At 33.1% G+C, this 69,125-nt stretch overlaps 12 protein-coding genes and 1 pseudogene across 16 annotated transcripts in view; 10 read left to right on the top strand and 3 right to left on the bottom strand.

Annotated features, from left to right (window-relative positions):
• The window catches only part of LOC123229204 (alpha,alpha-trehalose-phosphate synthase [UDP-forming] 1-like), a 26,406-nt gene extending 12,938 nt beyond the window's left edge, over positions 1-13,468 (top strand). Inside the window, exons 4-18 of the mRNA XM_044654855.1 lie at positions 1-134; positions 827-941; positions 1,104-1,205; positions 2,124-2,274; positions 2,865-2,953; positions 3,910-3,958; positions 4,706-4,806; positions 5,074-5,261; positions 9,895-10,012; positions 11,379-11,555; positions 11,636-11,758; positions 11,835-11,922; positions 12,015-12,145; positions 12,248-12,346; positions 12,790-13,468. The exon at positions 1-134 is cut by the window's left edge and continues 255 nt beyond it. Of these exons, the coding sequence (XP_044510790.1) occupies positions 1-134; positions 827-941; positions 1,104-1,205; positions 2,124-2,274; positions 2,865-2,953; positions 3,910-3,958; positions 4,706-4,806; positions 5,074-5,261; positions 9,895-10,012; positions 11,379-11,555; positions 11,636-11,758; positions 11,835-11,922; positions 12,015-12,145; positions 12,248-12,346; positions 12,790-13,254 (2,130 nt within the window). The 3' untranslated portion in view covers positions 13,255-13,468. The remainder of the gene's footprint in view (positions 135-826; positions 942-1,103; positions 1,206-2,123; positions 2,275-2,864; positions 2,954-3,909; positions 3,959-4,705; positions 4,807-5,073; positions 5,262-9,894; positions 10,013-11,378; positions 11,556-11,635; positions 11,759-11,834; positions 11,923-12,014; positions 12,146-12,247; positions 12,347-12,789) is intronic.
• A 2,147-nt stretch (positions 13,469-15,615) lies between these two features.
• On the bottom strand, positions 15,616-18,923 carry LOC123227491 (trifunctional UDP-glucose 4,6-dehydratase/UDP-4-keto-6-deoxy-D-glucose 3,5-epimerase/UDP-4-keto-L-rhamnose-reductase RHM1). Its single transcript, XM_044652346.1, has 3 exons — positions 18,785-18,923; positions 16,482-18,060; positions 15,616-16,383 (listed from the first exon to the last, which is right to left on the bottom strand). The coding sequence occupies exons 2-3, from the start codon at positions 18,045-18,047 to the stop codon at positions 15,940-15,942; spliced, it is 2,010 nt and encodes a 669-aa protein (XP_044508281.1). The 5' UTR covers positions 18,048-18,060; positions 18,785-18,923; the 3' UTR covers positions 15,616-15,939.
• Positions 18,924-27,565: 8,642 nt separating this feature from the next.
• LOC123215779 (bidirectional sugar transporter SWEET2-like) lies at positions 27,566-30,548 on the top strand. Of its 4 annotated transcripts, none has more exons than XM_044636010.1 (6): positions 27,566-27,963; positions 29,042-29,078; positions 29,187-29,415; positions 29,504-29,662; positions 29,767-29,886; positions 29,995-30,548. In XM_044636010.1, exons 1-6 carry the CDS (start codon positions 27,918-27,920, stop codon positions 30,142-30,144), a joined length of 741 nt encoding a protein of 246 aa, XP_044491945.1. In that variant the 5' UTR covers positions 27,566-27,917; the 3' UTR covers positions 30,145-30,548. The 4 variants fall into 4 exon arrangements, with proteins under 4 accessions (XP_044491945.1, XP_044491973.1, XP_044491955.1 ...); XM_044636038.1 differs by having other exon boundaries at positions 27,566-27,989; positions 29,342-29,415; XM_044636020.1 differs by having other exon boundaries at positions 27,567-27,963; positions 29,199-29,415.
• An 899-nt stretch (positions 30,549-31,447) lies between these two features.
• Positions 31,448-32,137, bottom strand: LOC123195879. The gene is made up of 2 exons (XM_044609745.1): positions 31,739-32,137; positions 31,448-31,590 (listed from the first exon to the last, which is right to left on the bottom strand). The coding sequence occupies exons 1-2, from the start codon at positions 32,120-32,122 to the stop codon at positions 31,543-31,545; spliced, it is 432 nt and encodes a 143-aa protein (XP_044465680.1). The 5' UTR covers positions 32,123-32,137; the 3' UTR covers positions 31,448-31,542.
• A 3,452-nt stretch (positions 32,138-35,589) lies between these two features.
• LOC123213393 (protein FLX-like 1) lies at positions 35,590-37,834 on the top strand. 2 transcript variants are annotated; one of them, XM_044632832.1, is made up of 5 exons: positions 35,590-35,743; positions 36,042-36,731; positions 36,838-37,001; positions 37,157-37,239; positions 37,421-37,834. In XM_044632832.1, the coding sequence occupies exons 2-5, from the start codon at positions 36,127-36,129 to the stop codon at positions 37,511-37,513; spliced, it is 945 nt and encodes a 314-aa protein (XP_044488767.1). In that variant the 5' UTR covers positions 35,590-35,743; positions 36,042-36,126; the 3' UTR covers positions 37,514-37,834. The 2 variants fall into 2 exon arrangements, with proteins under 2 accessions (XP_044488767.1, XP_044488759.1); XM_044632824.1 differs by having other exon boundaries at positions 37,154-37,239.
• A 2,598-nt stretch (positions 37,835-40,432) lies between these two features.
• Positions 40,433-41,539, top strand: LOC123225486 (aspartyl protease family protein At5g10770-like). The gene has a single exon (XM_044649483.1). The coding sequence runs from the start codon at positions 40,433-40,435 to the stop codon at positions 41,537-41,539; it is 1,107 nt and encodes a 368-aa protein (XP_044505418.1).
• Positions 41,540-44,912: 3,373 nt separating this feature from the next.
• Positions 44,913-46,031, top strand: LOC123225397 (aspartyl protease family protein At5g10770-like). The gene has a single exon (XM_044649372.1). It carries the CDS (start codon positions 44,913-44,915, stop codon positions 46,029-46,031), a length of 1,119 nt encoding a protein of 372 aa, XP_044505307.1.
• Positions 46,032-47,945: 1,914 nt separating this feature from the next.
• LOC123225302 (aspartyl protease family protein At5g10770-like) lies at positions 47,946-49,064 on the top strand. The gene has a single exon (XM_044649268.1). It carries the CDS (start codon positions 47,946-47,948, stop codon positions 49,062-49,064), a length of 1,119 nt encoding a protein of 372 aa, XP_044505203.1.
• A 2,177-nt stretch (positions 49,065-51,241) lies between these two features.
• Positions 51,242-54,641, top strand: LOC123214912 (probable sodium/metabolite cotransporter BASS1, chloroplastic). The gene is made up of 7 exons (XM_044634940.1): positions 51,242-52,007; positions 52,809-52,902; positions 53,002-53,035; positions 53,124-53,178; positions 53,605-53,688; positions 53,787-54,074; positions 54,247-54,641. The coding sequence occupies exons 1-7, from the start codon at positions 51,480-51,482 to the stop codon at positions 54,403-54,405; spliced, it is 1,242 nt and encodes a 413-aa protein (XP_044490875.1). The 5' UTR covers positions 51,242-51,479; the 3' UTR covers positions 54,406-54,641.
• Positions 54,642-55,827: 1,186 nt separating this feature from the next.
• On the top strand, positions 55,828-57,293 carry LOC123227149 (protein Jade-1-like). The gene is made up of 2 exons (XM_044651836.1): positions 55,828-56,878; positions 56,990-57,293. The coding sequence occupies exons 1-2, from the start codon at positions 55,967-55,969 to the stop codon at positions 57,032-57,034; spliced, it is 957 nt and encodes a 318-aa protein (XP_044507771.1). The 5' UTR covers positions 55,828-55,966; the 3' UTR covers positions 57,035-57,293.
• A 1,419-nt stretch (positions 57,294-58,712) lies between these two features.
• Positions 58,713-60,120, top strand: LOC123225216 (agamous-like MADS-box protein AGL97). Its single transcript, XM_044649160.1, has 2 exons — positions 58,713-59,693; positions 59,971-60,120. Exons 1-2 carry the CDS (start codon positions 58,713-58,715, stop codon positions 60,118-60,120), a joined length of 1,131 nt encoding a protein of 376 aa, XP_044505095.1.
• Positions 60,121-60,564: 444 nt separating this feature from the next.
• LOC123225136 lies at positions 60,565-62,378 on the top strand (annotated as a pseudogene).
• Positions 62,379-62,513: 135 nt separating this feature from the next.
• On the bottom strand, positions 62,514-67,830 carry LOC123227138 (mitogen-activated protein kinase 19-like). The gene is made up of 10 exons (XM_044651826.1): positions 67,508-67,830; positions 66,385-66,793; positions 65,973-66,100; positions 65,776-65,835; positions 65,149-65,298; positions 64,862-65,017; positions 64,524-64,735; positions 64,315-64,416; positions 63,895-64,058; positions 62,514-63,125 (listed from the first exon to the last, which is right to left on the bottom strand). The coding sequence occupies exons 1-10, from the start codon at positions 67,529-67,531 to the stop codon at positions 62,695-62,697; spliced, it is 1,836 nt and encodes a 611-aa protein (XP_044507761.1). The 5' UTR covers positions 67,532-67,830; the 3' UTR covers positions 62,514-62,694.
• Between the last annotated feature and the right edge of the window lie 1,295 nt (positions 67,831-69,125).

Raw genomic sequence — 69,125 nt, 5'->3', positions numbered from 1 at the left:
TGCCTAAAGGATCACAATAAGGGAATGAAAGTTGGTTGGTTTCTCCACACACCCTTCCCTTCTTCTGAAATCCATAGGACACTTCCATCTCGATCAGATCTGCTGCATGCAGTTCTAGCTGCTGATTTGGTTGGGTGAGTTTTTGTTGTATTCTGCATGTTGCTTAGAAATGATCAATTCCTACCAATTGATTTTACTCAGAAACTCAATTCTGGTTGTCATGAACGTTTTCCACGGTAAGGTTATAGCTTGGTTGTTCTTTGATCTAATAAATGTTATAGTTAACAACATGAAAGAAAGCAGGCATATTTCTGTTTACACCAACTCTTGTTGCATTGACCTAAGCCTTTGTGATCCTATAATTGTTGTGCGTTTCCTATAATTTATGTTGTGCTTCTATCATGAATCTCTGAACAACTTTTTGTCCATATTAATTCCCTTGCTTTATTCATCTAACACCTATTGTTAAGCTTGGTGTTTTTTTAAGATCTTTTTATCCTACGTAATTATTAGTATAACATTTTCCTTCCCTTAGCCTGTTTTGTAATTAAGTCAAAAGTCAGATTGGTTTCAGAATGGCATCTCTTATGAGACCCTTATAATTTGCTTTAAAATAAAAGGAAAAGACCCTTATGGTGGAATTTCAGTTTCTTCATAGATTATCTGGTATCATGTAAGTTCATGCTATGTCAACCTATTTCAATGCTACAGTTTGTATATTTCCTTTTGTGATATTCATAATTATAACATTCTTATTCTGGTAACTGGTTTGATAGAATTTTCAATTTAAATGTCATGTAAAATGAGTTCAAATTTTATTTTGCAGTTTTCACACATACGACTATGCAAGGCATTTTGTCAGTGCTTGCACTCGTATTCTCGGACTTGAGGGGACACCTGAAGGAGTTGAGAACCAAGAGAAACTGACTCGTGTTGCTGCGGTATATTTTGGGATGAAAATTTCTTTTATTGTTTGGTTTTATTTGATTCCTAAATAGTTGTTACTTTAGGCATTTCTTTGGAATATTTGTTTTTGAACAAGTTCTATAATGAAAAATACTTTTATAAAATCATATTTTCATTTAATTTGCTTGAATATCTAGTTTCCTATTGGGATAGACTCAGACCGGTTCATGCGAGCACTTGAGAATCCACAAGTTCAAGAACACATAAAAGAATTGAAAGAGACATTTGCTGGCCGAAAGGTATTTGTTGCCTTTACTATATGGTGCTGCTACTTGCTTGTTGATGTTTTTTTAGAAGTTGATTTGGTTTACATCGAAGAGTAGTTCTAGTCAAATGGATTGCAAAAATAGCAGAAATGACCAACCCAATAGTCATCCTTTTTTCTCATTGAGTTATTTCACTACAATGTCATGTATCTTAGCATGGCACTTGTTCATTTCCTGAAGCCTTTGTTCAAGATCCTAAAATGTAATCTTACTTACATGTGTGTTAGGCCCTCAGTAGGGCAAATTTACTATAGAACTAATAATAAGAGGGAAATTTCCTATTTGAAAGCCTTAATCAGAGAAGCATCAAGGAGGTCCATGATTTTTAGTTTTAATCAGCAAATCACCCGGAGAATCTAGGATTTCCAGTTCCAATCTGCAAGCAATCAAGAAGTCCATGATTTCCTACTTTTTCTTAATTTAAAGTCAACTCTTAAAGGGAGGTGGAATCTGCTAGAGGTATTGGATTTTGCAGTGTTATTTGGAGGTGGTCTGACTCCTCAAACTGCCTGAAGACTGTGTCTTCTGTTTTATAATTTCCTATGTAATAGGAACCTTATAGTTTCCCCATTTCTATTGTAATAAACATAACTGTCCTGCAGTGATTCAGTTAACTGTATTCTAGATTCCTTTTGGCATGGTTGTTCATTTGGTAGAGGATTTAAATGCTTTTTCGTTTACATATTTATTTTTAAAGTATATAAAATCTAAAAAAGGTTATGCATCCTTAGTACAGATTGTGTCTGGTTTAATCTTGTAACAACTTTGTGTTCAGAGTCTTGTAATCACCGAACAAATGATTCTCTCCCCAACCCACTTAACCAAAACAGTTGCTTTATTTAACCATAGTAGTGGTTTTAATCTTTTTACTTTAACTGTCTGACTTTACAGGTAATGTTAGGTGTTGATCGCCTAGATATGATTAAAGGAATTCCACAGAAGATATTGGCATTTGAAAAGTTCCTTGAGGAAAACCCTGAATGGCGTGATAAAGTTGTTTTGCTGCAAATTGCAGTGCCAACAAGAACAGATGTTCCTGAATGTATGTCCCTTCTATAGTTTGTTACTGCCTCTTTCATATATTGTTCTGCTTACTGTACTGTTGTGTCCAAAATTGCATATTTTTAAAGGATTGCTTTACCTTTTCTGAGCTTATGGATTGATCTTTGCTAGAGTGTCTATTTTTAGTTGATCAAGACCAATCAAATATCATAAATTGTGTCTGGATATACTGACTGATTTTATAGGTTTTGTGCGCTTCATCTAGGCAGATTATGTCATATATTTGGATGCTACTCATAGATAAATCTGTAATGTTGTTTACAGTGGATTGTGAGTGGTTCATCATATTGTCTTTTCAAATTTTTAGAAACTCACTGCTGCTGCGTCACTTTTTTTTCAGTTTGTGGTCATTTATTCATAACACTCCAATTTATGCTTCATTTGAACAAAGCTTGGGTCTTTAGTGTAATGTTTTACTTGTTTGGGAACTTATGAATTATGATCATGTTTAAAACCACGCAGTCGCTTTTTGTGCTTTCATAAACTTGATTTGTTTGAATTGTTCCTTTTAATAATCAATTCGTTGATTTTTAACATGATGCTACTGATTTGGCTTGTATATTTTCACAGATCAAAAACTTACAAGCCAGGTTCATGAAATTGTCGGACGCATCAATGGCCGATTTGGAACACTGACTACTGTTCCAATACAACATCTGGTCTGTCTCTAACTTCCTAGCTTTGTGAATCCTCTAGATGCTTATTGTGTTTTATTCTTCTTTGGCTCAGTGTGTTAGTGAGTGAAGCAGTGTTACTTAAGGCTTATGTTCAGCTGAATTTCAGCATTATTTTATTCTGTTATCGACATTGTAGATTTGTTGGCAATATAGAACAGCCTCAAGGTTTCCTACATACTTGGTTCAACATGTTAAGAGTTTATTTAATATTGTTGAACCTTTAATTATTAGCTTAAACATAAGGTTTTGGGTTTAGTGTAATTGAACACAAGGGATAGGGTAGGACTATTTTGATGTCTTGATAGAAGGAAAGTTGAACAAAATGTTAGAGCTTGTCATAGAAGGTACAGTATGAGTACTCAATAGAATTTATATTGGCAACTTTTAATATGCTGGCTGTCCATGTTATTCACATTGGCAACTTGAACCCTACGCAAAAATTAGATTATTGGGAAGAATGGGCAATAGAATTTAAACAACCTAATATTAAAGTGGCAAACAATGATACTGGGATGGATAATGACTTTTTAGATACAAAATGATTAACTGACTATCCTTTCATGGACTATTTCTTTGCATTTATGATGACTTTTTGACATTAGCATTTGCAATGCTGCCTTCCAGAATCATCTTCTAGTTATAGTCCTCAAAAGAGTAGGAATTGCATCATTAATTACTTTATAGTCCATGGAGTTCAATGGATTATCCTAGAGAGAAAACGTGGATAATGAAACTTATTACTGACAAAATCCTTTCAATGGTTTACTTTCTATTCATACATAAACTATTAGGCAAATTGTCTATTTGTCCAGTATTAGGAGCTGAATCTTTTATCTTTGATGCAGTGCATGGTATCGGTTTGTTGTCATGATTGATCTAGCATGATAATTTTTTCAAGCAATTAAGAGTTTATAATGAAATATTCCTCTTTTCTGCAGGATCGCTCTCTGGACTTTCTTCAATTGTGTGCTTTATATGCAGTTACTGGTATTAATATTTGTGCTGTATCTTTCATGAATTCTCCTAGAGTTGTTTGTTTATTTAATAGTATTAAAATATTGTGTTATGTAAGTATTTGTTGTATCTTGATTGTCGACGTTATGTTGAAAGCACAACTTTTCTTTATCATCGATGCATGTGAAGACTTGTTGCAGACTAAATAATAGCTGTTGCAAGTTATAAATGGACCCTTAGTTTTTTACTAAATGCCCATGAACACAGAAACATCAACATGATTTCTTGAAGTATTTTTTTCCTTTTTTCCTCTTCTTTTTTCTACTTTTCTAGTTCAAATTGGTTTGCTGCTGACAGGTTGAGTGTATGATCTCCTGAAGTTACCAAACATTATTGAACTACAACAATTATACCTTCTTTGTCATCAAATTTTGCCTTAGATAAAATAGTAAACCTTCTAATGTCATCATATGTCGATTCTTGGATCACTTCGTTATCTAAAAGTTTAAACTTTATTGATGTAGGAATGATTTACTTTGCCAAAAATATTATTGAATCAAATCTCCATTAATTTCGGGAGCTAAGCATTCGGAGTTATGAGTGATCGTAAAGGTCTTGTTGTAACGGAAATAATTACTGATGGAAGTCAGATCTTGTTCTTAACCTAATGAGCTATCTGTGCAATGTTTTTGCTTATTTAATTGTTTGTGGTCGAAAAGATGTCTGTCACACTTACGAAGTATGAAACTTATTTTCCTTTTATTTTATATTTTTCCTCAGATGTAGCCCTTGTCACATCTTTAAGGGATGGAATGAATCTTGTCAGCTATGAGTTTGTGGCATGCCAAGACTCTAAGAAAGGAGTTCTCATTCTCAGTGAAGTAAGTGTTCATCAGTTGCAAGTTTTATACTGATTTTAATTGGTCCTTGTAGATTAAATGTCAGACATGGAAGTAGACTCTTAACTCATTTTTCGATTTCTACTTGATTACAGTAGACTGTAGATTAATATCTATATGTCACATGTTAGGCAAGGATTATGTACTGCTCTAACTGAGACATTATCAACTTCATAATAATACCACTAAATTCCATACATTTTGAAAATATTCTAGCAAACATTTTGACACTCTCGATATACTTTGTAGTTTGCAGGTGCTGCACAATCTTTGGGTGCTGGAGCGATTTTGGTGAACCCTTGGAACATTACTGAAGTGGCTAATTCAATTGCCCGAGCTCTGAACATGTCACCTCAAGAGAGAGAGAAGCGACATAGACACAATTTTAAACATGTGACAACTCACACTGCTCAGGAATGGGCTGAAACCTTTGTAAGGTATGCTTAAAATGCTGTCACGATCTGCTGTACAGTGAAACTGACAATAGTTACATCTTTTATTCTTCAGCATTTATTGGTGCTTGTGTCATGTTTTTCTTAAATAATGCATATTAAGACATCACTTGATTGAAAAGTTTATGCTATCAGGTAGAGGCAGAAATGACATTTAAACATTGATAATTATGGGAAGTAGTGAAAGTCCCCTATAACTGTAATATGTGGTATACAAAATAAAGTAGAAAAATAAATCTTATGGGCAGCAGGTGTCCTTTTAATAAAGAAATAGGAACAACTTAGTAACACATTCATAAAGAAATACAATGTGTTTCATGAGCCATTTTCATTGGCATCTGTGATTTTTTGCACCCACCTAAGAGCATACACTTTTTGTAAGCATTTTGGTTCAGTGGACTGTATATTCCTATTGTCTGCTTAATTAAGCATATGATCTTAGTGTCAAAATTATTCTCACTGGCACTATGATTTTGGAGGCCAATATCTAATCTTTCAACTAGATTATATGATAGGGGCTTTGTTGACTAGTAGACAAGTTTATTGATGGTGGTAGACCTAAAATTAATTGGGGAATAGAGTGTGCAAATTGTAATGCTTTTAAATTGTTGGATCCTGTGCTATCCAAACGTATGCCTAAATAATAAAGATTATCCAATCAAGAGAAAACCTCATTTAGAGATGAGTTGTTAATAAAGCAACTACTAGATGTCCATTTGATTGTGAATATTATAAACATACTTCCACATCTGACTAAAATATTATGATTTAACTGAATTTTGATGATTCTGAGATGTCCCAGTGAACTATGCAGCCTTCCTAATTAGTGCGAGAATCTCAGTGAAGTCCTTTACATCACTATAACCCCAGATCCCTCTAGAAAAAGAAAATCTATTCTAAGGAACCTATAACATTATATCAGATTATTAGATGTTAACTTGTATATTATTAAATGTTTCCATACTGAGCAGTGCCCAAGTTGGTTTTCTGTTGGCACTAAAATCCTGGTTAAAAGTTGAGAACTCCATACTTTAAATGTTTACCAGGTTTGTGACTTCTGGAGATCTTGGAAAAGGACAGTGGCCTGAGTTTAAAAAAAGCATACCTAGGTGTACATGTACCCTCTGCAATTCACGCCTTTGGTGGACTTTTGTTTAAGGTACTTTTGAATGTTTTCTACATGGGTTAAAACTTGGACATAGGAATATGCGCCATTTAAGCATTAAATGGAGACAATAGCCTTGAAACTTTGGATATCTATAAAAAGTTTATGGCCGATTGTAATGAAAACACTTTTCCTTGAGTATGTTAACTATTTTCAGTTCAGAACTATCATCATGATGAACAACCTTTTATGATGTGTGGCTTTGAATTTCCTATTTGTGCTTGTGAAAAAGAAGAAAAAAAAGTGTGTTATCTCTTAGGTAGTTGTACCTTGCTTTGATGGAATATTTTAATCGTACAAAATGTCACTTTTTGCTTTTATCCAAAAGTAAACAAAATAGGAATTTCAGTTTTTTCAAATGTGCCAAGATACATTTATGAATGCATTGGGTTGTGTTTGTGGATAAGTTTATGTTATGATCTGAACCTAATAATTATCTAAACCTCAACTAACAAAATTGAAGCGAATGACAGTGTAATGTAGAAAACTGTTGCAATTTGTATTAATTCTTGTTTTTGTTTAGAAAAAAAAAAAAGTTTTTTTATGATGATATTACTCGTAAATAGAATAGAGATAATACAAAAACAGTCCTAGGTCCGACTTCTGAGAGATCAAAATCTCTCCCTAAAATTGTCTAGCATTCGAGAGGCTAGACACTCCCTCAGTTAGCCGAACGTGCCATGAAAACTCAAACAATAATCTCCTTTCTTCTTTCCCTCCCCTTCCTCCCTTCCCTTTTCTCTCTTTAGTTATAGCTACGTGGACTTGTCCCTTAAGTGGTTCTCCTTTTTCTTTTTGTGTGAAAGACTTATGCCCCAAATTTTTTTTTTGTCCCCTACGGTAACAACTAGTGGTCCAACATTACTCACTCTTTTGAAATCCACCTTGTCCTCAAGGCAGAGAATTAATTTTTATAATCAAATGAAAAAAGATAACAAAAAATACCTAAATTTTAAGTAATATATTTTAAGCACCTCAGTCATGTGCCTATCACTTCTAATTTCTTTCTTTAAATATACACAAACTCTTTTCCTTTTTTCCTGTCCTCTTCACATGGTAACATCACTTGTAATTGTCGAAATTTACAACAATAGTTTGACCCATACTTTTCATCACACCAGAAACATAATTGCTTTTCCAATTTCGATTGAATTTCAATGTCTACCAACCTTTGATAATTCTTGTCTTTCCATGCAATGAAACCATCCACTGAACCATAGGCTCATTGTACACGGAAGTGTACAAAAAGAATTTGCCTTACTTGCACAATAAGCCTATGCACTTGAAATCGTTCAGTGAACCACTTCAAACACCAACGGAGCTTTCTCAACCTTTTGAGAATTATTCAATTCTCAATCCAAATAACTTTATCTCAACTTTAATTTTGTCCCTCAATCCTCCCAGGAGGATATCGTCAGAAATCTCCCTTAACGGTGTTGAGAGAAACTCAAATCAACAACGATAGTCACCTACCAAGTCATTCTCAAAGCTACAAAACTCTTCATACAGGGATCATTCTTGTGACAACCAGAAATGCTAAAACAAGCGTTGCTTCAAATCATTTCAATTAGCGAATCATTGTTGAGATTTGCGTCATTGTAACCAACTCAAACCTACTCTATCCATACAGACAATGGTCATCGTTAGTCTCACTTGAACCATTAGCCGATTAATTGAAAAATAACATTTAGTAGGTAAGACCCATCCAATTACAGCGTTGCTGATGAAGATTGGCAATTCAAGTCAATGATCAGGTGTATCTCACTAGCCTCTACCATGGTTTTTGTAGATTGTCATTTCTCGTCCCCTGATGTGTTCTTCAGTTGTCATCTCTTTGTTCATCATTTGTTCTTTTCATCTCATCAATAAGGGTGGTGTTATCTCTTTCATCGGAGACAATTGCGTCAGCAATGGGGGTTGTTCCATTGGCGCTTTTCCTTGGTCACCACTAAGTACCTTTTTGTTCATCATCATTTATCTCAACCCTTTGAGATAGTCTTTCACTATCTCTACATTGCCTTCCAATTTCTCATTTTGCGAGTTCACATTTTACAGTTTTGTGTTTACTTCATCCAACCTACTTCTTATAGACTCCAAATCCCTTTCTAGCCTATCTACCTTGGTTTTTATTCTCGTCATGATTTAATACCAAAAGTTTGTTAGGAGCTCAACAATGATTCGAACCTCCCAAAGTAATTGAAGTAGGACTGGATTCGAGCCGAGCCGAGCTCGGCTCGCAGCTAGCTCGGGCTCGGCTAGGTTTTTTAATGGCCGGCTCTAGTTCGGCTCGAGCCGAACTCTGCTCGGCTCGAATTCGGCTCGTTTTCGGCTCGACTCGTTTTTCATATCAAAACGGCACCATTTTGTATATATATATGAATCAAAACGACGTCATTTTGTATAAAAATTTTTTAAAAAAAATTACCGAGCCAACTCGAGCTCGATCGAGCCGAGCAGAGCCCGGCTCGTTTCGGGCTCGAACCGAGCCAAGTCGAGCTCGAGCTCGAGCTGGCTCGGCTCGAATCCAGCCCTGAATTGAAGTAAATGACAATGTAATGAACAAAAAATTATAATTTGTATTGATTGTTGGTTATGTTTATGAAAAACAAGAAGTTTTTTGTAGTCATATTACTCATAAACAAGCTAGAGATAACATCGGTTTTTCGAGAGACTAAACACTCTCCCAATAAGTCGTAATTGCGCCTCTTTCTTTTTGTGCCAACAACTTATACCTCCCTTTTTATCACTTTTCTCTCTTTAGCTATAGTCATGTAGCCTTCTCCCTTAGTGGTCCTCTTTTTTTTTTTTTTTGTTCTTGTTCTAGCAACTTATGCCCAAATTTTTTTTGTCTCGTACTATGACAGATAGTGGTCCTAACACAATCCCAAATGCAAGGTATAAAATTTAGATTTCATATCGAAAAGTATGTTTCTAGTATGAAGTTTATATGTCTTTAACTTTCTAATCTCAAAAGGTAGCTTTTGAGGTATACTTCTCCCAAGGTTCATGTCATTCAATATCAAAGTTACTATTATATCTCCTAGTTGGAATCATGTAACATAGGTGACAACATCAGTATTACAGTGTTTGTCTGAGGTTAGTAGGAAGCTAGTGCACAACTAGTCTGCACAGACACTAGGGTTTCGGAGTATGATGATATGTTATAATCTCAAGTGCAAAGTATGAAACTTGGGTTTCACATAAGAAAGTATGAACTTTCAATGTGGGGTTTATATGACTTTGTGTTCTCTAATTTCAATAGCTATAAGATTCATATCAATTTGTTGAGGCATTACATGTATGAGAATTCAATGAAAAAGACTTCTTTTGGTTTCGTATATATTTGTTTTTTTTTTAGATTCAACATCTATGTTGTTGTGTCAACTATCAAAGTTTTCTTGGGGAGTTTGTCAGCATTCTTAAAGATTTAAATTTTGTCTAATTACTTTGCAGTGAATTGAACGTTACGGTTGTTGAGGCAGAGCTGAGGATAAAACAAGCCCCTCCTAATCTTCGAGAAGCAGATGCAATTGAACGTTATTTGCAGTCTAACAATCGTTTGCTCATACTAGTATGCTATATTTGATCTTATAACTTCAATAGGGCAATAATATTCACATTTTTTAGGATCAGTTTTTCAATTATTAGGTGTTTATGGTATGGTATTCAACTGCATCCATGGTAAGTGTGTGAAGTTTGTTGACATGTCATCATAGGTTGATTTTATCTAGTCTCACTTTACTATTTAAGTCATTAATGGATCAACTCATTGAAATCTTTATTATATTGAGTTGTTTTGGACACATATGTCTAGAGAACAGTGAGATGGAGAGTTTGGTCAATTTTTGCAGTATGTAGATATTCTGATACATCTATACGAGATATTTGATGATATGTTCAACAATCTCAATGATGATTGAGCGGTTCTTTTTTAATTTTAATTATGACAGTTTTGATTAGATATGGATTCATTTTCTTCTTAAACTTTTTCTAGAAAACAATTTCTAGAACTTAAAACTGCCAGTGACCAGCAGAAATAGTTCTAACTCTCTAGAAGTTATTTTCATTTATTATTTGTTCTCTGACCAAAGTATTTCTTTTCACATGAGGATTAATGACATAAATAGTAAATTTAAATTTACTTGGTGGTTAGTGTTTATTTTGCCAAAAAAGGAAAAAAAAGTTTTAAAGGGAGTAGACTGGTCTTGCCACAAGGTTACTAGCTTGCAAAAATGGATTTGTATTTTCAAATTTGAATCAAGTCAATGTTGCATGTTTGGGTGCACAAGTTTTGACATTAAACCAACTCAAGATTTGAAATCCATTTCGGCATTACTCAGAGGACTGAAAATAAATGTCTGATCACTGGCTATTTGAACAGCTTGTTTTATGTGTATCTATTCAAACCTATCATCACTTTCTTAGTGGAACTTTGTCTTTAAAATCTTGATTTTAATTTCTTTCATCTGTTTGTTCAATTGCAGCCTACATAGATTTCCCTCTGCTTCCTGATTACATCCATATAGATACAAAAAACATGAGATCTGCATGGTTTCCATGTTCGTTAGTCTGCAGAAAACCACTTTTAAGATTAAAGAGAATCAATTCTACTCGGTCCTGGCCTTGAATTCTAACACATCTAACTTGGAATCACTTTTGCTTGGTGATATGAAAGAAGGATTATGAGCAAATTACTGGAAATATTTATTTAGTTTCTGAAAATAATAATCAGAAAAAGTAATGGAGATTCTTGAGACTTGTGGTTCGGTTTTGACAGGTTATGATTTCACATTATGTGCATACTGAGTATGCAGTCCTTTGAACTCTTACTGTTATATGGTGCTGCTTCATGTTTTAGCACTTTATTTTAATCATTTCTATTTCCTTTGGATCCTCCTCTCATTATCATGGCACCTTGATGGTGGTCCAAATCTCAGGGTTTCAATGCAACATTAACTGAATCACTGGACACTCTTGGTAGAAGAGGTGATCAGATTAGAGAAATGGAACTAAAGCTGCACCCGGAGTTGCATGATCCCCTAACTGCATTGTGCAATGATCCAAAGACAACAATTGTTGTTCTTAGCGGGAGTGACAGAAGTGTCTTGGATTATGTACTTGATCCAGCTCCATTCTTTACCTCTTTTTTGGCCTTCCTATAATCCTTTATTTAACTAATCAAGTTTTTTCACAGAACTTTGGGGGGTATAACATGTGGTTGGCAGCAGAAAATGGTATGTTTTTACGCCATACCAGGGGAGAATGGATGACAACAATGCCGGAGCATTTAAATATGGAATGGGTTGACAGTGTTAAGGTGCCTACACTACAGTTGCATTTCTTATTAATTGTCTCTTCTGGCCTTTAAGCTTATGGTGATGACATATTTTCAGCATGTTTTTGAGTATTTCACTGAAAGAACACCACGATCAGATTTTGAGCAGCGTGAAACATCACTTGTATGGAACTACAAGTATGCAGGTAATAATACAATGTTTGGACAGTTTCTGATCTCATTCTTCCCTTTAATATTTTTCTCTTCATTTTGCCTGCTCACATTATTGTGGTTGTAGATGTTGAATTTGGAAGAATTCAGGCAAGAGATATGTTGCAGCATCTCTGGACAGGCCCAATTTCAAATGCATCTGTCGATGTTGTCCAAGGGAGCCGATCAGTCGAGGTGCGAGCGGTTGGTGTTACGAAGGTGATTGCACTTACTATAATTGAAATTTTTTATATCATTAGAAAATTTTGATGTTTAAACCATATGTTCCAGTTATACCATTTGACAGTTTTATTCATTCAGGGTGCGGCAATTGATCGTATTTTGGGAGAGATAGTCCATAGTAAATCCATGACTACACCAATTGACTATGTTCTTTGCATTGGGCATTTTCTTGGGAAGGTACCTTTTTCATTCTTACTCTAATTTTTTCAATTTGTGCCCTTCCAGCACACTCGTAGATACATTCTTGGTTTGTATTTTCAAACTTTAAAGGGTGTTTTTTTCTTAAGAGCCTTTGGTAGAAAGTGCTTTATACCAAAACAATGAAAAGTGTTTCTTAAACAGAACCTAAGAAATGCAGGTAGAAACCAATGGTAAATCTGAATCTATTATTGAAATGGAAGTGGGATGGCACGCCTTTGAATCAGGTCAGCTAGACAAATATTAGATGCTAGAAGGATGGGAACATGCAGAATCCCAACTTTATGTTAGAAGCATTAGCTAAAAGATTCAGTTTAGTCTTCGTATTCATGGATAGATTTATTAACATCAGAAAGAGCATCATTTGATTTTGACGTTGCACTTCAGAAAGTGTTTATAAATTGCATTTTTAACATCTTCAGGATGAAGATGTGTTCTCATTTTTCGAGCCGGAACTCCCTTTAGAACCCCCAAGCATTTCAAGAACAAAGCCAATTGATGGCCTGAAGCTACCAGGGGAAAGAAGACAACCGTTGAAGCTTCCAGCAAGCAGAAGTGGATCAAAGTTATCTCAAGGTAAAACACAACGATCTACCCCAAACCATGACAGAAAGATCCCCACTCAAAACTGTGCTGGTGCAAGGCGACCAACACCAGAAAATATGTCATGGAATGTGCTTGATCTCAAAAAAGATAACTACTTTTCTTGTGCTGTTGGACGGCTGCGCACGAATGCCCGGTTTCTACTTCAATCCTCAGATGAAGTCGTTGCATTTTTAAAGAGGTTAGCATCATATGCTGATTCAGATTCATCATTATCGTCATCAAGCTTATTTCAGAATCGGAGAGGTGATGCAATGAATTTGTTGCGTTCGCCAGCACATTGATGTTGTACCTTACACCTGCTTCAGAAAGTCATTAAAGTATCACTAAAATTATTGTCTTCCTGAATAGAAACATTATTAGTGTTGACATAATTGAAAACATCAAATCCACAGTGATGTTCTTCAGTAATATATTCATAGAGGGAAACAATTTTAGCTCTAATTGTTTTACTTATGTCTTTTTGGCATGTTCTATGTAACAGCAGTTACATATCTATGTTGTGCTCTGGTGAGCATTGATGCAGGCTCAGCTTGTTTATTTTGCTATGAAACAAGCAGCAGCCTTGAATTTGGCCACGATTGACTTAGCAAGTGTTCTTGAGTTTTTAGTTAAGAGAGCAATTCACGTTACCTTTTTCACTATAATATTATGATTCCTACTTAGAATTCGAGTTGAGCCAGATTCAAGTTTGCTGAGTTTATTTCAACGTTATTCAAACTCAACGTATTTGAGAAAATCAAGTTTGTATTTAACTCAAATTTCAGTTAAAATTGAGTTTTAAGTTAAAGTTTGATATTATATTAAATAAAAAATAATTAAAATAAACATCGTTTTAATAAGTTTTAATTAAAATAATATTATTTTAATTAATTTATAATAAAAATTTTCGAACTTGTGATTTTGTGAGATGAATATCTTTAAAATTTGAGTTTAAAAATATTTAATATTTAATTTTAATTTTAAATTTAAATTTAAATTTATTTTTAAACTTGGAGAAGGTAGATTTAAATCCAATCCTTCCCTTTTGACTGTGCAGAGAACACATTATGGACAAGATCATGTCAATTTCAATATTTCATGTTTCATTCTGCCTATTATGAGCCAAAGCATGCTGATGCCGTCAATCTGGAATATTTCTGCCCTATATTAATAAATATTGGCCCCAAGAAGGATTGTTCTATAAATATCGATAAATCTGGTACGATAGTAGGACCCTTTTCACTTTTCGTAGGTACAGATGTCATAATCTTGGTCGTACACGTGGATTTCATCAACGTTAAAGAGACAGGTCGTACCGTACAACTCTCTCGTGATTAAGTAGAAGAAGTGGCTACAACGATTCCAAATTGAAATCTCTCTCGAAAAGAACAAGAAAAATAAATAAATATTTTGGGAAATCAGGAATCTTGAAATTTCTCTCAGCTTCAGTGGCCCAGAGAATCAGGTAACATAAATACATCTTTAAATTCTTTCCTTTTCGATTACAGAATTGCTTTCTCCATGTCCACACTACAGAAGAGCGACAGCAACACCCAATCAATGTTGTGCTTTTAAATTATTTGTTGTAACTTATTTTATATTTCATATATAATTTTATATATAAATAATAATATATTATTATATAATTAAATAATTAAAAATTAAAGATAAATTAATATTCAATTATATAATAATATGTCATTATTTATGTATAATATATAGTTTGATTATTTTATTATTGTGCTTGATGTTATATTACTTTATCTGAGGATTCAAAGTGATTTTTAGTAATGATTTTTTGCGATTTTCTAATTTTGGAATGACTACTATGTTTGGTTCTCAAGAAAATAAGGGAAAATATGTGAAGATAAGAAATTTCAAAGACCTTAGAGAGGATTGCAAATTGTTTATTTATCTTTTTGTTGATTTAATTATTTATGTTAGTAAATCTGCAAATTCCAAATAAACCCAAACCTACTCTCTTGCTAGGATCCAAAATGATTTGCAGTGATTTTTCTAATTTTTAAATTACTAAAGCTATGATTTGGTTATAAAGAAAATCAGGGGAAAATGTAAAGATAAGAAATTTCAAAGAGCTTGGAGAGGATTTCAAATTGTTAATTTGTTTTTTTTTTTAAATTAATTTAACTATTCATGTTTGTAAATCTAAAAATTCCAAATAAACCCAAATCTACTCTCTTGCCAATAGTAATTTTAGGTGAGTTGGGTCAGGTATGGTAAAATCCCTGCTGGCATGCCTAACCAAACAAAAGCTCAAGCAGGCAAATTGCCTTACTAAGTGGTTACCAAATGCTTGCCAGCAACCCAAGATTTTTTATTCATGCAATGTTATGTGTATTCACTTTCAATACACATATATATATACACACATTTATATGTGTCATTAAAAACACATAAACATATATCAAATAACGGTTTATTTGTGTTTTCAAAATAAACATATATAGTTTTATTGTTTTTCTTTAATCTATGAACAATTATATATAACTTTTCTTTTATCGCAATAATAATGCTACACTCTAAATTTAGTGAGAAAAAATTGCCACAAGACAAACAAATAGAAGCCATTTTTAAAGAATTTCATCAAGAAAATTGATTGAATGTGGTGAAGATCTTCTATATGCCTATAACTAAAAGCAGTCTGAACTCAAAATTGCATTTGTTTATATTCAGTTTGAAATGGAACATTTTTTCATCATTGATTAAGATCAAGAGTACATACATAAAGCAAAAATACTCATCAAACAAAATGCAAAAAGTACACCCTTGCAATCTAGCAGATAACATGAACATAAGGAACCTATTTAAAGCTTCTTATTCTAGGAAAATACACTAACCCTATTTTGTTACAAAGAAAAATAATGATATCTAGCACAGTAGAAAATGATATCATAAGCTATAGAGGAATGATGAGTAAACTGATTATTGTTACTAAGACACTGCAAGCAAGGTTAGGGTAATGCCGCTTAGGTTCTCTTGTTAGGCTCGAAAACATACTTGATCAATGATTCCTTGATGGAAAGCAACTCGGGGAACTCTTTCTTCAACTTTGAAGCATCCATCTCATTGTTGCTTCGAGGAGCGACAATAACCTTGGCTTGCTCTTCTAGTGTGAAATTTGCCCACTTGAACTCAGGGTTAATGTAAGCCTTGTACATCTCCAGGATTTCATTGTGGCTGACAACACCTGGGTTTGTGAAGTTCCATATACCCCTCAAATTACGCTTTGCCATCTCAATCGCAATGGGGAGAAGTTCATCCAAGACAGTCATGCTGTTTGGAATGTTAACCACTTTATTATAGCGAGAAATCTTGGTGATGAAGTTGCGTGGGTTGTTGAGGTCAGATGAAATTGGCATCCGAACTCTGAGAGTGCACACATTGTCATATTCTTTCAAGAGCTCTTCAACCTGGTTAAGAAGAAAGAAAGAAAATTATTTATACATTCCCAGAACTGAAATTTGCAAATGGTAATATGAAAAAGAATAAAGGTTCAAAGTGAAATTACCATGGCTTTGGTTTTTGAATAGAAAGAACCAGTGAAGTTGGGTTTGTCTTCCTCTTTAAACCCAATGCTGGAACCCTCTGGATGAGCAGCATCATACTCAAATATACATCCAGTGGCAAAATTCAACATCAAGAGCCCATGCTCTCGAGTAACATCTGCTAAGGTCAATGTTCCAGCAACATTGGCACGGATGGTTTCAGTTTTATGAGATTCACACCAATCAACATTGGGTCTACCAGTAACACCAGCAGCATTAAGAACATGTGTCGGTTTAACACTCTGGATGTCAGCAATGAGAGATGAACGATCCTCCAAGCGTCCTTTTCCATATTCATAAGCAATCCCCTGCTTCTCACACAACTTTCCTAGAAGACCCCCAATCCAGCCAGTTCTACCATAGATCAAAAACTTCAAGGATGGCTTTTTAGGAGAGCTACATCCTTTTGTATTTGGAACAACCATTCGTGTCTGATTACTATTATTTGAGATGTAAGACACAGATTTGCTCTCATCTGACCCATCAAAATGTCTTCCACCCGGCATCATCAGCATTCTTGGATGAGGAAGCAGTGCACCAGAGACATCACCCCACCATTCAGGATTCTGAGTGTACCATTCCATAGTCTTTCGCAAACCCTCTTGCCATGTAGTTCGCTCGGACCATCCCAAGTTCTTCAGCTTCTGATCATCAAGGAAGTACCTCTGATCATTAAATGGTCTGTTATCCACAAACTTAATGCTCGACTCCGGGTCCATTGAGAAGAGTTTGCATATTTCCTTTGCCACATCAATCACTCTCCTTTCCTTCTTTGTCCCAATATTGTAAACATGCCCAACTTCTCCCTTGTGAAGGATGACTTCAAAAGCCTCAGCAACATCCTCACAATATAAATAACTTCTAACATTGGAACCATCCCCATGAATTGGAAGAGGCAATCCCCTCATGGCCAAGAGGATAAACTTTGGAATTAACTTTTCGGGGAATTGATTGGGTCCATAAACATTGTTCCCACGGGTTGTAATAACAGGTAGCCCGTATGACCTACCATATGCCATGACAAGCATTTCTGCCCCAGCTTTAGTGGCAGAATATGGATTTGTTGGCAGGAGCTGTGAAGCTTCATGGTTACCCACAACTGCATCCTCGTCAGTCTCCCCATAGACCTCATCTGTGCTCACATGGATGAACCTCCGGATCTGGCCAGTCACTTTGCAAGCTTCAAGAAGGACATGTGTACCGTAGATGTTGTTCTTGGTAAACTCAAAACTGTTGCCAAAAGAGTTATCGACATGAGTCTGGGCTGCAAAGTGCATTATGGTGTCAATAGACTCAGTGATGAGGAGAAAGTTGACAAGGTCAGCACTGCCAATATCCCCCTTAACAAACTTAAAGTTTGGAGATGCTTTTGAGGGAAGGAGATTTTTCAGGTTTGAACAATAGTCAAGCTTATCCAGCACTACAATTTTGTAATCGGGGTAGTTACGAATCAGCCTGTTGCAAACATGGGAAGCAATGAAACCAGCAGCCCCAGTAATGAGGATGTTCTTGGGCGTATATGTAGCCATGACTCAAGAACTTCTGCACATTTAAAAGAACAAAAATTAAATTAGAACTACCGGTCAAAAATAAATTAACATGTATAAAGGTATAAAATTTTGCAGCAACAAACTTAAGATAAACATGTTCAAATAAAATTTTACTACAGATAAACATAAAAATAAATCAACCATGTTACAAAAAACTAAACCAAATGTCAAGTTTCCAAATTTAAAGAACAAACTAGATCTCAAAGAAAATAACACAACTCTTAAGATCTAAGTGCAATATATAATGGAGATGTCCACGCAGAGTAATCAAAGAATAAAATCAACAATTTTGATGAATGATACTTAAATATAAGCACAAATCATCATCAAAACATACTCTGAATAGCCAGATCCAAATAAAAATACAGTTAAAATATTATCATAAGAAGAGATCTTTACATAAAATGCACAATTTCATAAACAATTTTTCAACATCCCAATTCATAAAAACACAACACACAAACAAGTGATGATCTCCACAGACAACTTGGCATTACTTTTCTTATAACACAAGATCCAGATCCACTTACATGAGAAAAGCTATAAACTAACCCCTCAAAACATGAAATTTCTCCCAAATTATCAACAGATCTAAAAAAAAAAAACTAACAACCACCCAGACCATAAAAAAGCTCCAGTCAATGAAAGAACAACAAAACGAAAGTCACATAAGATGATCACATGAAAGAGATAAAAGTTAAAGTTCTTTTACTTACAAGTTGGATCAGATCAATGGAACCCAGATGAGAAAAATACAATTGGAAAGAGGGAAAGTGTGTAAAAGGAAGTGGAGAAAAACACGGAGACAGGAATACAACCGAAGCCGAGCAGAAACCGCAAAGATTTCGAGAGTGAGAGGGAAGCTTAGGGAGTCTCTGTATTTATACCAGTCTATGACTTTAAATGACTAAAATAGCCTCAACTGCGACGCCGTTTTCCTCATTTCTAACAGTAATTAGGCAGATCCGTGGCACCCAATTGCTTGATGAGCTGTGCTCAACCGTATGGAATTATATGACGTGGCAATTTACTACTTGTAAAAATATTTGTACTGAATTTTGTAACCAATGAAAAAATGAAACGTGGCAGAGCGCTTTTGAAAGCAAGTCCTACAGAAGGAGAAATCTTATATTACCAGAAAAACAAAAAATGTCCTCAACTATAGTAAATTTGGATATGAAATAAATAGAAAGTAATTATAATTAAATGGTAGATAAAACATAAAATTTTCTTTGCCTATATTTTTGCTTACATGTAAGTAAAATAAATAAATAAAAATAATACTATATGTATTCATTTTTTGAATACATAAATATATATATATATATATATGATATATTATTATATTATTAAAAATTATTTTATTATTAATTTAAAATTATTTTATCATTTAATGATATGTATTAAATATGTATTTATTTATATATATAAAATAAATAAATATAATTTTATTGAATAAATAAATAAACCAAAAAAGGTTTGAATTGTCAAGGAAGGAGGCTTGGTGGGAAATAGGCAAAAAGTGTTTCAATGATTTTGATGGAATGATCATATTATAGGGTTATTGTAGACCGTTGGATTAGTTGTGATATTTGATGACATGTGCATAAGTATAGATTGAGTAGGGATTCAAAGCATATATATTCTTTTCTTTTCCTCTTTAGTTAGACCAAAAAACAAGCCTCCATTGTTGACAACATCATGGCCTTTTTATTCCTACTTCAATATTGTTGATTGATGTCCTAAGTTAGTACCATTTTGGACTCTTTGTATGGGCCTAGGCCTAAGTTTATTGTACAATTTTAATATTGGACCATAGCAAAGGCGTTCTTCTATTTAATTAAAATGACATAATTAAAAAAATTATACGACATTGGTTCACTTTTAAAAAGTATTAATACATTAAACTTAGATGAAACTATTCATAGATAATAAGAGTTAAATTCTTTTTCAACATTTGAAAACATGTAAAGTAAACCCATGTAGTGAGGGAAAATTGCACATACCAAATTTTGACAAAATTTTTTGGCAACACGAACGTTATAAAGGTATTCGAAGCTAAGGCGTGAAGAGACGACAACACGAACGTTGTGAAAATGCCTTTATCATATTGCCTACACGTTATATTGTTGAGCACAAATAATAAAAAGGTTTTAGTAAGAAGAAGGTCATGCAGCTTGCCCATGAATTAACTCCTAATTGTGGAGTAACCATGTATGATTATAGAAGATGTATAGATCCATCAATGATTTTCTTAGTTGTTTGTTCGAGGAGGCAGAATCTATTCACAAGGTCACTGCTTATGCATTCATATAGTTTAATGGGGTTTTTGCTAGTCTTCCTATTAATTGTGCCATTTATTTTATGTAATAATATACTAATATTAGTGATTAACAATTTTAATTTTTTTCACTGCATGTTTGGATTAACGAGACCCACCCCTTAAAAACAGTTAAAAGATTAGGCAAAAATCAGATTACCATCAATCTGATGGTGGTGAGATGATGCTCCAGAGACATCACAGGTTTGGATGTGGCACCCCCTCAACCTCAAATGGGTATTTTAATTATTTGCTTTGTTTATGGGAGGGTTAGCTTACATTTTCTATATGAGTAGGGTTATCTGCGTAATTTTATTTATAAATAATGATATATCAGTATATGATTAGATAATTAAAAATTAAAGATAAAATAATATTAATCATATGATAATATATTATTATTTGTGCTAAAAAATTGTGCATATAATTTTAATATTTCTATATTTCGAATCAACAAAAATGAATAATTTAACCCCTAAAAATGATTTGAGTGACAATAAAGGGGTTTCGTGGATAAGAGAGAATAAGTTTAAATCATCTTTAGTGATAATTCAAGATTAAACTCTTAATTTATTTGATACAATGATTATATAATTAATAATTAAATTTGAGATTTTATTTATTTAATATAATTAGTTTAACCTTAAAAAAATAATCCGATTAAGCTGGAGTGTCTCTTTTAAAAAATAATTTAAGTCACAATATCCTGAATTCCTAACCTAAGATTTTAGCTATAACATTTTTTTAAGTAGTTTTAGGATTTCCAATGATCTTCTTATGACTTATGCCAACATATATTTCTATTATATTTATTTATTAAAATACATATATCATTCAATACCAAAAAAAAGATTGTTTTATTAGTTTTGATAAGAGTCTTTGTTTGCACCTTTTCTTCTTAATTCAAAACTAAATTAGGGTTTTTAATTTTAAACTTAATTATGGTTTTTCTTACATCTCTTTTTTCCAATATCTTCTTAATTAGTTTTTCTTTTAATTTATACTTTTTCCTTCCCTATTTCAAATTTCTTTTTTCATATTCAGATTCCTCATATTGCATGGTTATTTCCTCTCTAATTTCATAAAAAAAATATATATTTGAATAAAATAAAAAATATTTCAATGATTCAGGAGATTTAGAGTTCGGGTTTATGTAAGTATTAATATCAAACAATTAAAACAAGAAAATATAAAACATAGTATTTTTTATTATAACTAAAAATATTTAACACTTTGATTAGAGCTAAATGCAAAATAATTAACTAGCCATAGATTTTTTATTTTAAGTAATATTATATATATATATATATATATATATATATATATATATAATATTTTACAAATTATTTATGTAATTTGATGTGATACTATATAATATTTAAAAATTAAAAAAATAAATAATTACATTAATTAATCATTTATTACCACATCAATTTATAAGATTTATAATATACATAGTTTTATTCTTCTTCTATTTTTCAATTAAATCTACTTCCTCGGAATGTTCATTCCCTCTTTCCGCGTTGTATAGCCAACAGATTGCAATTTTTTCTTAGCAAATAGGGGATAAAATATTATCTTTGACTATACATTATTATTTTTTTAATGAATTAAATTTGATTACGCATTATCATTAGGGTGGGATTTAAGTTGAACCAAGTCCAAATAAAGTGAAGCTTGTTTTCAGGTGGGGTTAACTCGTTTTCGGTCAGACTCTTTGAGCATAGGAAAATACTAGTTCGTATTTGTTTCGTTTCACAATTTAGAAGTTCGTGATCAGTTTGCATCTTACTTATGTTTGTGTGGACAAGCTAGATTTGACTCAAGTTCGGCTCAACTCCTCTAAACAACATCGTTTCTTTTAATTTTTTTTAATGATGTAAGTTGAGCTTGGTTTACGACCCAAGCAAGCTTAGCAGATTTGGATTTGTTTTTTCTATTATTTTTCAGTTCGTATTTAGGTTTGTATTTGTTTATCTTATATTCGTATTTGAATTTATTCAAACAAAATATGTTTGAATTTGAATAAACTTGTTTAAAATCTAATCTTAACTAGCAACATTACTACAAGAATTGAAACAATCTCTGAACTGACAAAAAATCCTTTCAATTGACTATAATTATTTAAATAAACAAAACCAGATCTTGTTTGAATCATATTAAATATTTGACAACAGATTGTTTACCTCTTCCCTCAAAAAACTGGATCCTTGTTTACATAAAAACTGGATCCTTGTTTACATACACTGACTAACCAAATCGATCTCTCTCTTGGTATGTCCCTAAAAAATTCTGATTCATGTGGATTCTTCCCCAAACTATGGCAGAGATCTTGTAAATGCCAGGGAAGATTATAATTCAATAACTGGTCAAATTTAGTAAACCTCATAATTTTTTTTTTTTTTTTTTAAAAAGAACACTTAAAACCCCAAGTAGTAAGTATATTAATTATTAAAATATAAATAAAATAAAATAAACCCATAAAAGTAGGCCGAAGGGCTATTTTTCACCCAAATTTTAACTCAATCTTAAAAACACATTCACGATAATTCAAAAACTCAAACACCTATCTATGGATTAATTTTTGTTAAAATTATTTGTTATAGACAAAGATAAAATCATTATTTTACTGCTAAACTTTAAAACTCTAAAAAGCTATATAATTTTTCTCTCTTAGTTTAGAAAACTAAAAATATCCCCCTATGATTATTAAGTTTTAAAAAGTTATCATTTTCTTCCTAGGGTTTGAAAATCATTTCAGACCAACTAATTCGATGAATAAATGGGGGTTGGATAACAAAAGGACAACACCTGGATGATGAAACATCATCCATTATCCAAGATGACCTTCTTGAGGAAGCTTTGTCGATATAGACAACACTTCTCGACAATGGAGTGTCATCGACGTGGACGATGCTTTTTTATGACAAAATGTCATGCAATTGACAATGTTTTCTCCAAATTGTCGACGCTTATTCTCTACAACAGTTATATTCTGTTGAGCCACTTGAAAAATCGAAACCTTAGGGAGAGAAATGCAACTTTTAAAAGTTTTATCATAGAAGAAAATTGTTAGTTTTCTAAACTAAAAGAAAAATAATATAAATTTTTAAATTTTTATGGTTTAATAATAACATAACTATTAACCCTTGCCTCTAACAAAAAATTATAATGTAAATTAGTTTATAGGTGGGTATTTGAGTTTTTGAACTATCACAAGTATATTTTTGAGATTAAACTAAAACTTAAGGAAGAAATAGTCCTTTGGCCATAAAATTAAGGCAAGCTTTCCAAGTAACAATTTGCATAAAATTAAGGCCAAAAGATTTGTTCCCACCAACAGAATGGTGAAATCTCAAAATCCCACTCTCCAACTTTCAAAAATTCAAACATCTATTTATGAGTCAAATTCTGTAAAAAATCTCAATTAGGGTTAGAGATAAAATCATTTAAAAAAAAATTAAAAAAACTAAAGTTTCATCACATTTCTCTCTCTCAATTTTAAAATTTCACATCCCTCCCAAATTTTTTTTTAAAGTTTAAAAAGTGACAATTTTTCTTCTAAGGTTTCTCTCCTTCTCTTTGGGGTTATCACTTTTCAAACTTTTGATAAAGTAAAGTTAGATTTTCAAATTGAGATGAGAGAAAAATGTAATAAAACTTTAATTTTTTTTTATTAAATAACGATTTTACCCTAAATTTTAGTTGAAAATTTTAACAAAATTTCAATTGTTGATGAGTATTTAAGTTTTTGAAAATTGAAAAGTAGGAGTTTGGGATTTCAACTTTACCTTGGGTGGGAATAAGTCTTTTGGCCTAAAATTAATTAATTCTTGATTGACAAAAGAAAATTGACAACTCATTTGATGTTTATTGAAATATTTTATTATTTTTAGTAAAAGTTGGACGTCTTGAATTTTAAAACTTTCTAAAGTTATTACTTATATTTGAATACGTAACTAGTCATTATCTCCATACGGAGGAAATTGTGGATTAATTTAGGGAAAATGACTATTTCTCATCTAAATTTTAGGGCATTCTCAAATTTATATCAATAGAAGATAAAAAATCATAATTTTTATCTATAGCCAAACTGTTGTCCAAAATTTTAGTTAGAGATAAAGGTAAAATCATTATTTTATCTATAAACTTTAAAATTTATCATTTTCCCCCTTCAAGTTTTAAAAACCAATATCTCAACTTATTATCAAAGTTTAAAAAGTTTATATTTTACCCCTAAGATTTGTTTCCTTCTCCGACCACCATCGACGGTCGACGTATTTTACCAATCTCTCATCTCTGACTGCAAAAGACGATGAAGGATGACCCTTCGTCATCCTTCGTCGTCGCGTCTGAGCGATGCAATGAGCGACGAAGAATAATAAAGCGTCGTCCTTCATTGTTTGAGTGGTGCGACGAAGAGATCTTCGTCTCTTCGTTGCACCGTGTTAGAAGGAGATGAAAATCTCTTCATCGCACCAGGAGAAGGAGGAGGTCGGAGACGACGTCGGAAGATGAAGTTGAATAATAAGGGTAAAACTGCTTTTTTTGAAAGTTATTGGGGGCGGTTGAGTTTTAAAAACTATAGAAAAACTAGGTTTGGGGGTAAAATGTTACTTTTCAAAATTTAAAAACTTTAGATAAGGGTGAAATCTTAGTTTCTAAAACTTAGGGAGGTGGAGGTAATAAACTTTATAACTTTTTAATATAAACAGTAAAATAACTATTTTACCCTTCATTTTAATAGAAAAAATTAACATAAGTTTGGCTATGGGTGGGAATTGAGATTTTTCATCTTTCATGGGTGTAGATATTGATAGCCTAAAATTTGGGTGGAATATTTCTTTTCCCAATAATTTAACATGCACATGGAAATCGTTTTATCGAGATTCGAGTGGTCAAAAATTGGACCACGTGGTGGCACATTTGCCATTATTTTAACATGTAATTACTATTAAACCCTTCTTAGGATCTCAAAAATTGACCCATCCAAGAAGACTTCGGCGGAATAATTGTCCATCCAAAGTTTAATTCATTCACATGTTTAACCTCAAAAGTTTTAAAAAGACATCTTACCGCCCATCACATTTGTTAACTAGCATGCAATAATAGTTGAAAATATGAAAATACCTTTTATTGTTCAATAATGTTTACTAGGTTCAACCATAGCAGTCGAATCATGTATCATATATTTTTTAATCATGTATTGAGTTTCGTATTGTATTATATGATACGATTTTTAAAAAATAAAATAATAAAAAAAATCTAACTGACACATTATTATTTTGAAAAATATCATAAATATTTTTAAAATTTTAAAATTTTGTATATATATCTATATTATATCATCATTTTTTTTAAATATCAGTTTATATCGTATCGTACAATATGTATATTATATCATATTAATTCGATATACCTCATGGTATGTATCGTTTTATATATATATATATATATATATATATATATATATATATATATATATATATATATCGTATCGTATCATATATCATAAGATATTAATAACTATTGATTAAACACATTTGACTACAAATTTTTATATTAATTTTCTGATTAATAATTATAAAAATAAAATTTTAAAATGTTACTTGTGGTTAACAAGTGAGAACTTCGGTTGGATTTGGCTTGGTAAGATTTGGCTGAAATCATTGAAGGAGTGACGTGGTGAATATCACATTTGGAAGTATTATTCTAGCTGTCCGAAATGAGTAAAATTGATTATATAATTTTACTAACCTATTTGTGTTAGTTAATATATAATTAGATTATATAATTGATTACTTTAATTTTTATTTAAATTAGATTTTTTTTTATTTTTTTAAGTTTAAGATAAGTGTCTAAACAATTAATTTATAAGTTGATGAGACCCGAACCGAGTTGATTCAGACTTGAAAATTGGCTCAATTTGATTTAACTTGATTCGAATTCGTTAAGTTTAAATTTAATCTCTGTTCAAATTAAGAGATTTAACTTATTTTAAAATTGAGTCAAATTTGAGTTAGAGAGAATTCGGTTCAATTTGGTTTACTAGCTAAGTAGATCACTTGATTATCTTAAGTCAAATGTTGGCAAATGCTTTGATTCAAATTATGTTAAGTAATTGTTAAACGATGTCGTTTTGTCAATGACTCATGAATTTAAATCATGAATCTGAGTCACATATTCGAATCATGAATTTAAATTATAAATTCAAGTCAAACTTAAATTAAATTGTTTTTATTTGAATTGAACTTGAATAATCTTTAACGTTAGCCTGATAAATTCGAATTAAACTATTTTTTATTCAAATTAAATTCAAACTAAGAAGTATTTAAACTCGATTCGATTCATATTTACCTCTGGACGAAAGAGAAGAAATTGTTTGTATTTAAGATGTGTAAATGATGTTAAATCCGGTAATATACAATCCGCAAATGGGATAAAATAACTTTTGACCATTTAAACTAAAATTTCAATATTTAAGTATGGTTGGATAATTAATTTTTTGAAACCTTATAAGTGAAAAGAATCAATGATACAAAATGCCTAAAATGAACTTACCCTCTAGATTAATTATAAAGATGTTAACAAATTTATTAATTTAACATGGTGTGACTAATCAGTCAGTATTGAAATCTCTATCTTTCTTTTCCGCTCACAAATTTGTTACTGTAGTTGGATTTGAGTTAAATTAAGTTTAAATTTGATTCGATTTATATAGAATCGACCTTCAATATGGATTGTTTCAAAAGTGTTGAGCTCAAGTTTGACTTAAATTGAAACTCAAATCGAGTTTTTACTTTAGGTTATTATCAAAACGATATCGTTTTAATATATATTATTCAAAATAATATAGTTTTATATTAAATTTTTTAAATTCGCAAGTTTGAGAAGTTGAATATCATAAAATTTGAGTTAAAAAATATTTAAACTTTTACACTCAAACTCATTTAAGCTAAATGTATTTCAAACTCGTTTGAGTAGAGTTTAAATTTATATGTGATTCGAATCTAACTCTAATTAATATTTGTTTATAATACTAATCAGCATTAATTATTACAGAATTTTTATATATCTTTTACTAAAAATTTAATACTTGGGAATATTTTTGTTATCTTTCCCAAAAAATGAAAATTATCTGCCGTTGTATTCGCAGTATATGAAGTTTTTATTTCCCCAGCTAAGTACGGTACGGGTACTTCCATTTCTAAACGTGCAAAAACTATCCGACAAAAGCTCGCTAAACGCCCCGACATAAACAGTAAGGCAAGGGCTTGTGGCTGGGACAAAGGCCATAATTCTAACCAAAAATTGGGGTTTTTTCAATGATTTTGTAGTTGCAATTCCTGGGCACACAGTTTTTTTTTTTTTTCCAAAAACACGTCATTTGAGAGAGGAGGAGGGACTATTTTAGTCGTTTTAAAGGAGAGGTTTTTGTGTGTATAATTCTTTTGGTGGGTCAGTTCGGTTTAGACGTTTTTTGTTGAGTTCAATTAAAGTATTGGTTCATCTTCAAGGCTTCATGAATAATGATGGTTTCCAGCGTGGTTTTGAAGGATGCAGCTGGAGTCGCCGGTACCTCTCTCTTTGTTTCTGAATTGGTACAGTTTTTGGATTGTTTTTGTGTTTGTGGGGATAATTTATTTTGGGAAGAAACAAGGTTTTCTGGGAAATTATTGAACTTTTGTTGCATTTTGTTCTGTGAGATTTTTGTTGCTTGTTGATAATTAAGAAAACGATTTTTGGTTTATGGTCAAATCAAATGCTTCAAATTTTGTTTACTTTGTATATTATCTAGTTGAAAGAAGGAAAACAAACCCATGAATCCATTTTCTGTATTGATCTTAAGGAACATTGACATTTGCTTGATGGACAATTCCTTTGTAGTTCTCTAAGGTTAAGAGAGATTGAAGTTGAGAAACAGTTTGCTTTATAGAACTGCTTTATGCTTTTTATTTTCTGTTTGAAAGTTCCCAAACTGTTTATTTGATTACTATCTGGGAGTACTTTTTGAAGCAATTTCTTTAAGTAGGGCGTCCTTTTTTGGCAAAAAGTTAAAACCAAGCACTTCCCTTGGACCACTATGCTATGGTTAACATATTTTTGTTTATCAAAGTGCTATTGTTGCTGTTAATAGAAGCAGAGACCTAATATATATGTTTGTAGTTTAGTTCATGATGACTTGTTGTTATTGACCTTGGATTATTCTACATTGAGGGGCTAATAGGAAAAAAAAAAAATCACATTAGAGTTGAGTTTGAGCTAAATTTTTCACTAAGAAAGGTTGTAGGTCTGAAAGTAGCTTCAAATTTAGAAGAAAGAGAACACATAGGGAATTTTGTAATTTTCTGGATATATAAAAGAAAAATTAAGCTGATTTTTCCAAAACATGATACTGATTTTGGATGATGTGCTGCAGTTTAGACTTAATTATGTGCTTAATTCATCTTCATTGAAGCACGTGTTCTTAGATATACTTAATGGTATGTCTGGTTCAAAAGATTTTTTTGTCTGAAATCAGAAACTAAAAACTCGTCTGCTAATTCATGAGTTTGGGAGTGACTATATGCCTAAAAAAATCAGAAGCATTTGTTTTAAATATGTTGACAAATTCAAGATTCATGCCCTTGACTTTCATTCTTGGTTACTGCAGGGAACGTATTTGCTTTTGGGCTATTCATGTCACCTATGTAAGTTCTCGTCCTGAATATTTCATTCCATATGGTAAGACCTCAAAATGGAGGTGAATATAACTGATATTAAATCAATCATATTACTAGTTTTTTACTTCTCTTAAGTCAACTATGCAGACCCACATTTAGGAGAATTATCAGAAATGGTTCGACAGAAGCGTTCTCCGGGTTGCCATACATATATGCACTCTTAAATTGCTTGATTACACTGTGGTATGGCACACCCCTCATATCTGATAATAACCTCATGGTACTGACAGTCAATGCAATAGGTGCAGCATTTCAGTTCATCTATTTGGCAATCTTCATCGTATATGCTGAAAAAGAGCAAAAGGTCTCTTATAATCCTGCTTCTCTTAGTGTAGTCTGGCTGGCCATTTGTTAAAAAATGTCATTCATTCTGCATTAAATGCTCCTTGTAGTTGCGCATGTTTGGGTTCCTGGTAGCTGTTTTGGGCCTATTTGGAATCATTGTTGTAGGGAGCTTGCAAATAGCAGATACTAATACACGATGGATTTTTGTTGGCATATTGAGTAGTGCTGCTCTTATATCAATGTTTGCTTCACCGTTGTTTGTTGTGGTGAGTTAACTCAATGTGCTGGCTTTAGTTTTTCTTTACATTTGGGTCGTCTGCTTATATTGCAGAAATTTTAACTCTGTTTATGTCTTAATTGCTGTTTCCAGAGTTTGGTGATTCGAACAAAAAGCGTTGAATACATGCCATTTTATCTCTCACTTTCTACATTCTTGATGAGCTCGTCATTTTTGCTCTATGGAATCCTTAACTTGGATGTCTTTGTTTATGTAAGCTTCTTGTAGCTTCTTTTGTATAATGTTGATCAAGCTGTTGTTTTACAATGCACTAATTTTCTCTTATTAATAAAGTATGCATTTATTTTGTTTAAATTTCAGGTGCCAAATGGGATAGGAACGATTCTGGGCATTGTACAATTGGTTTTGTATTATTACTACAAGGGGAGATCTAGAGATGAATCTCAAGATCCTCTGATAGTCACATATACACAAGTCAGTGCTATTGAGCCAAGAGTTGAAGGCTCATAATTCTTTCGTTTTTCTGTCTTTATCTTGCAAGGCAATTTTCTACCATATGCAGTGCCAAAACTCAGCATTTGGGGGGTCGTGGTGAAGAAAACAATAACCTGGGAGAGCCAAACATCGAAAAAAATATGTTAGATAATCCCCAGCTGCAAGTTTTGATGTTGAGGTATTTATTGATGGGGCAACATGCTGTAATGTTCAGTTGATTTTATACTTCTCAACTTCTAGAATATTCAAATTCTTTGCATGAACGAAGATATCGGCTCTTTGCATTGCCAGATTCATGGCTGTGACTGTGGCATGCGTTCTGCATTCTGTGTCATTTTGTGTTGCAAAAATCTTATTATTATTATTTTTTTTGATGTAAGACATGAAAGTGTATGAGCTCGAAGAGAAGATTCAGCAGATTTGCAGAGGTATATCAGAACGAAGACTGCTGAGAAAATGTGATAATACCATCAAACTCTAGTTTTCTGTGTTATAGCATATAAAAAGGATGCTGCCTTGCTGGTTTTTCTGGAAATCCTGATTAAGGAATAAAAAAGAAGGAAGTATGCAAAATTAGTGAAATCAAGAACATTGCACAATTTGGGCAACCAATATTTAATGTCACTGAACACAGTAACCAAATAGTACTAGAAATTATAGCTAAAAGGCGACAGAACACATCTAGTCCCCATGATTTTGGTTTAAAAATCAAGGGCACATCTTAACATAGCGAGGGTACTTGTGCCGTTTATCACTACTAAACACAAAACAAGGAGCCAGGATTTGGTCATTTATGTAACTAGCTTTTCATTATTTGTGAAACCTCTCCACGTCTCAGTTGTCTCTTGTGCAAAAGACTTTGTATGCATTTTTCCTTGGATAAGGCAGAATGAAAGTGTTTTAAGTATCAATAAAATTAGGTACACTTAATTTTAAGAATCCAAATAATATATCATCATATGATTAAATGATTTTAAATTAAAGATTAATAATATTTAATTATATGATGATACATTATTTGAATATCCATTTGAGTATTCAAACTGTGTGCACATAATATTGATTTTTAAGCAGTAGGACAGTGAACAGGGAATTCAATTGGCCTTGAGTGTTGGAGGGTTTCATATGGCGATTGGCTGTGACTAAAAACAAACTCAAACTATTGTAAGACAAAGAAACTCAATTAGGTTTATTAAAATTGCTGACTTTTGGATAGTTTCAGAACTCTTAACATTACATAAAAATTATTTTCTCAAGAAAACTTTCAAAGATACTTCCTTTTTTAAAGAGTGCACAAATTGTTTGTTCATGGCTAAAATTTTTACATTAAACTCTGTCAAGATTAGAACATGATTACACCATTGAAACTCTAGCATCTTTTGCTACAACTTGCTAGTAAAACACAAAAACAATTTAGAGCAAGTCCTTCAAAGTAGTTCTCACAACAGCAACTGGCTTTTCCTGCCAAACAGAACAACACAAACTTCGTTAAATTTCCAGGAAAATTATATTGTACATTTTTCTCATGGTTTCTTAGATGCCTAGCACCACATTCAGCTCTAAGCTAGTTAGAAATGTAGTTTATATTGCTATTGTATAGAATAATCACCTGGTGAATCATGTCATGTTTGGGAGATGTTTCCTTGATACAGAGAGAGTGATCAAGTGGGTTACCACTTTCATCATACAAAATAAGCCCACTGAACCTTGGAAGCTCACATTTCTCCCCCATAAGTATCGGCCGTTGCCACACCGGCGAATCCGAGTTGTGGCTTTGCCACCCCATCACCCCCTCACAGCCTTTCTTCAGTCCCAACAACGGTGGCGCCGCCGCCTTCTCCTCCCACTTGTTTGCACCACTCCACCTCACTGACCCCATCAACATCCTCTTAATCGACACCCAATCACAACTCGGCTCAGCCCATTTCCCTCGATCTTTGTCTCGATCCACCGCTTCCTTTCTCTGGGCCATCTTCTTTAGGATTGTGGCCATGCAAAGGCCGATAACCGCGACTGCTGTGCATACGAACAATATAAGTGCTTGTTGAGTTGTGAGCTTCCATTTGTCTTCTAAACTCCACAATGCATCCATGGGTGAAGAGTTCAGAGAATTTGCATGTAACAAGAAAGGGAGAATTTGGAGGGATGGTATATATAGGTTGCAGTTTGAGGCATATGTTGACAATGGCGAGGTTCGCGTGACCATCACCGTTTCGTGGGCCTGGGCCCAGGTGTCTGTCGGACTTACTTATGATAAAGCCGTTGGGAATATCCCACCGATGTGAAAATGAAAGTTTGATAAAGGCAAGTCACGGGCTACTTGAGGTTGGTATAAATTCTAGCCCAATGACCTTTTTTTTTATAATAGGTAACGAGAAATCTCATCTAAGTTAAACTATTTTATCAGGATAAAATTAATCATATCAAATAGATTAAATTTTAGGTACAGTAATCAACTTTATAATCATTGTATTATTTAAGTTAAAAATCTTATTTTCTTATACTGTAAAAAGACTTAAATATAAACTTTTTACCTAAAAAACCTGTCTTTTTACCACCCAAATTACCTTTTAACAACTCCAAATCGCTATTTCCCATCTAATGAAAGATACATTTTTATCTTTTAAATTAAACAAAAAATCATTTTTTCATGGTATGTTAAATTTGTTAATTAGTTAATTTTTTTTCTTTTAATAATCAGAGATTTTACTTATATTTATTGAACAGATAAATTTAAAATACAATGATTAGATCCACAATTATTATATAGATAAATCAAAGTTTTATGAATACGATGGAGATTCGAATCAAAACTTTCACTTTAAAATTTTTTTATATAAATTATTGAAAAAAGAACAAAAATAATCAACCTAAATGAAACTTTGTTGAGCACACCCACTAGAGGATCTTTCCAACCTTATGTTATTCACAAATACAAGAAAATAGAAAGTCTGCTACATAGGATTATATTCGAACCGAATCAAGCTTGAGCTTAAGTTCGCTTTGGTTTATATATAGCTGAGCTTGAGTTCAAGTTCGAGCTCGTGAAAGTCAGGCTCAAACTTGGTTTGAATTCAACTTAACTCATTTTTCGTTTTAATATATATTGATCAAAATGATATCGTTTTGTATCAAAATTTTTAATTGAAAAATTTGACGAGTTTGAGCTCTTACAGGGCTGACTTGTTTTTAACTTATTTAAACCGAGTTTGAGCTCGAACTCAAACGAACTTGATTCGAGTCCAACCCTACCTCTACACAAGAATAAACGCTACAAAACACTGCTCTACAGCTTCCAAGATTTCATTAAATATGTTTTCACCTGTAATTTATATTAAGTTTAATTCAAAATTATAAAAAATGAATTTAAATTTAATTATGGCTGATGATGGTTAAATTTTAAATTTATTTGGGGTAAAATGAAAACCCAAAAAAAAAAAATATTTATGAATAAAATATCATTTGTTTGTATTATCAAAGGTATAGATAGATTATAATACTTAAAAAAGCAGATATGAATACCTTTTAATTGTTAAAGTTAATGATCGAATTTAAATTAAGACTTAAATAATATATATATTTTTATTTTCAGAAGAGATTAAATAAATTATTTACTTATTTTTAAATATTATACACACGAGTTTTGCAACCAGATAATTTACCGTATAACCCTCCTTCTCCTGGGCCTGGGTTCCTTCTAAATTGATGCATTTATCCATAGGCATTAATTAATACTTTAAGGGGACGTTTGGTTTGGGTAATATTTTATTATCAAAACAGAAAGATTACTTTAAAGATAGATTATTTAGAAGATTATTGGGTATAAATGATTACTATGTTTGATAAAATTTAGTAGGTATAAATAATTATTGTATTTGGTTAAAGATAATAAAAGATTACTAATAAATTATTTTACTTAAATGCTCTTAAATATAATTATTTTTAAATATTTTTTATATTATTTATCATATTAATTAAAAATAAATTTATTTTTGTCTCAAAAAATTAATAAATAATATAATTATAATAAAATTAAGATTACTTTAGTAATCTTTAAATACCTAAGGTGAATGTGATAATCAGATTATCACCTATATTACCTGTCACGTCAGCATTGATAATAGAAGATTACTGTAATATTTTATTACTGACAAATCAAACAAACGAATTAAAAAATAGATTACCGAGGTAATCTTAAAAACCAGGAACCAAACGCCCCCTAAATAGAAAAAATAATTAAAAGACTCCAATAATAACAAGTTTGTCACTTTATGGGCTTATAAAACCATATCTCACTCCCAACAGTCTTGTTATCAAAACCATAAAATTATATATATTTATTTTAAAAAAATAAATAATTTGTTATCAAAATTTATTCTAATTTTAAAATCATATTTATGATAGGTAAGAAATTCAAACACTTATTTATTTGTTAATTGTCATCTAAATTTTTAATTAGAGATAGAGGTTCAAATCGTTATTTTATCTATAAGCTCTAAACCTTAACATTTATATTATTTTCTCTCTTTAATTTAGAAAACTAACATTTATCTCTATAGTTAAACTTTGAAAAATTCATTTTTCCCCCTTTATAGGTTTCATCTCTGATGGTTTAAGGTCGGTCAGTGATCGGGAAGAAGCAACGGTCCTTAGTTTGAGTTTTTCATCTGTTGTAGATATGATTTTAAAATAAAACTAAAATTTGAATGAAAAATAATCTTTTTACCTTTATTTTAAATATTTATATATATTATCATGTGATTAAATAATTTTAAATTAAAGATAAAATAATATTTAATTATATAATAATATATATAAATATGTATTCAATTGTATATTCAAATTAAATACAAATAATATTACTCTTTTATTAAAACCAATAGGGAAAAATAAGATTTTTTTTTTTGTTTTTGACTATATATGGATCCTAAAATGGTCATCTCAACCCCTAGCTCCGTAAATAAGGTTTTTTTTTTTTTTTGGGACTGGAGGTTGATTTTACAAACTAAAAAATCTTCATAATTCAAAGTAAATTTATTAAATCCCAACTCAAATTGCATTTTCACTTTAGATACTTATTGTGACTTAAATAAGCCTACTGAATATTAAGTAACCTATAGACATTGACACCTAAGTAAAATATTTGAAAAAAAAAAACCCCCCTCTCATTTTGGTTTCTTTATAAGTTTTAAATTTAAATACAATAAAATTATTTATATTTATTTTGAATATATAAATAGATATATATTTTATATATATTATTAAATAATTAGATAATTTTAAATTAAAATAAAATAATATATAATTATATGATTTTATATATATATATATATATATATATATATATATATATATGTGGGCTTAAAAACGTTATTTAAGAATGGTCATTTTTGTTTGAAATCTTTACTAGCCCCTAAAGTGTTGAGTAATTCTCAAACAACCCCTAAAAATGCCATTTAATTACCCCTTCAAATATCTTCACTTTGGGTGCCCAGTAATTTGTTTGGCAGCCTACGAAATTCCAATCTTTCTCATTATTTTTCCCGAGAAAATTCAGATATTTATTTCCCGTGATTAAGATTCATCTCGCTTCAGATTCCCTCCCTTGTTAATGGTAAGTACTGCCTGCTAACTTTTACTACTATTATTTGCGTGAATCATTATCAGTTTTTTCTACAGCAACAATTATACGATACTAGGGTTTCTTTGTCCAGTGTAATTCTTTAACTTGATGTTCCAATCAGAGAAAACTATTTGAATCCAGTTTTTTCGGTTTTTGTTCTAAAATCTTTGATCTGAAAATTGTAAAGTGAATTTTTTGGGTTTTTGCTCTCAGAACGGTTGTGGCTTTGTGCTATTTGGATTGTAATTATAAGTTAAACTCGCTAATTTTGATTGCAATTTTTTTTAAGGTTTCTGAAGTGAAGGGAGGATATTGCTATATATGTTATTGAAAATTTGAGCTTTTTAGTGTTATAATATCCAAAGAAAGACTAAATGGCCGGAAGAAACCGTGGGCCGCCTCTTCCGATGAAAGGTGCTCCTCATGTGGGGCTGCCACCTACAGTCCATGAAGCCGCATTAGGGAGGGGCCTGGGGCCAATGACGCCCCATCCGGCATTGCTGGAGGAAATGAGAGAATCCCAATTCGGCATGGGTCCTAGAGCTCTCCCACCCCATCCAGTGATCATTGAGGAGCGCCTTGCTGTTCAGCATCAAGATATTCAAAGTCTTTTAGCTGATAACCAGCGGTTAGCTGCTACTCATGTTGCACTAAAGCAGGAATTGGAAGTTGCACAGCATGAGTTGCAGCGGATGGCGCATTTTGCTGAATCTTTGCGGGCAGATAAGGATGTTCAAATGAGGGAAGTGTATGACAAGTCGGTTCACTTGGAGGTTGATCTTCGAGCAGCAGAGGCAATGCGGGGTGAGCTTCATAAGGTTCAGGCTGATATTAAGGAGCTTACTGCTGTGAGACAGGAACTGACAGGCCAAGTTCAAGTAATGAGTCAAGATTTGGCTAGGGTTACGGCAGATTTGCAACAGGTACCAGCTCTGAAGGCAGAAATTGAGAACATGAAACAGGAACTACAACGTGCAAGGTAAAAATTTCTATAAGCTTTTTTGTTTTAGTAATGTGATAGAAGTTTATATTTTGGAAAATCTGCCATGATTTGTGTGGATTTGCATGCTTTTGGGGGGATGTAGAGCTGCTATTGAGTATGAGAAGAAAGGATATGCAGAGAACTATGAACATGGCCAGGTGATGGAGAAGAAATTGATTTCAATGGCTCGGGAGTTGGAGAAGCTCCGAGCAGAGATTGCTAACACTGAGAAGAGAGCACGTGCAGCTGCTGCTGTTGGAAACTCTGGTATGAGCTCACATTGCCCATCTATTTGCAAATCAGTTCTTATATAAGAAGGATTTTTTTCCCCAAATTTGAAGGATTCCCTATTATAATGCTAGTTATATCAGTTCTTTTATAATGATTGTTTTACTGTTATTTATTCTCACTCTTCATAGCAGGTGCCAGTTATAATGCTAGTTATGGCACTCCTGAAGCTGGGTATACTGTAAATCCTTACCCTGCTAGCTATGGCATGAATCCAGTAAGTTCTTTGTTCATATATGTTTCTATATGTGTATTTATGTATTATTTGTTGATTTTACATGGACAATGATCATTTATATTTATGTAAGTTGTACTGGTGGGTAATATGGTATGCACAAAGCTGTTGTTTTAGTAAATGTACGGATACCTTATTCTTTACCTTCAACCTTTGGATTCAGGCTGGTGCAGAAACTTATCCTCATTATGGACCTGGACCTGGACCTGGATCTTGGGGTGCATATGATTTGCAGCGAGCCCAAGGACACAGATAGATTGGTCATCAGATTGTGCTAAAATTATCTTACCTGGTATCTCAGGCTGCAACTTATTAGGGATATAATTAGCTCAAACTGTTGTAACATGATTCATGATAGATATTTTGGAGATATGTTCTTCTGTTTGAGTTTTTGAAGTTGCACTTAAATATTGGTCTCATCATTGCATTGAGGAGCCAGAGCCTATTGCTAGTTGATATCTTTTTTGGCAAATATATTCAACAGCTTCTGTATATTTATTGCATTTCAGTTTGATTGATGTACGCATGTTCTTTTTGGCTTTAATTAGCTGTTTTCATGGAACTTGCTTTTGTTTCATATGCCTATTGGATCTTGCTTCATTTGGTTTTGCTTTTTAGATGCAAGATTTTGATTAAATCAACCATCATGCCGATTTTTCTGTAATTTAAAACAAATGTACCACCTTCCATTAGTGTTGTGGAGAGTCTGCAGGCTTTGTTAATCATATAAAATTGTAACAAAAATGAGATTATTTTGGTAATCTATTCATATAAAAGAAAAAACTGTTAATCAGATTACTTGCCATATTTTTTCTCATTTTAAAGATTACCGTGATATCATCCAATATTTGTCTAAATTAAAGGTCAATACTCAGTCTAGCTGCACTAAACGAAGATCTAGGGAGACATCATCACAAGCACAAATGTTATACAGGCGTATAAATCATATTAGCAGAAGCCACAAGTTCTCTGGAAGTTCGAACTTTCTATAAGATTTAGCCATACTAGCTAGCTAGATAAGCAATTTAGATTTCCAATATGCTTGTAGCCAAATAAACAAAACTCGTTAACTACAAGACCTGCTGCTGACTAAGGACACTGTCAGACTCAGTCAACCTCTTTGGCCGTAACATCGACTGCAAATCTTCACTCGGTAATTTTATGGCCTCACACGGCAAAGTGACTCACACATACATCTCATCTTCTTCTATTTCTATATAAACATACATGCAATATACAAGATTCGTACATACATTTCAAAATGCAGATTTTCTTCTTTTCAGCTTTTGCCGCCTTCTTTTCTCTTTTGTTTATGGAGCCAGAGAACTGGCTGCTGTTTTTCCTACTGGACAAGGGGTTTAGCTTCCTCTGAAAAATGAAAACGGTGCCGTTAATACATGAAAGAGACTGTAGTTAAAACTTATAAATTGAATTATTTATGAGAACAATTAAATGCTTTTGCTGATGCAATTAGTATCGAAATTATTTCTTTAAAAAAATTAAGTTATTTGTCCTTTTGTTGCTGTTGCCTTTTTTAAACATGTCAAAATTTAGCCCAATAATTTATATTAAGTTCATTAATTTTTGTAATTAATTACCTTCCTATTTTGATAACACATAAAATGTTTCTCATTAATGAATAAGATTTTCCTCATTTAGTAATGACAACTTCAACTCCTTGAACTATTTGGATTCAAAACTTATATGAGCACTAGCTTCACTCCTAATATTTGCTTTAAGAAGTTTAATAACAAAGATGGCGTCCACCAGAAAAATTCCAATGAAGAAAAGGGAAACCATTGCCAAAAGAGTCGTCACTTTCTCTAGAAGGCATTACAGATTGCCCAATAAAGTTACACAATTATGCATTCTTTCAGGAGTTCTAATTGTTACATTGGTTTCTTCTCCTTGCTCAAAACAATGCAATGGTGAGATTAAGTGAGTTGTTGTCTTCTGAGGTGTTTGGTATGAGAAATTTTCATGACCAGAGTCAGACCATGTCACAAGTAGCTATTGATCAGTTTAATCAGTTTTCTACTACAAATTTTGGTAACCAACATGAGGCTATGCCACTTGCAACGGTGGATCAGTTTGATCAATTTTCTATTGTAAATTTTGATGTTCAGAATGAGACCTTGCCACTAGTTACTGAAGATCAGTTTGATCAATTTTCTACTACATATTTTAGTTACCAGAATGAGGTTATACCACTTGTAGCTGTGGCTCAAGTTGGGCAATTTTCTCATAGTCTCCCTTATTTTTTCCATAAACCAATTTGTATTAGCTTGTTGTAATAGATTGATCAACAGATTGTGTTAAAGCTGTCTTACCCGGTATCCGGAATGCAACTTATTAGAGATATTATTATCTCAAAGTGTTGTATCATGATAGATATTTTGGAGATAAGCTCTTCTGTTTGAGTTTTGAAGATGGCACTTTAATGTTGGGCTCTCATAATTGCATTGAGGAGCCAGAGACTCTTGCTAGTTGGTATCGTATTTAGCAAATATAGTCATCGGCTTCTCTATATCTTATTGCATTTCAGTTTGATTTATGTGCGCATGTTCTTTTTTGCTCTAGCCGTTTTCATGGAACTTGCTTTTGTTTCATATATGCCCATTGGATCTTGCTCCATTTGGTTTTGCTTACTTGATGCAAGTTGTTTGATTAATAGATCAACCATCATGCTGATTTTTCTGTAATTTGAAACAACTGTACCACTTCGGAAAGTGTAACAAAATTGAGATTACTTTAGTAATTTATTCATACGAACAAAAACTGTTAATTAAATTACCCATTATATTATTTCTCTTTCTCATCCGAAGATTACCGTGATAAATACTCAGTTATATAAATTGAAGAAATATAAGCCAAAGTTCTTTGAAAATTGAAATTTTCTTTGAGAATCAGTCGTAGGAGCTAGAAAAGGAATTTGGATTTCCAATATAGTCGTGGCCAATTAAACTAAACTCGTTGAGTAAAAGACCTGCTGCTGACTAAGGAGGAGACTGTCAGACTTAGTCAACCTCTTTGGCCTTTACATCAACTACAAATCTTCACTCGGTAATTTTATGGCCTCACATGGCAAAGTGACTCACACTCACACAGACCTCATCTCCTCCTATTTCTATATAAACATACTTGCAATATACAAGATTCATACATACATTTCAAAATGGCACATTTGCTTCGTTTCAGCTTTTGCCTTCTTCTTTTCTCTTTTGTTTATGGAGCCAGAGAACTGGCTGATGTTTCTCCTACTGGACAAGGGGTTAAGCTTCCTCTGAAGAAGCAAGGTGACAATTACCTTGTCACAGTTGGGTTTGGCACACCTAAGCTTGATTTAACGTTAATGGTGGACACAGGAAGTGCCGCTACGTGGATAAAATGTAAACCGTGCATTACCTGTAAACCAAATGAAACCCTTTTTGATCCTCTCCAATCTTCAACGTTTTCCAATTGTTCTTCTGCTAATAATTGCCAAAGCAACCAAAGGCTAGACTACCACGACGGGTCTAAAGTTGATGGAAATTCTGTACAAGATACCTTAACCTTAACTTCACAGGTGTTTTTTCCACGCTTTGAGTTCCTTTGTGGTTACAATCCCAGTGGATTTGATAAAGTTGAGGGGTTATTAGCTCTGGGCTTGACTGATAATTCCTTCATACATCAAACAAGCCAAGCATTTTCCCAAAAATTTGGCTACTGTCTTCCATCCTCAGATTCCTCCACTGGGTTCCTGGCTTTTGGAGATGAAGCAGCCGCAGCCTGCAAACCTCTGTTTCATGTTTCACTTGTTTTAGGTCCAAAAAGGGACAATCAAAATTACTATATCAACCTTTTTGCTATCACAATTGGCCAAAAGATACTGCCTATGCCTTCTTCCTCACAAAAAGCTCTGTTGGACTCTGGAACCCGCACGACTCGCTTGCCTCCATCAGTTTACTCAGAGCTTAGTTCTTCATTTCTGGAGTTGATGTCAGAATATCCCATAGTTGAATCTGGGAAGATGTGCTTTAATCTTGAGGGGCACGATTTAAGCACTGCTTATATACCAACTATCACCCTGCACTTTGGGGATTCTTTGGATTTAACTTTGGGCTCTCCATCTGTTGTTTTTAGTGACGGTGAGAGTAATCCTAATTCCAAAGTGTGCTTGGCTTTTGCTGAAGACGAAGAAACCATTATCGGCAGTCATCAGCTGGAGAATGTGAATATACTCTACGATATAGCAAATAGTCAGGTGGGACTTTCTCTTAACCCTGGTTGCGGCAGCTATTGAGTGAATATAAACATCTAAGATTCAGCCGGAGATGTTTTTATTCATAATTAAGCACGTAATTCTGCAGTGAAAATAATTGTAGAGACTGGAATGTAGTCTCTTCCTTGGTCATCTTCTGTGTTTTGAGAAGACTTAGGATAGAAGGTCTAAGATGGAACCGAATCGAGCCTACGGGTTAGTTAAGAGTTCTGGCTTAGAGTGCAATAAGACTTTCTGTAAGTTGCTCCTTTGGTAGGATTCTATCGTCCGATTTTTGGCATACTTTATACAATTATGGATGTCAGTTTCTGTAAGAAAGGGATAGATTCTCAAGCTGTCTTCCTCTGTATCAGTGATGGAATAAGTCTACGAGTGCAATTAAATTATACGAAATTATTTTTACTAATTAAAATATTATATTATGATTGGATAATGTATATGTTTATTTATTTATTTATTTTTTAAAATATATTTTTAGATATTATCATTCTAATTTATATAAATAAGTTTGTATAATTTATTTATATATAATATTATTTTTAATAATAAAATTATATAAATAATTTTATGAATAAATAATAATATATTATCATATAATGATATTATATTATATTTTTTATTTAATTATTTTATATTAAATAATTGGTTTTATTAAAAAGCAATTGGTCAAACCACTATTTTCCACCTTTCATGAAATGGCAATTTATAATTTAAGATGAAAATACCATTTTTCCGTCCATTTGTCAAAATTATTAAGAAATTATGTTAAATTTTTTATAAATTTATTAAATAAACCAAAAAGTCCTCGAATTAAATAATATTTATTCTACCAATTTTTATTTAATAAATTTTTATATTTTTAATTTATATTATTTTTTCAATTAAAGAATAACAAAAATATTTATATTTTTTTTATAATTATAGTTTGAACTGCCAATAGTATAATCATATAAATTTGTTAATCATATAAAATTGTAACAAAAATGAAATTATTTTAATAATCTATTCATATGAAAGAAAAAATTGTTAATCAGATTACTCGTTATATTTTTTCTCATGTCAAAGATTACGGTGATAGCATCCAATATTTGTGTAAATTAAAGGTCAATACTCAGTCTAGCTGCACTAAAAGAAGATCAAGGGGGACATCATCACAAGCACAAATGTTATACAGGCGTATAAATCATATAAACAGAAGCCACAAGTTCTCTGGAAGTTCGAACTTTCTATAAGAATCAGCCATACGAGCTAGCTAGATAAGCAATTTAGATTTCCAATATGCTTGTGGCCAAATAAACAAAACTCGTTAAGTAGAAGACCAGCTGCTGACTAAGGACACTGTCAGACTCAGTCAACCTCTTTGGCCGTAAAGTTGACTACAAATCTTCACTCGGTAATTTTATGGCCTCACACGGCAAAGTGACTCAACATACATCTCATCTTCTTCTATTTCTATATAAACATACATGCAATATACAAGATTCATACATACATTTCAAAATGGCAGATTTTCTTCGTTTCAGCTTTTGCCGCCTTCTTTTCTCTTTTGTTTGTGGAGCCAGAGAACTGGCTGCTGTTTTTCCTACTGGACAAGGGGTTAAGCTTCCTCTGAAAAATGAAAACGGTGCCGTTAATACATGAAAGAGATTGTAGTTAAAACTTATAAATTGAATTATTTATGAGAACAATTAAATGCTTTTGCTGATGCAATTAGTATCGAAATTATTTTTAAAAAAAAAATTAAGTTATTTGTCCTTTTGTTGCTGTTGCCTTTTTTAAGCATGTCAAAATTTAGCCCAATAATTTAATTAAGTTCATTAATTTTTGTGATTAATTACCTTCCTATTTTGATAACACATAAAATGTTTCTCATTAATGAATAAGATTTTCCTCATTTAGTAATGACAACTTCAACGCCTTGAACTATTTGGATTCAAAACTTATATGAGCACTAGCTTCACTCCTAATATTTGCTTTAAGAAGTTTAATAACAAAGATGGCGCCCACCAGAAAAATTCCAATGAAGAAAAGGGAAACCATTGCCAAAAGAGTCGTCATTTTCTCTAGAAGGCGTTACAGATTGCCCAATAAAGTTACACAATTATGCATTCTTTCAGGAGTTCTAATTGTTACATTGGTTTCTTCTCCTTGCTCAGAACAATGCAATGGTGAGATTAAGTGAGTTGTTGTCTTCTGAGGTGTTTGGTATGAGAAATTTTGATGACCAGAGTCAGACCATGTCACAAGTAGCCATTGATCAGTTTAATCAGTTTTCTACTACAAATTTTGGTAACCAACATGAGGCTATGCCACTTGCAACGGTGGATCAGTTTGATCAATTTTCTATTGTAAATTTTGGTGTTCAGAATGAGACCTTGCCACTAGTTACTGAAGATCAGTTTGATCAATTTTCTACTACATATTTTAGTTACCAGAATGAGGTTATACCACTTGTAGCTGTGGCTCAATTTGGGCAATTTTCTCATAGTCTCCCTTATTTTTTCCATAAACCAATTTGTATTATCTTGTTGTAATAGATTGATCAACAAATTGTGTTAAAGCTGTCTTACCCGGTATCCGGAATGCAACTTATTAGAGATATTATTATCTCAAAGTGTTGTATCATGATAGATATTTTGGAGATAAGCTCTTCTGTTTGAGTTTTGGCGATGACACTTTAATGTTGGGCTCTCATAATTGCATTGAGGAGCCAGAGACTTTTGCTAGTTGGTATCTTATTTAGCAAATATGTTCATCGGCTTCTCTGTATCTTATTGCATTTCAGTTTGATTTATATACGCATGTTCTTTTTTGCTTTAGCCGCTTTCATGCGACTTGCTTTTGTTTCATATATGCCCATTGGATCTTGCTCCATTTGGTTTTGCCTACTAGATGGAAGGATCAACCATCATGCTGATTTTTCTGTAATTTGAAACAACTGTACCACTTTGGAAAGTGTAACAAAATTGAGATTACTTTAATAATTTATTCAAAGGAAGAAAAGCTGTTAATTAAATTACTCATTATATTATTTATCATTCAAAGATTACCGTGATAAATACTCAGCTATATAAATTGAAGAAATATAAGCCAAAGTTCTTGAAAATTGGAATTTTCTATAAGAATCAGTCGCAGGAGCTAGAAAAGGAATTTGGATTTCCAATATATTTGTAGCCAATTAAACTAAACTCGTTGAGTAAAAGACCTGCTGCTGACTAAGGAGGAGACTGTCAGACTCAGTCAACCTCTTTGGCCTTTACATCAACTACAAATCTTCACTCCGTAATTTTATGGCCTCACACGGCAAAGTGACTCACACTCACACAGACCTCATCTCCTCCTATTTCTATATAAACATACTTGCAATATACAAGATTCATACATACATTTCAAAATGGCACATTTGCTTCGTTTCAGCTTTTGCCTTCTTCTTTTCTCTTTTGTTTATGGAGCCAGAGAACTGGCTGATGTTTCTCCTACTGGACAAGGGGTTAAGCTTCCTCTGAAGAAGCAAGGTGACAATTACCTTGTCACAGTTGGGTTTGGCACACCTAAGCTTGATTTAACGTTAATGGTGGACACAGGAAGTGCCACTACGTGGATAAAATGTAAACCCTGCATTACCTGTAATCCAAATGAAACCCTTTTTGATCCTCTCCAATCTTCAACGTTTTCCAATTGTTCTTCTGCTAATAATTGCCACCAAAGCCAAGACTACCACGACAAGTCTAAAGTTGATGGAAATTCTGTACAAGATACCTTAACCCTAACTTCACAGGTGTTCTTTCCAAGCTTTGAGTTCCTTTGTGGCCACAAACCCAGTGGATTTGATAAAGTTGAGGGGTTATTAGCTCTGGGCTTGGCTGATAATTCCTTCATAGATCAAACAAGCCAAGCATTTTCCCAGAAATTTGGCTACTGTCTTCCATCCTCAGATTCCTCCACTGGGTTCCTGGCTTTTGGAGATGAAGCAGCCGCAGCCTGCAAACCTCTGTTTCATGTTTCACTTGTTGAAGGTCCAAATGGGGACAATAAAAATTACTATATCAACCTTTTTGCTATCACAATCGGCCAAAAGATACTGCAAATGCCTTCAAGCTCATCATCCTCACAAAAAGCCCTGTTAGACACTGGAACCACCATAAGTCGCTTGCCTCCATCAGTTTACTCAGAGCTTAGCTCTTCATTTCGGGAGTTGATGTCAGAATATCCCATAGTTGTATCATCTGGAATGATGAACACGTGCTTTAATCTTGAGGGGCAGGATTTAAGCACTGCTAATATACCAACTATCACACTGCACTTTGGGGATTCTTTGAATTTAACTTTGGGCTATAAATCTGTTCTTATTAGTGACACTGAGAGTAATCCTTTTTCCAAAATGTGCTTGGCTTTTGCTGGAGACGAAAAAACCATTATCGGCAGTCATCAGCTGGAGAATGTGAATACACTCTACGATATAGCAAATAAGCAGGTGGGATTTTCTCCTACCCGTGGTTGCAGCAGCTATTGAGTGAATATAAACATCTAAGATTCAGCCGGAGATGTTTTTATTCATAATTAAGCACGTAATTCTGCAGTGAAAATAATTATAGAGACTGGAATGTAGTCTCTTCCTTGGTCATTTTCTGTGTTTGTCTTCCTCTGTATCAGTGATAGAATAAGTCTACGAGTGCAATTAGATTATACGAAATTATTTCTACTAATTAAAATGTTATTTTATGGGTGGATAATGTAAACGTTTATTTATTTATTTTTAAAAATATATTTTTAAATATTATCACTTCAATTTATATAATTTATTTATATATAATATTATTTTTAATAATAAAATTATATGAATAATTTTATGTATACATAATAATATATTATTATATATTTATGTTTTGTTTTATTTTTAATTTAATTGTTTTATATTAAATGATTGATTTTATAAAAAAAACAATTGGTCAAACAACTATTTTCCACTTTTCATGAAATGACAATTTATTATTTAAGATGAAAATACTATTTTTCCATTCATTTATATAAATTTAGTAAATAAACCAAAAAGTCCTCGAATTAAATAATATTTATTCTACCAATTTTTATTTAAAATTTTTTTATATTTTTAATTTATATTATTTTTTCAATTAAAGAATAACAAAAATATTTATATTTTTTAGGATTTGATTCGATTCATGGTTGTTTCAAATTGAATTTTTTAGGCCATACTTTTTCTTTTTTAAGTTCTTTGTGCATTTTCTTCAATTAATAATAGAACTTATAATGTTGTCTGTACACCAAACTTTTCCAATGAGGTCAGTTAGTACCTATTTGAATTCTAAAAGAGGTTTAATTCAAAAAAAAAGTTAAAAGATGTTTAATAAGAAAAAAAATTAAATATTTAATTGTTGGATAAAGCTATTTCACCCAAAAAAATAAAACTATAGTGAAAAACACGTTAAATCTACACCAAAATGTTTAAATCTCTACGTTATAAGCTATTAGACATGATAAGAAATGATTCACTATCCTTTTTTAACATTTATGTTGTCGGAAAACAAGCAAAATCACCAAATTTTGGGTTCGATGAACAAAGATGGAAGGTTGATGTGAGTAGGCACAGTAAGAAATGATTTATTACCCTTCTTTAACATTTTTGTTGTCGGAAAACAAACAAAATCACCAAATCTTGAGTTCGATGTATCCAATAATTAAATATTTAATTTAATTGTTGGATACAAACTATTTTTTATTCAAATCAAATTCGAGTCAAAGGGTGTTAGAACTCGGTTTGGTTTGTGTCTACCCCTATTTTTACTAACCTTTTTCTCATTTAAGATTCCACCCAAAAAAAAAAAAAAAACAAGAATAACAACTTTAAATATATGACTGGATTGATCTGAAAATTTAAGGCATGACTTACTAGATGCAAGATGTTTGATTAATAGATCTACTATCATGCTGATTTTTCTGTAATTTGAAACAACTGTACCACTTCGGAAAGTGTAACAAAATTGAGATTACTTTAATAATTTATTCAAAGGAAGAAAAGTTGTTAATTAAATTACTCATTATATTATTTATCATTCAAAGATTACCGTGATAAATACTCAGCTATATAAATTGAAGAAATATAAGCCAAAGTTCTTGAAAATTGGAATTTTCTATAAGAATCAGTCGTAGGAGCTAGAAAAGGAATTTGGATTTCCAATATATTTGTAGCCAATTAAACTAAACTCGTTGAGTAAAAGACCTGCTGCTGACTAAGGAGGAGACTGTCAGACTCAGTCAACCTCTTTGGCCTTTACATCAACTACAAATCTTCACTCCGTAATTTTATGGCCTCACACGGCAAAGTGACTCACACTCACACAGACCTCATCTCCTCCTATTTCTATATAAACATACTTGCAATATACAAGATTCATACATACATTTCAAAATGGCACATTTGCTTCGTTTCAGCTTTTGCCTTCTTCTTTTCTCTTTTGTTTATGGAGCCAGAGAACTGGCTGATGTTTCTCCTACTGGACAAGGGGTTAAGCTTCCTCTGAAGAAGCAAGGTGACAATTACCTTGTCACAGTTGGGTTTGGCACACCTAAGCTTGATTTAACGTTAATGGTGGACACAGGAAGTGCCACTACGTGGATAAAATGTAAACCCTGCATTACCTGTAATCCAAATGAAACCCTTTTTGATCCTCTCCAATCTTCAACGTTTTCCAATTGTTCTTCTGCTAATAATTGCCACCAAAGCCAAGACTACCACGACAAGTCTAAAGTTGATGGAAATTCTGTACAAGATACCTTAACCCTAACTTCACAGGTGTTCTTTCCAAGCTTTGAGTTCCTTTGTGGCCACAAACCCAGTGGATTTGATAAAGTTGAGGGGTTATTAGCTCTGGGCTTGGCTGATAATTCCTTCATAGATCAAACAAGCCAAGCATTTTCCCAGAAATTTGGCTACTGTCTTCCATCCTCAGATTCCTCCACTGGGTTCCTGGCTTTTGGAGATGAAGCAGCCGCAGCCTGCAAACCTCTGTTTCATGTTTCACTTGTTGAAGGTCCAAATGGGGACAATAAAAATTACTATATCAACCTTTTTGCTATCACAATCGGCCAAAAGATACTGCAAATGCCTTCAAGCTCATCATCCTCACAAAAAGCCCTGTTAGACACTGGAACCACCATAAGTCGCTTGCCTCCATCAGTTTACTCAGAGCTTAGCTCTTCATTTCGGGAGTTGATGTCAGAATATCCCATAGTTGTATCATCTGGAATGATGAACACGTGCTTTAATCTTGAGGGGCAGGATTTAAGCACTGCTAATATACCAACTATCACACTGCACTTTGGGGATTCTTTGAATTTAACTTTGGGCTATAAATCTGTTCTTATTAGTGACACTGAGAGTAATCCTTTTTCCAAAATGTGCTTGGCTTTTGCTGGAGACGAAAAAACCATTATCGGCAGTCATCAGCTGGAGAATGTGAATACACTCTACGATATAGCAAATAAGCAGGTGGGATTTTCTCCTAACCGTGGTTGCAGCAGCTATTGAGTGAATATAAACATCTAAGATTCAGCCGGAGATGTTTTTATTCATAATTAAGCACGTAATTCTGCAGTGAAAATAATTATAGAGACTGGAATGTAGTCTCTTCCTTGGTCATTTTCTGTGTTTGCTCTGTATCAGTGATAGAATAAGTCTACGAGTGCAATTAGATTATACGAAATTATTTCTACTAATTAAAATGTTATTTTAAGGGTGGATAATGTAAACGTTTATTTATTTATTTTTTAAAATATATTTTTAAATATTATCACTTCAATTTATATAATTTATTTATATATAATATTATTTTTAATAATAAAATTATATGAATAATTTTAAGTATAAATAATAATATATTATTATATATTTATGTTTTGTTTTATTTTTAATTTAATTGTTTTATATTAAATGATTGATTTTATAAAAAAAACAATTGGTCAAACAACTATTTTCCACTTTTCATGAAATGACAATTTATTATTTAAGATGAAAATACTATTTTTCCATTCATTTATATAAATTTAGTGAATAAACCAAAAAGTCCTCGAATTAAATAATATTTATTCTACCAATTTTTATTTAAATTTTTTTTATATTTTTAATTTATATTATATTTTAAATTAAAGAATAACAAAAATATTTATATTTTTTTTATAATTATAGTTTGAACTGTCAATAGTATAATCGTATGTTTGGAGGATAATTTTTTTTTTTTAAAATTAAGGTGTTAGAAATCTGAAAAAGTTTGAACATGCTTGAAAAATTTTTGGACTCATCACCATTTGAACGTATTCAAGTTCTTTTGAGTTTGTTTTGTTGGGTTTCATGAAGGCCGGTAGCATAAAGTTCAAAGTGATGCAATCTGAGCAGAAGCTGAAACAGATAAGAGCGGGAGAAGGAGTTGGAAGAAGATAACTGAGACTACGCTGTCGTTTTGTGCAAATGAATCAGTGTTAAAAACATATAAATTAAATTATTTATGAGAACAATTAAATGCCAATTTTTGTAATTATTGACCTTCTTATTATTTTGACAACACATAAAATATTTCTCATTAATGAACAAGATTTTCCTTGTTTAGTGATAAGAAACACTTCCAGATTGCATCAGACCACAAGCTGCATGTGAAAGAGGTCAATCATTGCTCTTGCATTTCACAAATAAATACACATGCTCAATTGATGGATCTTGATTCAAGCAAGCCAGACCATGCTGGGAGCACTGAATGAACATATGGCACAGTTTCAGGATCCTCCAGGGTCAAAATATCCTGGATTTCTCTCATGAATTACTTGAGTCACTAAAGAGTTTTAGATCATTGTGCATTATGCTCAATTGCATGCAGTACCAGAGACCTGCCACCCAATGTAAATCAACAAACTCCATAGCCATAGAAAGAGAACCTGTAGTTGGTAATATATGCTGTGCCAAGAAGACTTAATATTTGATCACTGCATTTAAAAATCAACAGGAGAAAGTCAATACACATGAGTACTGTCAGTGCAGAAGAACTAGAGCTGGACTGCTAGTTTTATATGAAACTACAAGAACAGATGCAGCGTAAATGAGCTCGCAATGGAGAAGTACAGCAAGAATTGCTAGTACTCACAGTGCTCAACATTCAGCGACAACTGGATCAAATTAGGACACAGGACAGATTCTGATGAAGAGCAAATCTGATAGTCCTCCAACAAAATCATGGAGATTATGGTGAATCACACAAATAATCAATAATTTCTAATTAAATGTCAAGAATCCAACAGAACCCTTAACATAAATTAAACTAAATGAGCTCAAGCAAACTTACAAACATGGTAATAGCAGAGAGTGTTAGAATCTGAACTTGAGATATCTCTCCAAAAAGCTGAAATACAGATTCTGAGTAATCCGGTTTGTGTACACCAGGACGGCCAAAGCAGTTACCAAGGCAAACATAGGCAGCAATTACAGAGCTTAGGCTCTTAACCACAACAAGGTTAGCAGTGAACTGAAGGCACATAAATCTACATTCAGGCACATCAATAACAATCTGGTCTCCCATGTGCGATTCTAAAAATATATTCTTTTTTAACTTTTAAAAAATAACATTTGCATCCCATAATGTTGTATGGTTCAATTCAAAAGAGGTGTTACTATAATATTTTTACAATTTAATAGTTGACTTGATAAAAGTATATAAATTACAAGACCCATACAAGGCCAGAAGGTCATCTTTCTGGGCTTTCATCCCTTCTGTTTCCCTATTAACATTGAATGTTGGTTAAACTTCTTTCATCACCGTTTTCTTTGTAGTATATATAAACTCGTTGGAATCGTTTATATTAATGCTCGGAAGATTTCACCTTTTCTGCATTCAACTTAATAGAAGAATTCACAGGAGAGTAATCTGAGTCAATATTATTGGTAGCAGCATTCAGCTTAATGTTGTCCTCAATTTCATCCCCCAAACCAACACTCCATTTTCAGCTAAACAACCCGCACATTTCAACCCATCCTCCAACAATTAAACCACAAAAGCTCCCTTCGATTTCTTGTATCAGATCCTCAAATAAACTCATTTTCACGTCCCAATTGAGCAAATCCACTTGGAACCCACCAACCACTTTCACTCTCCAATCAAAACTAACTAATTTCTCACCCAAGACGTGTGTTCCTATTCGAAGTGACATTTCGTCGAACAGTTATGAGACAAACAATGAGCGGAGGTTTCGCGATTGGATTGAGTTGATTGGTGAAGCAATATCTACTGCATTTCCGATATGGGTATCTTTGGGTTGTTTATTGGGTTTGATGAAGCCAGTTTCTTTCAACTGGGTCACGCCAAAGTGGACCATTCTTGGCCTTACTCTCACCATGCTTGGTATGGGCATGACTATCTCTCTTGATGACCTACGTGGCGCTCTTTCCATGCCCAAGGAGATCATTTCTGGCTTCGTGCTTCAGTACTCGGTCTGTGTTTTGCTTCTTTACCTTCCCATCTGGTATATTCATTTTTAATTCAAGAGCAAAATGCTAAAGATCCTTTTTCACATGTTTCTTTTAGCTGCAAACTTAGATACAGAAGATAAATGGATCTATCTATCAACTGTCATTTCTAATTTGTGTAGTGAAATGTGTATTTTTCAATCCAATGAGGTAGAACTTTTAGTTTTTTTTACGTTGTTGTATTTATTTTGACAAGAAACTGTTTATTAATAATAATAGTTAGTAATAAAAAATTGAACTTATGTTATTGCAATTATATGCTTTCTGATACATACTTAAGTACCAAGGCAGAATACTTAGTGATTGTATGTAAAATGTTATTTGAATATGTGATATTGTTAAGGGTATGGTATATGACATGTTCTATGATATTGATGTTAAGGAGAGTCTATAAGATACATTATTGAGACTTCTATGATCTTTTTATAACCTTAACCAAACTAGTACCATTTGCACGCTCAGATATTAGTTATCAAGTTTAGAATTCAGTAACTCATCCTCTCACAATGCTTTGTTCTTTACCTCTAAATTTATCATTTTTCAAGTTTTTCCTCACTTTCTGGACAAGTTGGTTTTCTGTAGCTTCACTGGCCTTTTTGATATTTTGCAACCATTGTGAGAACAAAGTAAATTTGTGTAGAAACAGTGCGGTGTCTTAAAGCATTAGTGCCTCGATTAGCTGACAAAAGATGTGCAATTTCAGCCTATGTAAGTATGATCTAGAATATATGTACTAAATTAGAAGATAGTGGGGGACTGTTGTAGGTGATGCCAATATCAGGATTTCTTGTGAGCAAGCTTTTAAATCTGCCAGCGCATTATGCAGTTGGTTTAATATTGGTTGGTTGCTGCCCTGGTGGTAAGTGTGTCTCTCTTTCATTGTGTATAGACATTTCACTTATTCCATCCTTGCCCGATTTTTTTTTTTTTTTATGGTTTTCTTGTCCTCTGGTTGCAGGTACAGCTAGTAACATTGTAACTTATATTGCACGGTCCGTGAATTTTCTTAAGCAATCATCGCTCTCTTTTTTTCTCATGTCTGCCAAAGGCAGAAGATCTGATGGCCTTTCTGTTTTCCAGTGGAAATGTAGCACTTTCAGTGTTGATGACAGCAGCAAGCACCCTTTTGGCTGTGGTGGGTAAACATGCCTTTTATGTCCACTGTTTTTTTTCTTGAAACTAGTGCTTGTTTGGTGCTATGTTAATTATATTTATGTAGATGCAATGTGTTATGTAAATTTACTTCTCTTTCATCCCCCCAACAGATTATCTCCCAACAAAATGTTTTTTTTTTTTTGTCGGTTTTCTTTTTGCCTTATTATTTTGTTGAAAGATGTGAGAACAGAAAGACTGTTGTTTCTTGATATGTGTATATTATATCACGTGACTGCTAAGTTGTTCTATTCCATTTTCTTACTTTCAATGAAATCTTCTTTCAGAATGTATGGTTTTTGTCAAGCATTAACTAGAGCAATACATTTTTTACGGCTGAAATCGCCCCTCTTCCATGCACCTTCTCTTAGTGATATCCTGTACATTGTGTTATTCCTTTCTTTTTCAGGTCATGACCCCTTTTCTTACAGCTAAACTTGCCGGGCAATATGTTGCAGTGGATGCAGCAGGGTTATTAATGTCCACATTGCAGGTGAGCTCTCTTGCCACTTCCTCATTGGTTATAAGTTGTTTATTGCTGTTGCTCAACCACTTGTATTATTTCTAATTGTAATTGTGCTATGGCCATAGGTAGTTCTTCTTCCTGTACTGGCTGGTGCATTTCTAAACCAGTATTTCCAAAGCCTGGTTAAGTTTGTCTCTCCATTGATGCCACCCATTGCTGTGGGAACTGTTGCTATTCTGTGTGGAAATGCAATTGCCCAGAGTTCTTCTGCAATCCTTATGTCTGGCAAACAAGTGGTTCTTGCTGCATCTCTTCTTCATGCTTCTGGATTTTTCTTTGGTTATGTACTTGCAAGGGCACTTGGCCTTGACATAGCATCTTCAAGGACGATCTCTATTGAGGTTGGCATGCAGGTAATAACTATTTTTAAAATCTCAATTTGTGATTTTAGAGCAACTGCTCCTTGTTTCGACTTAGAGATCCTTCAAAGCCAATTTCAGTAATTTTGTTGGGGAGGTGCATCAATTTCATTTATTTGCATGCAATTGTCACCGTCAGTTCTGATTAATCCACTTGATGTTTCAGAACTCGGTGCTCGGAGTTATTCTTGCCACTCAACACTTCGGAAACCCTCTTACTGCGGTACCATGTGCAGTTTCCAGTGTCTGTCAATCAATCTTTGGAAGTGTCTTAGCAGGATTTTGGAGACGCACTGCACCGGCACGCAAGCAAATGCAAGATTGAAATTCAAAACTATGGATAACCTTTGAATAGCTCTGTGGCATTTCTCTTCAAGTATTTGAATATGTAATTTTTAGTCCTGCGATGATATCATTGGCCATATGTACCTGAGTACTTCAGGTAGATGCGGTATCCTTTGTCCCCCAATTTGTGGAGTTTGTGCAGATATCATTATTCTAAAAGTATCATAAGGCTGAACTAAGTTTGATGAATATTCTAATGTTGGAATCTAGATGATATCAGTTTGTGTGTGACTAGAGATCAGGATGTGAGAAATAGAGATTTATATTTGAATCTTGAAAATAAGTAGGAAATGATGCTGTGAAATTTTCAGCAATTTTGGTGCTTGATTATAACGCATTCATGTTCAAGTTTGGAGATCATTCATATCCGTGAATAGCAAATACATTTTGCTATTGATCCAATATTATTGAACAATAAAACTGTTTACAATTATATACACAAATAATAATGTGCTATTATATGATTTAGTATTATTTTATTTTCAATTTTTAATTATTCAGTTATATAATAATGCATTGTTATTTGTATATAAAGTTGTGTATATAGTATTACCCATCATTGAATAATATTCACGATTCGCTAGTGGCTGATTAAGTTATCTGCACCATAGAAGTACCCTCAATAAAATATATTAATATTTATTTAAAAATAATATCATAAAAATTATGATTATAAATTAAAATTCTCTTAACTAAAACTCCCTTATTATACTTGATTAGGGCTCAAAAGTTGGCTTAATTTAATTTGGTTGAGATCAAATTAGTTTTAAGTTGAGTTCAAATCAAGTTCAAATCAAAATAATGATCATTTTTTTCTCTGAAATTGAATTGAACTCTAATTGAAAAGAGTTTAATTTAGACTAATTTATAAGTTGAGTGAATTATTTAAATCAGCCTAAATTTAACTCATATCTTAATTTAAGTTATATTAAATCATTACAAAAATAATATTGTTTTGTTAATAAGTCGTAAGTTTGAATTATAAATTTAAATCACGTATTAGAATTAAATTTTAAAGTTAAAACTTAAATATTAAGATGAATTCAAGTTATCCTTAATATTAGTTCATTAAACTTGAATCAAATTTGGACAACTTAAGATAAACTCAAGTCAAAGAACATTCAAACTCGAGTCGGTCTGTATCTTAAACCTAAAATGTTTTCAATATGTAGCTGGGTATTGTAAAATATATATAAACCAGATTGATTAAATATTAATATTATTATTATTTACATAAAATAATTTAAAGAATATTTAATTATTTCAGTTTTACAGATACGACCCGCGAAACAAGAATATCCAAACCCGCGTAAAAAACCCAAAATTTAGAACTCAAACTTCACCAAACAAATCGTTTAACGTATGAGATTGGCGCCAATAGCCAAACACAAACTCAAAACCTTTAAACTTCAATCAAAAACTCAGATTCAAACCATCCCGCCACTATTTCTCTCTTTAATTTTGTTTTAAAACTTTTTAAATGTTAATTTCCTCACAAAATTTCAAAGCTTTCTTTCATTTTCTCACTGCCCAAACCCAGAATGGCTACCAATTTTGAAGCCTTGCCCCCTTTGAAAAGATTCCGCCTTATGCAACAACGCGAAGGTCATCAGCAAAATCAACAATCAACATTTTGTCTTCCGGCTAAGAAGAGAAAACTGCCCCAATTTCAATGTGAATCTGAAGTCACCCTTTCGACTGCAACGTATTCTTTGCCGGCTAAGAAAAGGGTGTGGGCTCTTCAGCCGGATTTAGTGTCTGATTCGCCTTCATTGAGTCTTGATCTTAATGTTGAGTGGAAGCCGTGTTTCAATGAAGAAGCTGAAACAGAAGAAGAGTCTAAAGAAATCAGTGAGTTCAACTCTAATCTTGAAAGCAAGAGTTTAGAAGATGAAGAGGTGGCTTGTGGGGAAGATGATGATGATGGGATTGTTTGTGCAATATGTCAAAGCACAGACGGGGATTCAAAAGATCCTATTGTGTTATGTGACGGGTGTGATTTAATGGTGCACACCACTTGTTATGGCAATCCTCTGGTGAAAAATATCCCGGAAGGTGATTGGTTTTGTGCTCAATGCTTAGCAAGTAAAGAGAAAAATTCTCAATTTTCTTGTTGTTTGTGTCCAATGAAGGGTGGTGCCATGAAGCCAACTACTAATGGCTTGTGGGCGCACGTCGTCTGCGCGGTTTTTGTTCCTGAGGTTTTCTTTGAGGATCCAGAGGGAAGAGAGGGGATTGATTGTTCTAAGGTGCCGAAGGTGAGGGAGGAGAAGAAATGTTATATTTGTAGGAGTAAACGAGGATGTGCGATTGAGTGTTCTGAGCCCAAGTGCCCTCTATGGTTTCATGTAACTTGTGGATTGAAGGAAGATCTTTCTATTGAGTATAAGGAAGGGAAGAAGGGAGCTGTTGTTGCAGGGTTCTGCAAAGACCATACTGAGTTATGGAAGAAGGTAAATTAATTAAAAAAAGATTTATGCATCAAACACTTGCTCTTTTTGGATATTTTATTGATAATTTTCCCTGGTAATGATTTGTTGGTGTGCTTTTTGATCTCTATGCAGCAACAACAGACAGGAAAATTCAAGATTGTGGCAAGAAATGAGTAGCTTGAAACACAGAAGGGGGTGTGTTCCTATAGCATAATTGCAGATTCTGACTCTTAACATTTATATGATGATGTTGCTTTCAAAGTTTAGGTTTGATCATTAGTTGATATGAAAGTTCTGCTGATTCTGTGTTCTTGATGAGTAAATTTAGAGGCTGTTTCTTGACGTTCATTTTCCAACATGAATATGTGACATGGATTATAATGGTGCTTCATTTTTTGTGAATGGTTTGTCATTGCAAATGCACTTTCTTGGTTCAGTAGTTACTTTTCTTGATTTAAAACTTGTGGTAATCTACCAGAATGTGAATTTGCAACTTTCTGAAAGTTTGGGGTCTAATCATGTCATTCAAGTCATTTTGAGCAACTATAGATTGCTTCAAGTGAAGAATAAAGCTCAATCAGTGAACATTTGGAACTTTAATTTAGATTGGTTATTTCATGATTAGCCCCTCTGTGTTGAACATGAGAAAGGCAGGCGTTGCCCAGTGAGGGCATGGGATGCCTTATAGATGGATAGGTAGGTCTACAGTAGATCTACTAATTGAGTTAACCTCTGTTCTTGACTTAGTTTCCAAGCTTCAAAAATTGTTGAAAATCTATGCTTAATTACAGTTGGAATGCTTTATGTCAATTAGAGCTAGATTCGAATCGAGTTTGTTCTAACTCGGCTCAAACAAGTCTGAAACGAGTTAGTCCTAAATGAGCTCGAGCCTACAACTTCGAGCTCAAGCTTGAGTTATTCGTAAATTAAAAATTTTGATACAAAACGATATCGTTTTAACGAATATGTATTAAAACGATGTTGTTTTAACGAATATGTATTAAAACGATATTATTTTAATAACTAGTTAATTAAAGTTCGAGTCTATTTGTATTAGCAAAATGATTAATATTTGTTATCATATCTAATCACTATCCTTAATTATTTTATTAGGTCTAAACCAAGAAACCAATATCAAATTGTCTTCTTAAAACTAGGTTTAAATTTCAATCTCAAGTCAATCGTATATGGGTAATGTATTCAATTCAGAAATAATTAAATCTTATGATATAGTACAACTTTCCATTAGTCTTCATGGAGTTGTGTTTATACTTCTCATTAGGATATAAATATTCTTTTAGTTAAAGTTATTAGTGTTAATTGCAATGTCATTAATTACCCCTCCAAAATCATTAAGGTTAATTAATTGATGAATTTATCCTTGGGCTCATATTACATTTGTCTTTGTAACTGATTATATTATTTGAATTTAACTCCTTTTTACAACATTATTTTCGTAAACACAGTGCAATTGGCCATACATAAATCTTGCAGAATGGACATTAAGTGATTTGGAAGCTATTAATTAGTATTAACTAGACTGATCTTGCGGAAAATCTTGCCAATAAATTCGGAAAGTTCAGAGAAATTTGTGTAATAACAATAATAAATGAATCCCAGAAAATCCTGATGTCAGAAGAAAAAGTTCAACTGAACTTCATTAATTAATTGCTCGAATATTTCCAGATACTGAAAACTTCCTATATTGATTTGCATTAATGATCAAGATTCTCCCCATTAATGACCGACTACTTCCTATAATCAGGAAGATTCAAACCCGTGAATCAACCTTCCATAAAAACTAGCTTTCAGGAAAGTCTGAATACTTTGTTTGCTGAATTTAGTAGCTAAAACAATGAAAGCAAGCAGAAAGATTCCTATGCAGAAACGTGAAACCAGAGCTCAAAGGGCCGTTAGTTTCTCAAAGAGGCGTTGTGGGTTATTTAACAAAGCTGCAGAATTGTGCATGCTTTCTGGAGCTCAAATTGCCATAGTGGTTTCTTCACCTTGTTCGAAAGAAAGCATTTTTTCTTTTGGATACCCTTCAGTTGATTCTGTGTTCCATGCTTTTCTTCATAATCGTGTTCCTGAGCGGGCGGATAAGGAGATTATGAAGTCAGCTATTTCTCTTTCTAGTGAAATCAAGGCATTTGTGAAAGAACCTGAGAATAGAGAGAACATTGATGGGTTCTTGAAGGATGTTGAAGACCTGGAAGAGAGTTTTGAGTCCATTGATGAGTTGCTTGTTGTTCAAGAAAAGGTGGAAAAATTGAGAAACAATGCTTTGATGAGGTTGAATGACTTGCCTTCAAAGGTCTTTGCTTCAGGTTTTACTTCTGATTCTGCTACTTCAAATTTTGGGAATAATCATGTTGACAATATTGATTTTAGCAACGGAATTAGCACTGCTTTGGCTTCTGATTTTTCTCATTTTGATCAGATTCTTATGAATGGTGATAACAACTCTGTTTACAATCCTTGTTTTTCTAAGAAACTTGCAAACAATAGATTTTACAATAGCAATGCTAATGTGGGATTCAACAATGCCTCAACTTCTAATGCTGTTTATCCTGTTGGGAATCCTGTGAATAATGATGAATTTAACAACATTTACCAGGAAGCTGAATTTGGGGCGAAGAACAAATTTATTTCCAATCCTGAAGATGATTTTAACCATGGTGTTCCTCAGAATTCGATGGAGACGCATGTCAAGTACGAAAACAAAGAGTTTCCACTGTACCCTTATGCCGATTCAGATGCAGTCAGTTATGCAGATTGTGCTCACCAGAACATCATCATCACAAATTTTGCTGTGAAGGGTGTGCCCCTTGCAACTGTGAATCAGTTTGGACAGCTCCTTTCTTATGATCTCCCTTATTTTTCCAACAATAGATGATCAGTTTTGAGTATTCTCTTTGAGACTAGTTTTACTTTCTGACTTGAATAAGTTTTGGAGAGTTTCTGTTATTAGGAATTATTGAATTTTTGTATATGCTTCGAGATATTGGTGCATGATGTTTAATTGTGGATTTGAAACTTTTTAATGCTGTGTGGCAGACTTGTTCCGAACCTTTATGTTCAATACTTCCAACTTGTTTGTTTCTCCTCTACAGTGTTTGGTTCTCTGGAAAGTATTGAACTCTCCAGGGGAGCAAGCAGACACTATGGAGGCAATGGATATTGTTGGGCCTGCTGTTGCACCCTTCTCCTGTACTGAGTATAATTCTGCCTCATCATATCAAAACAACTACAAGGAAAGTTAAATTGTCACAAAATTCTTCCAGGTTTAAAAGTTTTATGCCATGGAAGAACTTAAATTCAACTACGATGAAGATATGCATGTGCAAGGCATTTACAATGTAAAATTCTACAGTATTTACTTTTCTGGGGCTGCAAGAAACCTTAAGAATATTAAACTTGTCCAAAAATTAATCCTTCTAGCTAATTTATCGGAGAGATTTTGGAGTTTATATTTCACAAATGACAAGAAGTAAGTAGTAACATTAAACTTGTATTCTTCATGGAGACTTTCATTTTTGTTGCAAGACATAAAGCTGACAATAGTTGATAAAATTTCTGTCCAAAACAAACTCCATTCAACCAGAAAAGAAGACCAATATGAACACTTCAAAGTTTTCTATATAAATGATCGAATTTATTGATATTTTATATCGATATCATATAGAATTCATCGGAGAGTGGTAAAAATGGAGTTCTGGAGGATTTTCTGGCTGTTTGTGCTTGCTGCCCTGGTTTCAGAATTTTGTATTATAAATTGTGAAGAAGAAGGGTATATTTCAGCTCTTGGAGATCCTGGAATGAAAAGAGACAGTCTCAGGGTTGCCATTGAGGCCTGGAATCAATGCAATGAAGTCGGTGAAGAAGCTTTGAACATGGGAAGTCCTCGGATGGCAGATTGCTTTAACCTTGTTGATCATGGTTAGAAAATTCATTTTGTAACCATAGTTATTAGTATTCTACTATTAGAAAACAATACATATTTTTAGGTGTATCAAATTAACACACTATATTGATACATGTTATACGATATAATACATGATATAATACGAATCAATACACTTTTTTGAAAAAGCGACGACATGGTGGGGTGTATATGAAAAATTGCAATGTTATTTTATTCTCTCTAGTAAATTGCAGTGTTATTTTTATTTTGTTGCTGAACTTACCTGTCTTGATTTCTGCAGCCGAGGTGAAGCATTTGGTGGATGAGAAAGACAACAGGCTTGGAATATTGAACGTTTCCTATGCAGGAATAAAGACCAGAAATGTTGATAGATATGCTGCAAAGAAGGAACTCTACTTGGGAAAGAAATGTCAAGTAGAAGACGAGCCAAGGCCATGGCAATTTTGGATGGTGATGCTCAAGAGTGGCAACACAGACACATATGCCTCAAGGTGCCCCAACAACGGGGAGAGATATGGGCCATTTCCGCCCGAGTCTCGGTTTCCGTGCTTTGGTGACGGCTGCATGAACATGCCATTGATGTACCATAACTATACCAGTCTGGAAGGGAGTTGTAACAGTAGTTTAAAGGGTAGTTTTTATGGGACATGGGATTTGGATGCTAACGTAACTGATGGAGTGCTGCCTGGAAATGGCACTTCTTATTATAGTGTCACCTGGGAGAAGGAGACTGGGAAAGGGAGTTGGATTTTTCATCATTTGTTGAAGACATCACTGAAATATCCATGGCTGATGCTTTACTTGAGGGCTGATGCCACCACAGGATTCTCTGGAGGTTACCATTACCAGACTAGAGGGATGCTGAAAATAGTAAGATTTCTGATTTGTTTTTTTTAACCTCTTTTCCTTCAAATTTGTTTAAATAACATATGACCATTGTGTCAGGTTCCAGAGTCACCCAGTTTCAAGGTGAAATTCAGATTAGACATAAAGCAAGGAGGTGGTCCAAATAGCCAGTTTTATCTGATGGACATTGGAAGCTGTTGGAAGAACAATGGCAAGCCTTGTGATGGGAATGTGACTTCAGATGTTACTCGTTACAGTGAGATGATAATAAATCCTGAAGTGGGATATTCCTGGTGCAAACCTGATGATCTCAAACACTGTCCTCCTTATCACACACTTCCGAATGGGACTCACATTCATCGGACTGATGTTGAAAATTTCCCATATGATGCTTATCATGTGTACTGTTCTCCGGGAAATGCAGAGTTTCCGGAGGAGCCATTCAATCTGTGTGATGCATTTAGTAATCCTCAACCACAGGAAATCTTGCAGATTCTGCCACACCCAGTTTGGGGCGACTATGGGTACCCAACAAAGAGGGGTGAGGGTTGGATCGGTGATCCGAGAAACTGGGAGCTTGATGTTGGACGATTATCTCAATCACTTTACTTCTATCAGGATCCTGGTACAGAGCCTGTAAGGAGACACTGGCCATCAATTGACTTGGGGACTGAAATTTATGTTAGTGGTCAAGATGAAGTTGCAGAATGGACTGTTAGTGATTTTGATGTTTTAGTACCGAAAAGATGAACGTTTAAGAGTTTCATTGTAAAATGGTAGGAGTTAGCATATTTAGTTTTGGTTGTTAATTATTTCGTTACCAACAAGGAAGCTATCTTCAGAACGTCCATTTTCACTTTGGAACGGGGAAAATTTCTTCAGCAATGAGAAACAAATTATTTGCATTTCTAAATTCAATGATATAACGTATAATTACAGGACATAAATACTCTCCTCCAAAGAAGAGAATCCAATTGCCCCCAACAATCCCCCATCCCAACCTGCGGGCCAGCCATCATATTAGCACTAGCATGATACATTCTAACATTAACATACTACTCATCAGCTAAGACAATCCATACTGCAGCGTTCCCACATTCCTACGTGCAGCTACGGCAACAGCAGCAGCACCAACTGCACCAAACTGGGACTGAGCCTGTAGCAACTTTGCATCAATGGTGATTCGTTCAGTCAATTGATCTACTTTGGCTTGTGGTTGGTGATATGGATTTGTGTTAACGTCAACTGGCATGCCAGGAACTGGCTTAGCAGCCATGATGTACTGTTGGGGTTCTGGCTTAACATGGGAAGAACCCCTAGCAGCCTCAGCTCCATACTTATCTTGATTCACGTTGTTGGTCCAGAAGAAACAGTTAGGTGAAACAGCTTGTGGAGGAAGGGCTGCATTTCTGTAAGCTGTCCTTGCATTGTAGGTATCTTTAACACTCCTGCCATTCTCATATGGTACAACCGATCCAACAACTCTTCCTGGTTTTGCTGTCAATAAATAGGAAAGGAAGAGTCAGCAAGGAAGGATGCAAGACCAAACAAAAGGAAAACTCATACCAAGTTCAGTAGAATAAGAAAATCTACTCCAGTTCCAAGCCTCAACATCCCAAAATGGGTTCCTAGTTGCAAGCAAATACTAGTGGTTTATTACACAAATGGAATGAATGTGTTGACTAAATTACTAATTCCCAAAGAAAATCAAAATGCTAGAAGTCTAGCAGAATGGCTTCTTCGACCAATGAAAAAGACAATGCAAAATCGAGTTCTGTGCAGCATGGTTTGGTAACCAAACCCAAACCTAAATGGATCTAACTCAGAAACTCCACATATATCAACATGTACACAGAGATCTGGCATGAAAACTTATCAATAAAAACTATATACACATATAATGAGTATCAATTTAGGTACCAATGATAATGTCTTCTTATGTGATTTGATGATTTTGAATTAAGAATAAAGAATCAAACAATCACACGGTGACATATCATTATTGATACCAAAATTAGTAGTCATTACAAGTATACATAGCATTGCACGAAAACTTATTCTCTTTGTTATTAATATGTTTTCAAGTGCCCTAAAATTAACTTCTTTCTCAACCCCAAATATTTCGCAAGTATATGAGTTGTTTACCTCAACTGTCAAACCTCTCCAACTTAAAACTAGCATAAGCCAGAAAGATCATTTACAAGCATGATAAGGATTGGTGTAAAAGAAAATAAAATCTGAGAGAGAAGAAACAAGCTCTTTATACCTGTTGGAATTCTAGGTGGTGGCCGTAAAACCTTGGACTGCATTCCGGACATCGCATCTGTTACTCTAAAATTCCTAGCAGCTTCATTAGTCATTTGGTGGTTCTCAGTAGAGGCTGCATTCTGCTGTATGTTAGGAGGGATTGTACTTGAGTGAACCGTTGACCTGGAAACAATGAACAGGTTAAAGTATTGCATTAAAATTTCACATCTAATGGAACATAAGTAACTGACAGTTTAACTCTATAACAGTTAAATTGTTTCATCATTGGCTTAATGAAATTAATACATAAACGAAATAACTGTATGGCTTCCCCTGCAGCCTTATCAAAAGAGAACTAATGGGAAATTTAGTAAATTCACAACCAATTGGAAAAGGTAATAACACAAAGACCATCGTCATATTTAAATGCTAGTCTTACCGTGGAAGTGAGACATGCTTTCGTTCTGGAGGAATCACTGGGCCACTTCTGCCACTATTTTCCTCAAGATATGCAAATTGCTTTCTGAATTGGTCTATGGCACTGCAATAACAGATGCATTAAATTGTCAATGAGAGCTAAACAGAAATAGGAAACAAAAATTAAATATGTAAGAAAGAATTAAGGCTTTAAGTAGAAAGCAACTGAACCTGGGATAGAAAAAATTTGTGCCTTCAGTTCCATTCAGATAATCTTTGAGCAGCTGAGGATGGTATTCCAGTATCTCCCGGTATAATAGTTCTCTAATGTCCTCCTTTGTCACCCTTCGCCTCTCAAATTCAAATTCCAACTTTGCGATTGGCTGACAAGAAGGTTCTCTCTCAATTTTGGACAGACCTTTAAAGTAAGGATCAGCAAGTGCCTGTTTAGACAAAAAATTTGAACAGCCTAAGTATTCTGAAGAAATAAGGTGTATGCCCCAAAACTCCAGTTATAAAACATCATTGTGGTAACATTCCTATAGTAATAAATAATGCAAAATACAAACCTCTCCAGCAGTAGGCCGATCCTTTGGATCAAATGCTATCAACCTTTGCAATAGCCTAAGTGCTGAAGGATCTACCTTTGGGAATTTCTGTGCAAATGGCACAGGAGGTTTCTTCCGCATTTCTGTCAAGTATTTTCTTGCTTTATCATTTCGAACCTGCATTTGTTCAAAAAAAATTTACCATCAAGAAACTGGGAAAAGAATACAATACAAAAATGGCACCATAACAAACTATCAAGAAAAATACAGAAAGAGAAAACCAAAAAAAAAAAAGGGATGTATCATACTCCGGCAATGGTTTCGGGTGATGGTGTTCCAAGAAGATCAGTGATCAAATCTAATTGATGGACAACACTTTTACCAGGAAACAATGGCTTCCCAGTCAATATCTCAGCAAATATGCAGCCAATACCCCAAATATCAATTGCTGGTGTATACTGCAATGAAGAAAGTAATATGAGTCAGTGAGTGTTACAACAAAATCAGAAACCTGACACTGAAAGGAAACCACTCCAGAGATACAGACATAATCTGACACAATTACCTGAATGACAGACATTTCAACTTCCAGGAGAGTTCATAGTCCTCCCTGAACAACAATTATTTCAATCTAGCATTACTGCTTAATATAAAGCACTCAAGCAGTTCATAGAGAAATAATTGTGTTGCTTCAGTACTATGCCATAGCTCATAACAAGGACATGTTAACAATTTCAAATACATCTCACTACTTATCACTCATTCAAGTTAAAAAAAAAAAAAATCTTGTGCAAGTCCTGTATGGGTACATAGCAATTGAACCACAGCATTGTACCAAATTAACCCATTATACAGCCATCCAAGTTCCATTCAATTACAATAGAATCTAAAGAACACAGAGAAGCGAGAAGATGACACACTTGGACTAGCCATACCTTTGAAAAGAATGATCCACACAGCTCTGGAGCCCTATACCATCTTGTAGCGACATAATCCTGTGAGGCAAGTCAGGAAAATACAAATAGCATTAAAGACAATTTCATAAACACTCCCAGAATTGAGTAACAAAGACCAAACTACATAATATATTGACACACAATTATATCGCAAATGCATCCACAGTAACACATACCGTCCAAAAAACTGTAGTTGGAGTGTCACTAAATGCAACTCTTGCAAGTCCAAAATCACAAACTTTGAGTTTGCAATTGGCATTTGCCAAAATATTTTTTGGTTTAAGATCCCGATGGTACACATTAGCTGCAACCAAACAACAAAGTATAAAAAAAATATTCTGCAAACACTTTGATAAACACCCACTCCTGCCCAGGAACATAAAACTGACTTGTAATATCAACCATAATATATTAATATAAAGAGAGATATAATTGGAGAGTGGCAGGGGGATCTGTAAGAATTGCAATATAGAAGGCTGCAATTGAGTTGCTAACAACAACGAGAAGTTATTAGCACATGGATAATGTAGAATTAATTGCAGAACAAGGAGAACAAAAAACTCAATTCAAACAAGGGCAAAAGATAACCTGTATGCATATATTTAAGTGCACGTAGCATCTGGTAAAGAAAAAACTGATGGTGTTCACAGGTCAAGTCATCATTAGCTTTGATGACTTGATGAAGATCAGATTCCATGAGCTCAAAAACCACATATATGTCTTTAAACTCCCTCTTTGACGGTGGCAACATGATGCGCTTTATTTCGACAATATCAGGATGCCTTAAGAGCCTGAGTAACTTGACTTCACGCAGGATCCGAATGGCATCAGATATATGCTCAAAAACATCATGTATCTTCTTGATTGCCACTTTCTCTCCAGAATGTGTGTCAATTGCTGCACAAACAACTCCATAGCTTCCCTTCCCAATAACTTCCAGAATTTTGTATCTGTTGGCATCACCGTACTCAGTGAAAAAATCCTTGACTTTCAATTCCTGACGCATTAACCAAAAAAAAAAAAACGAAAACAGAAAGTCAGACATGAAAAGAAATGAACAATAACACATTCTAGCAAATGTGGATGTAGAGACAGCGAAACCCCAACTACGCACAAATCCAACAGTCTAATCCCAAACTTTCAAAACAAACCCAAATGATAGAAACTTAAAATTTGAAGTACATATTCATGCACAAGGATCATAACAGCTTAACAAATTTTTCCATCAAGGAATCAAGCATAGAATTTAATGAAGTCCATTCATTCCCTCAAATTACTAGCAGAACCTAAATGGCAGTTACACTTCCTATTACAACGATACAAATAACAACAATTGTTGTACAATGATTTAAGACAGCATTGAAAATTATGTAGAGAATTATTAGATGGGTGTCATCGAACATTAACTGTTAGCGAACCATCAAAACAAGACTGACAAACATAATAACGCGTTGACAGAGAAACTAAAGTATAAAAAGAATTTCTAGTTTATATTTCGGTCTAATTTTAGGATCCCAACAAAAGAAACAGAAAAATGGTCCAGATAGAAGAAAAAACTCAGGCTCAGTGATGAATTCATGTTTATTTTCATCAGCATCCTCAGGAATTCAACAGAGGAAAACCCCTTAGCCAGATCTAATCTTTCTCTATCTTCCTCGCGGCAACCGAATAGACCCAAGAGAGAAAGAGAGAGAGAGAGAAAAAAAGTAACCTTCTTGGGCTGATCTTGCTGCATCTTTGACCCAAAGATCTCTCCTTTCTCCGGAACTTCTTCAATCAAAGAGTAAAACTTTCAGGGAAAACCAAGAAACTCCTCGATGACAAAACAAAATTGAGAAATTTTTGAAAAATTAGCTGCAGTTGCCTCTAGGAGACCTGCTTCGGATCACAAGCCCTGAGTCGAGTTTCCTTCTTAAAACAACGACCCGTTCTCACCAGAAGAGAGTGAATTGTGCAAGATCTGAATATAGAGAAGAGAGGACGAGAGGGAGACTAGAAATTTTATAAGGGTGTGACAAATTACATATACATATAGGGAGTTAATATACATATACATATTTATATTTATATTTATATATACATTTGGCTTCTGTGGTGGTACTTTAGTGGGTACGGAGACTGGTAAACGAACACGACAGTGGCCGTTTTGGTAATTTTGCTTAAGGTAACGTTACTTGATTTACTGTTTAAAACTGGATACACATTATGCTTTTGGTTAATGTCATCTGTATAATATATTATTATTATCATACAATAATATATTATTATTTATATACAAAATTATATACATAATTTTATAAGTTTCTTAAAGTAAAATAATTAATTTTCATCCAAGGTTTGATGGCTATTTTATTTAATATTTAAATTTTAAAAAACAAAATTATTACTATGATCTATTTTTATAGTTACATTTACTAAGTTTTTTTTTTTTTAGTGATAGTTTCATTTTTCTATTAAAATTATAAAATTATCATTAATCTATTAATAAGGTTTTAAAAAATATTAACATTCTAATATATTATATTTTAAAATTATTAATATATTTTAGCAGTTTTAAAATTTATCACTAAGATTTTAAAAAATATTAAAATTTTAACAAACTTTAAAATATATTGCTTTGATTAATTTTTTTAGATATAATTATTATTTTTAAAATTACCGAGAGATATATCAAAATTTTTAAAAACTTTTTCAAATTTACAAAACCTCCAAAAATTTTACTAACATTTTTAATATTTTAAAAAATTATTGATTTTTTTAAAACTTTTTAAAAGAAAAAAAAATAAAAAAATTATATCAAAAATTATATAAAATCATCTTTCTCCCTTTCACTAAGAAGGCGTTTGGTTTGAATAATATTTTATTACCAAAATAAAAAGATAAACTTAAAGATAGATTACTGAAAAAATTATTAGGTATAAATAATTACTACGTTTGATAAAATTTGATAAAAATGGATTATATAAATAATTAATATGTTTGGTTAACGGTAATAAAAGAATACTAGTAAATTATTTTACTTAAATGCCTTTAAATATAATTATTTTTAAATATTTTTATATTATTTGCTATATTAATTAAAAATAAATTTATTTTTGTTTTAAAAAATTAATAAATAATAATTTAATTATAATAAAATTAAAATTATCTTTGTAATTTTTTAATACCAAAAGTGAAGATAGTAATCAGATTTTTATTTATATTACTTGTCACATAAATGTTGTTAATAGAATCTTACTGTGACAAATCAAATAAAGTAACGTAAGTAATAAAAGATAGATTACTAAGATAATCTTTAAAACACTACAACCAAACGGCCCTTAAGGGGA

This window comes from Mangifera indica, chromosome 1, assembly GCF_011075055.1.
Source record: "Mangifera indica cultivar Alphonso chromosome 1, CATAS_Mindica_2.1, whole genome shotgun sequence".
NCBI lineage: Eukaryota > Viridiplantae > Streptophyta > Magnoliopsida > Sapindales > Anacardiaceae > Mangifera > Mangifera indica.
This window is presented reverse-complemented; position numbering and strand designations above follow the sequence as displayed.

Coding starts and splice junctions, on each gene's coding strand:
- LOC123227491 (XM_044652346.1), bottom strand. CDS start 18,047: ATGGCTACATATACGCCCAAGAACATCCTCATTACTGGGGCTGCTGGT. Junction 16,384..16,481: donor ATTCAAAAACCAAAGCCATG/GTAATTTCACTT, acceptor CTTCTTAACCAG/GTTGAAGAGCTCTTGAAAGA.
- LOC123214912 (XM_044634940.1), top strand. CDS start 51,480: ATGTTGTCCTCAATTTCATCCCCCAAACCAACACTCCATTTTCAGCTA. Junction 52,008..52,808: donor GCTTCGTGCTTCAGTACTCG/GTCTGTGTTTTG, acceptor GGACTGTTGTAG/GTGATGCCAATATCAGGATT. Junction 54,075..54,246: donor CTATTGAGGTTGGCATGCAG/GTAATAACTATT, acceptor TTGATGTTTCAG/AACTCGGTGCTCGGAGTTAT.
- LOC123227138 (XM_044651826.1), bottom strand. CDS start 67,531: ATGCAGCAAGATCAGCCCAAGAAG. Junction 66,101..66,384: donor ACTTAAATATATGCATACAG/GTTATCTTTTGC, acceptor GTTTGGTTGCAG/CTAATGTGTACCATCGGGAT. Junction 64,736..64,861: donor ATCGGCCTACTGCTGGAGAG/GTTTGTATTTTG, acceptor TTGTCTAAACAG/GCACTTGCTGATCCTTACTT.
- LOC123195879 (XM_044609745.1), bottom strand. CDS start 32,122: ATGGCCACAATCCTAAAGAAGATGGCCCAGAGAAAGGAAGCGGTGGAT. Junction 31,591..31,738: donor AACATGACATGATTCACCAG/GTGATTATTCTA, acceptor TCTGTTTGGCAG/GAAAAGCCAGTTGCTGTTGT.
- LOC123227149 (XM_044651836.1), top strand. CDS start 55,967: ATGGCTACCAATTTTGAAGCCTTGCCCCCTTTGAAAAGATTCCGCCTT. Junction 56,879..56,989: donor ATACTGAGTTATGGAAGAAG/GTAAATTAATTA, acceptor ATCTCTATGCAG/CAACAACAGACAGGAAAATT.
- LOC123225302 (XM_044649268.1), top strand. CDS start 47,946: ATGGCACATTTGCTTCGTTTCAGCTTTTGCCTTCTTCTTTTCTCTTTT.
- LOC123213393 (XM_044632824.1), top strand. CDS start 36,127: ATGGCCGGAAGAAACCGTGGGCCGCCTCTTCCGATGAAAGGTGCTCCT. Junction 36,732..36,837: donor CAGGAACTACAACGTGCAAG/GTAAAAATTTCT, acceptor GGGGGGATGTAG/AGCTGCTATTGAGTATGAGA. Junction 37,240..37,420: donor CTAGCTATGGCATGAATCCA/GTAAGTTCTTTG, acceptor CTTTGGATTCAG/GCTGGTGCAGAAACTTATCC.
- LOC123225486 (XM_044649483.1), top strand. CDS start 40,433: ATGGCACATTTGCTTCGTTTCAGCTTTTGCCTTCTTCTTTTCTCTTTT.
- LOC123225397 (XM_044649372.1), top strand. CDS start 44,913: ATGGCACATTTGCTTCGTTTCAGCTTTTGCCTTCTTCTTTTCTCTTTT.
- LOC123225216 (XM_044649160.1), top strand. CDS start 58,713: ATGAAAGCAAGCAGAAAGATTCCTATGCAGAAACGTGAAACCAGAGCT. Junction 59,694..59,970: donor AGGGTGTGCCCCTTGCAACT/GTGAATCAGTTT, acceptor TCTCCTCTACAG/TGTTTGGTTCTCTGGAAAGT.
- LOC123215779 (XM_044636010.1), top strand. CDS start 27,918: ATGATGGTTTCCAGCGTGGTTTTGAAGGATGCAGCTGGAGTCGCCG. Junction 29,416..29,503: donor ATGCTGAAAAAGAGCAAAAG/GTCTCTTATAAT, acceptor TGCTCCTTGTAG/TTGCGCATGTTTGGGTTCCT. Junction 29,663..29,766: donor CTTCACCGTTGTTTGTTGTG/GTGAGTTAACTC, acceptor TGCTGTTTCCAG/AGTTTGGTGATTCGAACAAA.